General features: G+C 44.7%; 1 protein-coding gene across 1 annotated transcript; it reads right to left on the bottom strand.

Annotated features, from left to right (window-relative positions):
- Nucleotides 1-24,961: 24,961 nt before the first annotated feature.
- LOC311316230 (gamma-aminobutyric acid receptor subunit gamma-3-like) lies at nt 24,962-67,618 on the bottom strand (the record flags this gene model as incomplete). Its single annotated transcript, XM_084447050.1, has 8 exons — nt 24,962-25,243; nt 28,195-28,391; nt 33,046-33,198; nt 35,138-35,275; nt 37,311-37,393; nt 40,004-40,224; nt 53,568-53,635; nt 67,525-67,618. 8 exons carry the CDS (start codon nt 67,616-67,618, stop codon nt 24,962-24,964), a joined length of 1,236 nt encoding a protein of 411 aa, XP_084303176.1.
- Nucleotides 67,619-72,089: the final 4,471 nt, after the last annotated feature.

Raw genomic sequence — 72,089 nt, 5'->3', positions numbered from 1 at the left:
AATGTAACCTCAAACAGACTGGGCTGCATTTCCCAGAGGCATCGTAGCGCTACGTTGATCGTAGCGCTACGGTGAACGCCGTAGGTAAGCTATGGCGTTCACCGTAGCGCTACGATGCCTCTGGGAAACTCAGCCCTGGATTGTTAGCGCTTCATAATAGATAGACTATCAAGAGAGCACCTAGATTCGCCAGTCGACCTGAACTCCCCTCCACAACCCTCTCTCCATGCCGGGTTTTCCTGCGCTGTGCCCCCATGCCCCCAACAGGTTCATAATGCAATTCATTCACATTCCATCAGCGCAGAGGCGAAAGAAATCTTGAATTCTCCTGAAAATAGCCATGTTGGAGTTGCTGATGTACTTTGATATGTCCTGGTGTCACGGTGGTTGTCGTCGTCGGAGGAGGAGGGGGTGTTTCTGGCCTTCAGGCAGAAGGAAGAGGTGGGACCGGTTCCACGCCAACACCACCTGGCATGTCTACAAAGCAGCCAATTAACACCATCCTCCTCACCCTCTAATTACCTCACTCCTTCCTTTATTCTGTTTGCTAAAGATAGAAGTGTGTAGTTGTAGAATAGAATGTATACCAGTAGTTACAAACCCAAGCACCTATTATCACAAGATACAATTTTCAGAGGGCATCTGTGTCTTTCCTGCCATAAGGCTGGGCTGAATTTCTTTTAGCCACTGGGATGTAAACTATTCTGATTTGAGCTGTGTTGTCAGAGCCTCTACATTCCTGGTGGCTCTGGAGCTGAATACAGTAGCATGTCAAACTGAAGTTGCCCTAGTAGCAATATGATGCCTTTTATCCTACTGCCTGATTTGGACTTGAATTTAAACAAGTTACCCGTTTGCAGTGATAGTGGATTTATTGACACTTTCCATCAAGCTCGCCTTTATACTCGGTTTATAAAAGCTTATGAATCGGTTGCAGAATCGGTGCTTTGAACTTAAAGCTTTATTTAATGCATTGTAGACCTACTGTAGCCTGGCTTCGCCATTCAAGATTCAACATCCACTTTATTGTTCCACGAATGGAGAATGTGGCTTGGGCTTCTCTCTGCAACATGCAGCTGTAAAAGGACAAGCATTCACACATAATACTGATACTACAAATATGTCACAGTTCAAATACAATATGCAATACAAATACAATGTGAATATACCCGTGTAAGCACAATAAATATCCCAGACCACCTCATTTGCTGCTATTTAAAAGTTTTACTGACACGGGGATAAATGCATTCTAATATCTATTTAGTCTGCAGCGAGGAACCCTGATCCTTCCTCCCAGAGAGCAGCAGAACGTGGGTGGTCAGTAACTATCGTAGTGGCTTGCCTAGGGGTCGTCTGTTCGTAGGTAGACGGCAGGGATGGATGCTCCTTTACCCCTATAATCTTCCATGCAGTTTGCATCAGTCAGACTAGCTTGGACTTCAGTTGCACTGAAAGATTACCGAACCAAGAATTCGATGATGTGATTGTTAGGACTGTAAGCTTCTACACGTTAGTGTATACGGTAAGAAGGAAGGTGCGCTTCCACAACCCTGGGGTGCTTCTATGCTCAAGGTTCTAGGTTCTGAGAGAGAACCATCAACACTGACCCATTTTCTATTGGTCTTCCATCGTCCTGATCATTAGGCCCACAGTGGTGGAACTACCCACTGACGTCAAGACAGCAGAGTCTCCGCCCATCTTTCATGTCACAAAGTCAGTGTTAGTTAGTATTAAGTTAAGTTAGTTAGTATTAGTTAGCAAGTTAGTATTCTAAGTATGTGTACTGTAACAGTCTTTATGGATGAAAGTGTGCTGTTCTCTCCACCGTGCTGAGAAGAGAATGGGAACCGGCGCACTACTGTGAGGAAACCAACTGATTTTCTCAATCTTATGGAAATATACTTTTTATACATGTCACTGATAGTTTTGACTGATGATTCACTGTAGGGCAGCCATCCAATCAAAGGAGGATGGCTGCCGGGTACGGACAGCAGCAGAACATTCCTGCGGTTTGAACTATTCATCAATAAACCATACATATGTACCTTTTAGATCCATTTCTGTGCTCCCCCTCTTGTGTTTTAAGTAAGCATAGCAAAGCCTCAGGTTTTCCTGTGTGTTTATGTGCCCGTGGCCAGCGTCCGCCTGCTGCTGCGCTTGGCAGGGTAATGGAGACATCAGCTATTCCTGACGCCATTACAGTCCGGCAGAGAGCTCTCCCTGAGTCGGTGGTCTCTGCCTCCCCTGAGAGATCAGGGTAGTCTCTCTCTCTCTAGGTCTCTCTCTCTCTGTCTCTCTCCTGAGTGACCAGGGCAGGCTAGCTCCATGGGGGGCAGTGAGAAAGCAGGGTACTGTATGGTAAACAGACTGCACTTATATAGTGATTTTATCCAAAGCGCTTTACAAAGGCCTCTCATTCACCCATTCACACACACATTCACACATCAATGGTGCCAGCCTGCTCATTTGGGGTTCAGTGTCTTGCCCAAGGACACTTCGACATGTGGACAGGAGCCGGGATTCGAACCGCCGACCCTGCAGTCATTGGACGACCCGCTCTGCCTCCTGAGCCACAGCTTCTCACGTACCAGCTATGTGGCTTCATGAGTCCCCCCCTCTCTATCTCTTTCCCTCTCTCTTTCTCCCTCTCTGTCTCTCCCTCTCTCTCCCCCTCCCTCTCCACCGGGAGGTAAAAATGGGATCTCAAAGTGAAAATTCCCTGTTGGGACTGGCTAGTTCCTCCTAATGTAGGAGGGGAATGGCCGGAAATGGCGGGGGCAGGAAAGTTCCTCCTAATGTAGGAGGGGAATGGCCTGCCCCACCGGTGGTAAACCTTTCAGAAGGAGCATGACTTATTCAGGGCGCAGGGCCTGTAGCTCACTCTCAGGACGGCCCAGTTTGACAGAGTGAGTCTCCGCCAGCCTGGATGCAGAGAATATTCTTCTGTCTTTCTCTTTGCACTTTATGTCCCAACCCTGCATGGCCATCTTCAAATCAGCCCTCAAAACCCACATGTTCACCAAGGCCTTTGGCCTATAGATAGATAGTTAGTGAGTGAGTGAGTTAGCTAGTCAGTTAGCTAGTAAGGTGGTTAGTTAGTTAGATGCTAGTCAGTTAGTTAGCTATTTAGTTAGTTACTGAGGTGGTTAGTTAGCTAGTTATTCAGTCAGCCAGTTAGTTAGCTAGCTAGTCAGTTAGGTAGTTAGTTAGCTAGTCAGTTAGGTAGTTAGCTAATCAGTAAGTTAGTTGGTTAGTTAGCTAGTCAGTTAGGTAGTTAGTCAGTTGGTTAGCTAGTCAGTTAGATAGTTAGCATTCAGGCTGCTTTTAACGACATCACTTGGGAGGGGCGGTCTTAATGCCTGAATACTGCGACAAGACTGATTTCTGGGCTTATGCTAGTGACATTTTAAACTACAACGGAAAAGTTGTAGAATTTGTAGTTGTAAAAACCGACTCTCCAACAATCACATATCATAGAGTCTACCTGCATATTTTCTTTGCATATTTAGTTATATAAAAACAACCTCAAATTATCGCTATGAATTCTCTGAAGTGTCAGCCTGAAAATATTGCTTGGCGATGCCTCGTCATTGTATGAGAATTCCATATTACTGTACCAACGTTACTGTACATAGGAGTTGGTGGAATGGGAGTTAAAGCAGCCCCCCTCCAGGATTCCAAATTGCAGCGCTATCGTCAAAATTTGATTTGAAAACTGGAATTGTTTAGAGGACATTTTGAGCTACAAACTAAGCTGCATTGTTATCACCAAACATCTGGTTTTATACATTTGCGGTTTTGAGACGTAAGTAAGTAAAACTTTATTTATAGAGAGCTCTTCTCAGCACAAGTGCACAGAGTGCTTTACAGTGGAGAATTAAAATGCATTCAACCTTTATTTAGACTCGAGAGTACACTGTACATAAAGTACATTTACAGTGCAGACGAGTTAAAACACAATATACATAACAAGCAAAGTAAAATGCTATAAAAAGGATAAAAATAATATCTTTAAACACATAGGGTTAAAAAACTAAAAATACAAATATAAACAAACAACCAGTTCACAGAAATCATGACAACATGGGCGGGGTCAATAGTTGGGCTACAGATCGCCAAAAGCCTGTCTGACGTTGTGTCAGAGTGGGTGTTAACGGCGCCCCTTCCACTAGTCAATTAGGTAGTTAGCTAGTCAAGAGACCCAAGGACGCTTTACATAGTGACAGAAAGAGACAAGTCAGACAGACAACCGAAACAGACACATAAACAACACAGACACTAACTAACTAACTAACTAACTGACTAACTAAATAACTAACTAACTGACTAGCTAACTAATTAATGCCGCGTTCCAGATAGGATTTTGAGCCCGTAAGTTATGACTTCAAGTCACGACTCACGACTTTATAGCATTCCAGGCAAACTGTCTGAGTGCGTGGAATTCTGGATAAATGTAAACAAGCTAATATGGCAAAAGCTTGAGATTTGGCACATTGTCAGGGCTGGCAAGCTAAACATTGTATGCCTAATTTCGCTATGCTAAGAAATCGTACGTTACATAATTTTATTTATTGACATCATCGACTTTTCGCCGTTTGCATGGTCAAGTTCAGGTTTACCTTAACGTTAGCTATCTAGCGCTAGCTAGCAGTAGCTATCTCTTGTCAACATATTTGGGCATCATTACATACACATAGCAGATTGTAGTGCATAATATTTTGTATTATTTTGATTACAACGTACAAATTTACTTTACGTTGCCCTAAAGTTATTTGTCACCGTATCCATGTGGGCTGCCATCTTGTTTAGAGGGCTGTGTGATGTCAGAGAGCGCAACTGGGAGTACATTGATCTGGTACGAGTTCACGGGTGGTAAGTTACGGGTTTGACTGCCATTCCAGTGCATTTTCACTTGTAGAAGGTCGGAAAAACACGAGTTACGGGTTGCCTGGAACGCGCCATAACTACCTGTCACCATGTAAGTGTCCTTGGGTCTCTTGAAAGGCATGACATAAATCAAATCGATTATTAGTATTATTATTATTATTAGCAACCTTTTCTTCTTGTGTACAGCATTGACAGTGGGTTTGTCTCTGCGTTCCATGTCTGGAAATGACTCATTAAGAGCCACGTCTGTATCCAGCTGAGAGCAGATGAATCCAGCGGTCCATACCGTTCTAGTGATGCATCACATTATGCACGCATTAACTCAATTCTGTTCAATCAAAAATGAATGCAGTCATTCTTTTTTTCTTTTTTTTTTTTTTACCTGATTTGCTATTCAAAGCAGCACAACCCCATTTCTGATATCAAATTATTTTGGGGCAAGTGAACCAAAAAAAAGGAGACAAATATCTTTGTTCATTTGTCACACCAGAGTGCAGTAGAAGTGGATTAGGAAGTTTTTGCTCGGTGGTGGTGTGTTTTTGTTTGTTTTTTCTGGAGAGATCTTTTCCCCAGCGCGCCCTCAGCTAAAACGTGCCGCTCCCTGCCGACCTCTGTCAGCATGACAGTCCTCACAATTTCCCCCGCCACCCGGCTGCGCCGGCAGACCTCTCCCCCGTCTCCACGGTGCACCGTGATTCAGTCCATCAAACTAAAGCTCCGAGCACAGAAGCGCTCTCTCAAGAATACAACCTTCCTTGTTGACACGGTAAACTGTAGGCCAGGAGTAATCAAGTAAAGTTCTAAGTCTTAAATGGACCACTTATAATCTAAGAGGTCCATTTTGACAAAGTGGCCTCAAGCCATGGTCCAGTGGTGATGCGTGCGTTTTTATGCCCTCAACACAGATTTGTTTCCTTGCATATTCTTATCAAATTATTGTATACGTAGCAGCAAGTATGTTACTGTGAAATAGCCTAGCATGGAAGTTAAAATATTGTTCACTTCAGTTGTAGCTTATATCCCCAACTTACTTTAAAATCAAATGAAGTAGGCTACATTTCAGACAAACAGGTTTAGAGCTACCCGCGGTGAGAATTAATATAATATACAACTCGGTCCATTCTTGATGGAACAGCCTATGTTCAACATCTATTTTTCTTATTTTAGATAATGGCATGTATAGGCTGACGTTACTTCTGTCTTGTAGTAGCATGGATGTATTAATAGAACTGGATTGGGTCACTCCATTCACTGAGTGCTCGAAGAGGTGAAGCCCTATAGGACCGCGCCATCTTTGAAAAAAATGCGTCATTGGTACCTTTGACATGCGCAGTCAAAGGTATCAATGACGCGTTCTTGTAGTCCATGAACAGATGTGAAATGCAAACACGCGCGTTCATGGCGAGTTAGCAATGAATATCGGCTTGCTTATTAATCTACTTTCGTCAAATATATCCATTGGAAAACATATTATTTTATCCAGGCATCTTAGTTTTAACAGTATAATTGTGACTGAACATGTTTTGTTTGCTAGTAGGTGGTATTCATTCTGTTCACAACAACGGGACAATAGCTCCAGGGGACCTGGTCCCAGGCGAGTTTAACAGCTGTCCACCCAGAGACGGGATCTCTCATTGCGGCATGAAGTTTGCAGCTAACCTGCCGAGCTCGGGGGGCTCACAGGCCAGTGCAGAGATGTATTACCAGTAGACTAATTATAGTGGAATTGCTGAATGACAGTTTATCATTTCATCTTTATGCCTACACAACATCAACTCATTTCCATGTATGTGAATAAAGTTAATTCCACTTATTTACAAAATATCAGGTCTGTCCATGTCTGGAAAAGGCAAATCATTTCTGTCAAATGATCGCTCAAGTTTTATCACCAACCCCACAACTATTTTGAGTGAGTATTGTGAAAAGCGCTAAACCTTATGCAGCCTACTCCAAAATGTGACGTTCGTCTGTCTGTGCAAATTAAAGTAGGCTATGTGTATAACTCAGTCCCTCCAGAAAATCAAATCCTTGATTATGTGGGCAAAAATCTTTAATTATGCAGGAAAAAATCCTTGATTATGCAATGGAATATGCAGGGGTTTTATGTGATTTTATGCGTTGAAAATGCTGGGATTTTCTGAAGTTGCGGGAACTTGCGAATATTGCGAGAATATGCGAGAACCTGTCCTGTATTTTTGTGCACACCCCACTCTAATGCATATAGCCTACACTAGGCTACTACGTCTTCACATGCTTGAAATGATACGAGAAATAACAAAACCATAGCCTATGCGAGAGCGCCTAGACCAGATACGGTAATAGACCGGCGTCATGATTGAAGGCAGCCTTAAAACTTACAGTGATGATGAAACTTATAAACAACCATTATGCAAATGTCTGGTCTCTGTGGTCGTCCAGGTCAATTCAAGTTTATCAGACCAAACATTTTGCCCATGTCTATGATCTGATGTTTATTGATTTGATCTCAATATAATCGATGCAGCTGTACTGTAGCCTACTCTTATTGGCTATTTATTTCCTTCATTCATGATGAGAATAGCAGAGGACTTTGAACTTGATGCATTAAACATAAATTGGTGCAAATCACTAGAATGCAGGAAATGGGATGTCTGACACTCATAATCTCATGGGGGAGGACCCCCAGACCCCTGCTTGATTTGTGTTCCGTGAGCATGGGACTGCTGGCAAGGTGTCCCTTATTTTTCCCCATTGAAGGTGGCAACCCTACAAACGAGGTTAAAAACATTAAAACTTAAAGCAGAAAAATGCGGGAAGTATGAAATCAAGCGAGCCCCGCATATTCAATGTTTTTTGCGCGGAGTTCAGTGATTATCGTGGTGAAAATGAGCTCTTTCTTAAATTATGTGACCCTTGCATAATCTGCGCCTTTTGCCTGATTATGCAATGAATTGTGCGATCGCATAATCACGTTTTTCTGGAGGGACTGAATTACATTACATCTGCTAAACGGGTACATATTGCAGTGTTTCCAAGCAAATTTTGTGAAACTATGGGAGATGGACCTTGGAACAAACAACTACATGAAGACATTCACAGTTTGACTGCTGTAACCATTACATTTTGGAGAAGGCTGCATAATACACTTAACACTGCAAACAGAAAACGAGCAAAAAGGGCTTAATACTATTGACTGATTAATCAAATGTGTTAATGAAAATGACCACAGCACAACATCCTATTCATAATAACAATGCATGTTATGTATATAGCGCTTTTCACAATACTCACTCAAAATAGTTGTGGGGTTGGTGATAAAACTTGAGCGATCATTTGACAGAAATGATTTGCCTTTTCCAGACATGGACAGACCTGATATTTTGTAAATAACTGGAATTAACTTCATTCACATACATGGAAATGAGTTGTGTAGGCATAAAGATGAAATGAAACTGTCATTCAGCAATTCCACTATAATTAGCCTACTGGTAATACATCTCCGCACTGGCCTGTGAGCCCCCCGAGCTCGGCGGGTTAGCCGCGAACTTCATGCCGCAACGAGAGATCCCGTCTCTGGGTGGACAGCTGTTCAACTCGCCTGGGACCAGGTCCCCTGTAGCTATTTCGCCTGGCTGCCCATCGCGCTGTTGGGAACAGAATGAATACCACCTACTAGCTAGCTAGATTAATAAGCAAGCCAATTTTCATTGCTAACTCAGAGCAGGGAGAGCCATGAACGCGCATTTACATTTCACATCTGTTCATGGACTACAAGAACGCGTCATTGATACCTTTGACTGCGCATGTCAAAGGTACCAATGATGCTTTTTTCTCAAAGATGGCGCGGTTCAATAGGGCTTCATGTTAGATTTCGAATCCTGGGGGCCTGTGTAGTAGTATCTCACTTCCCTCTTCGTTTGTCGTTTCTCTGGTCATGCAGTGTCCAACTCCAACTAATGTTAGCAAGGAATCGCGGATTACAGTAACGTTAAAGTCGCACAGAAATGAAAAAATGTTGGTTCACATAATTGGTCACAGTGTTCACCTATTCAACGATGTATGCCACAAAAATTTCAAAATTCTACTTTTGTTGTAATCTTATATCAAAGTATATAATTTCTTACTTACTGGAAAACGGTAGGTCACGTGCAATGATGACAACAGGTACCTTTGATTTTAGGCCAATAATCTCAGAACATCCACCCGTCAATCAACGCTATCCTTCTATCGAATCTGTCTAAAGTTCTTAAAACCCGTCCACTTGTCAATGTTCCAATCAAATTCCTCTAAACATGATGTCCCTCCCTCATAGCTTGTTGGCGTCGGAAATACGTCAAACTACGGAAGTTAGATGATATCAAACGTCCGTTTCTGTGCAACTTTAAGATAGCTAGGCTGTCTCGTGTAGACTGGTTGACGTCAGGCAATGAACACGCAGATTCGATTGGCTAGCGACGCGTGAGATAGTAAACAAATGCTGTAATATACTACAAAGGCTGCGCAGGCTCAAACTAGTTGCCTACGCTCCGTCAAAAGGGAGAAATTCTCATTGATTTATCGGGTTATAGACGCGGTCCGGAGTGGATGGCTTCTGGGTCCGGAGTGGATGGCTTCTGGGTCCGGATCCGGACCGCGGTCCGCCTGTTGGTGATGGCTGCTGTAGGCTATCATCTGCTCGCGCTGTTACCCATACGAAACAGCACCACCAGGAACTGTTTGAGTTCCTGGATTTGCTCTGACTAGCTAAAGGGGCTCTCAAAATCAAAATGTTTATGTAATTGCCATGTAATTTGCATGTACATCAATGTTTCCCAGGGTTACAGAAACAACCCACCAAAGAATGTTTTTTTTTTTTTTTTGAACCCGTGCAGGTCCATCAGGTGATTGTTGTGTGTTGTGCTCTGTCCCAGTCTGTTGCATAACGTTAGTATTATTCTCCCCTTGTTTTCTCCAGCTATTCTCATGTAACGTCCATTGGTGAATGAGACCAGGCATTGGGCTGCTCAGTGTGCGTCGATCTTCAGATCAGACACCATTATACTGTAGGAGTAGTCATAGTGACCTGTGCTGCTCCCCTCTTGTGGCTCATGTGATCGTCTGTGATCGGGGGGGGGGGGGGGGGTCTCACCTCAGGGCATCATCATCCTCCTCTGTGAAAAAGCATCACGTCGCAGGGTGACATGTCCCGGTCCGCTGCGTTTTCACCTGTCATTAAAATGCATTATTCACAGCCCAAACAAGGAACAGGAAGCTCATAATAATGTCCCCCTTCCTCTTTAGTGCCCGAGGCCCACGCTGCCTCTCACTCTGTTGGAATAGAGGCGATATCTCGGCACTCAGAATGGAATCCATCAAAGTGTAGGTAATGCATTTTGGATTGCTGTCCCCTAGCAACGTGAACGTCATAAAATACATTAAAAAAAAAACAGATTTTTCAAGCGGCCAGCACCAACTGTCATTCCCATCGCATATTTCATTAAAATATGAAAGAATGTTTGGCAGCTCCTGCCCAAGTGCAGGGATGGTGGCTAAAAGTAGCCCGGATTGCCTGTCTCGGTCCCCGTTGATTGAGTACTGTTGAGACACGTTAGGCCATTTGGGTCTGGATCCCCGGTGTCATCCTTTCATCTCAATGTGTAATTTCCCTTCACCTGATTTATACGATGCGAAGCTAACTACATTACAACTGGCCTGGAGTCAGCGCTTTATGGCTCTCTCATCGCTGTCCCCGTCACGCTGGCTGAATTATGACACACTTTATACCTCTATCACCTATCACCCCCGCCCCCCCTGAGGTGTCTTTCAGCAGCTTAGTCTTCAGAGGTGAGCCTGCTAATACAGCACAGTGACATCACAGATCAACCCAAAATTAAGTTTAAAATAAAAATAAAAAAATCATAACAAATCAGCCATACATGCTATCACTTTGCAATCACCAACCTGTAGGCCCAAGTGAGCAGAAACTTCCATGTGCTTTGAGCTGGCAGGAATTATGAAGTCCATCACTCTGTGTTTCTCAAAAACTGTAAAACCTATCAAACCCTACTCCTCCCACATGCTTTGGTCAATTGACACCTCAATCGCTCCACTACCTCTTCAGACTGTCCTCCACAAACGACCTTCACAGATTTTTGGAATATCAAAAATTTAGGCCACAGCGCATCAAAATGTTTATACTGTAAACAGCTACTGCAAATACTCACTCAATAAATCTCCAATGTTCATGAAAAAAATGACAATTTTCATGACATGGTAGATGAAGGGTGAACATTTTCAGAATTTTATCTCAAAACCTGTATTTTTGACAGTATTTTGAAATCTGTCCCCTCAAACTACTGCCGTTCATACAGGAAAAATACACTACCCACAATCCTATAGTGCAACAACAATGTCTCCACCAATCAGAGATGTTGTTGTTGGCATCCTCGCCCCAATAGCGGATCCTAGGACTACAACTGGCTAAATTGACTCTGATTGAGAAACCTTTGACACCTTGCCACAGATTGTTTGATTGGTTTCCACCTGTCTTGTTAGTATGTGTATATATAGCCTCCATGTAGCTCTCCTCTTGTTCTTTTGCTGCATTCATGTGCACCTCGGAAGCTCCTACTGTACTTACCAGTTGTGAAGTCGTAATGACGACATACATGCATTCAAGTGCTTTTGGTCGGAAAGAGCAACAAAACATCAACAAACATGGACGCCAGGAAGAAGGTTGTTTTTCTGTGGGTGATTTATGATCAGCGAAAGCAAGTCGCTCAAAGCTGCTTTCTGTTTCAGCGGCAGAATGAGGAGAAAATGTGCATCAGGTACGAGTTAACGTTTTAATTCGCTTATTAACTTAAAGCTACATGAGGTAACTCGGCAATTTGGCAGCCGTGATAAAATCTGCACTGCGTTTTAAGAACCACACTTCCCACAATCCCCCACTCACTTGCTGTAATGATGGGGAAAAATGATAACAATTGCGTGTGACTGGATTGGAAGATTGTAGCTACTTTCTGTAAGGATGGCTTCAATGCAGGTAAAGACCAGTCTTATTTTCTTTTATGTGCATGTAGATTGTTTCACGGGGCAACATGTTTTTTTCACACAATATTTTCCTGATATTGTGACACGCAAAACGGTGTCACTTCCGTTTCCACCACAATTTGCCGCCGGTTTACTAGCCAGTACACTGAAATTCTAAAATAATAAATTCACAGGGTCTCATGTCACGAAAACGATTTTTGGGGTCTTGCTAAGGCCAATTCCTAAACTAATAGCAAGTAAACTGAACTGTAAAAAATTCTCATTGAGCTTTAATTAAATGTATAATTAGCTAATACTGTAGTTGATAAGCTAGTGAGCTATATTGCTAAAATGTGCTTAGCTAGACTTGTTAGCATCTGTGTGTGTGATTGATTGATGTTTAGGTTGAAAAGGGAGTGCAATAAAACAGAATAACGAACTATATAATTTTTTACCGTCAATTGCTGCCAGGGTTTCCACTCTTTCCGCCACTCTGCGTCCAGAACGTCATGAAACGTCACAACTCATAAACTCTGGTATCATCGTTATTTCCCAATGTCCCACTCGTAAATACGACCTTTATTGTCCTGTGGTGTTGTCCTGTGCCAACTTGTATGTCTGTAAGCTTGTAAGCTTTGTCTTTGTTCTCCACTTGTATATCCAGTACCTTCGTTGTATTGTTTAGTCTTTGGTTTTGTTTTTTGCCCCTTGTGGTGCCTTTATTTTAACAAACATTTTGTGGAAACGGCTGAAACCTCCATGCTACATGCACCTGTGACATTTACATGCAACTCTTGTGATTGTGATGAAGTCAGTGTGAAACCATCTATGGCTTCTCACATGGCAGGTAACTCAACAAGAGTTCAAGCCCAGGGGAATGCAGAATAAAAATACTAATGCATACTCCACTGTGCTGTGAGACAATTTTTTTTATTATATATTTTTAATTTGTAGCTGTTACTGTTTCTTTGTTGTAGCTGTTGTAGCTGTTACTGTTTCTGTTGTTTCTCTTCATCTGACCAGTCTTGTCTCAATCAGTGCCACCTGTGTTCAATCCAATCAAATCCATCAGTGAATCCATGCTCAGTCCAGAGTCCCACAACTCATTCCCATCACAGTATAGCCTGCTAATATGTTCATGCAGGATTCATGTTATATCTGGTGTAAATATCTAGCTGTGACATTTATACTTTTTTTTAGGTCAAACTACCAGCTTCTCACTTGGCTCAAACAAGAACATGACCTTCCCTTGGTGTCTGGTTGTGAGTTCAAGCCCCAGTTGATGCAGAATAAACATGCTAATGCCTACACAGTAATAAATAACAAAAAAACAAAAGGTGCTTAAGAGGGACAATCCTGGTAGTACTTCTTGAAGAGGTGAGTTTTGAGCCTATGGTGAAATATGAGCTGTCCTGATGTCGGGCCAGTTCACTGTGTGACCAGGACAGAAAAGAGCTGTGGCCATGTCACAACCTCAAACCTTGTTCCATCTCCTAACTGTAGCAGTTAACAGGACAGAAAAGAGTTGTGGCCATGTCACAACCTCAAACCTTGTTCCATCTCCTAACTGTAGCAGTTAACAGGACAGAAAAGAGCTGTGGCCATGTCACAACCTCAAACCTTCCATCTCCTAACTGTAGCAGTTAACATGAGAACATATGCCTGTACCAGTGTGTGTATATATGTGTTCACCTAGACCCTCATATATTTGTCATTTGTCTCCTTCCTCCTCTCACTCCGCCCGGCCCCGACCCAGAGCTGCTCAGCAGATAGGATTTAGATTGCTGTTCTTGCACTTTACCTTCAGCACTAGATTATGCTCTTAGTCACTTGTTTTAGAGAGGAGATGCACTTAAACTTGTAGTTCTGGCAAGTAGTAGTACATTGGCCTTTCCTATGCTAAATGCAATTATTGTAAGTCGCTTTGGATAACAGCCTCAGCTAAATGACTAATGTAATAGTGGGCTGCTAAGCAGGTTACACGTCTGAAATTATTTAACTTCTTTATTTCTGATAGTTATGCTATATAGTTGCGTTCTGATAGTTACATTTCTAAGCGTTTATTCCATGCATAGTGCTCTGTGAAATGTTCCTATAATTCCATCCTCCAAGAGCTTGCTCCGTCGTCTGGTTGAGAGAGGTCAGGGAAGACTTTACTGTTCACCTTATTTGGCCTCTGGGTGAACTGTTTTTTTGCTTCCCTCTGGAGAATGAGGGGATGGATCACTATGGATCGTCCCCCCTCCCTTACTCTCTGTGAAGCACATTGTGTTGCCTGTCTGTATGAAATGCACTGTACAAACAAGATTTGATTTGATCCAGTCTTCCTTCAAAATCCATTCGTCTTCGTTTGCAGTCTGGATAAACAGGATGTTTACTAGACAACACGCTGAGCCTATTCCTGTCCTTACGGGAAACTCTGTCATTTTGTAGCCTTATTATTTGCATTGTTTGTGTCACTTCAGACCTGCTTTGGTCTCATTGACTTGTTGAGACAGACGTTTGCTTTTCGATAGCAATGGCCTGTCCTGATTTTAACTGTCTGTCCCACACCGCAATTTCCCTGTCCTTTTTCAACTTCTGATTTGTTTTCTCTGAAAACACTCGATTGAATTGAGAAGAAATACTGTGCTGTATGTATTTATCCCCTATCACAGTCTATAAGCCACTATTCCCTGAGACTGGGCTGTTGGGAAATGGCCTCAGCAAATCACACGAGCAAGGTGTCTGAAAACTGAAAAACAAAACTCAAACATGTCCCCCCTCCCCGAAGCCTTTCATAGAAAAGCAACAAATGACCTCTGCGCACAGTCCGGCTCATCCCATTCCACCAATACCCCACGGAGGGCTGAGACTGAGGAACATGGCGTCTAACATCCATCCTGTTTCAGTCCAGGGCTGCTTGTGACGGATCCTCTCAGAAACAGATCTGGCTCCAGATAGTACCTTGTTTAGTGTAATTCTTCTACTGTCCTCAATATCCACTAGCTAGCCTATACAGGACAAAGAATTTGATCATTTTAGCTAAGATGCTTACAAGCGACTTACAGTGTTTTAAACTAGTGTCAGGGTTGAGTATGTGTACATAGCTTGAGGTTCTGCCCTCTGTGGAACTTGTCCAGAAAGCTGCAGCTCGCCTGGTGTTCAACCACCCCAAATTCTCCCACACAACTTCCCTTCTCCGTTCCCTACACTGGCTCTCTGTAGCAGCGCACATCCAGTTTAAAGCTCTGGTACTACCCTACAGGGCAATGAAAGGAACAGCCCCCTCCTACCTCCAGGCCATGGTCAAACCCTACACCCCCTCCCGACGTCTACGCTCTGCTACCTCGGGGCAACTGGTTGCCCCGTCACTCTGAGGCCCCTGCGGTCGATCGACGCGGTCACGGCTCTTCTCTGTCCTGCCCCCGCGTAGTGGAATGAAGTGCCCACTGACGTCAGGACAGCAGAGTCGCTGCCGATCCTTGAACCTTTAAATTACTGCAACCTTTAAATTACTGGTCAGATGCTCTAACCACTGGACTACAGTACATTTGCACATAATACCCTTAAGGGATTCAGAGGAAGCAGTATACAGTAGACATTCAAAACATACGCTGTACTTGAAGGTCAAAAAACAAGTAGCCTACACACAGAACATATAGTTCTTGGCTTCAGTACCTGAAGATCACAAATTGAGGGACAAATAAAATTTATTTGAACAGCTCATAAACACAGTGAATGTTTAGCAAAAGATAACAGCATTACTCCTCCATCTACCCCTGGCACCGTTTGCTGTGAGAGGAGGTGGGGGGTAATCAATTAGAGACGAGCTGGCTTCAGTACCTGAAGATCACAAATTGAGGGACAAATAAAATTTATTTGAACAGCTCATAAACACAGTGAATGTTTAGCAAAAGATAACAGCATTACTCCTCCATCTACCCCTGGCACCGTTTGCTGTGAGAGGAGGTGGGGGGTAATCAATTAGAGACGAGCTTGTCCAATGTGACAGATAGAGAGAGACTTCACACAGAGGGCGCACAGAAGGGAACTTTGATGGTGTGACACCCCGTTCCATGGGCAGCCCTCACGACGACAAGCAAACGCGGCAACCGCTTTGCGTCATTAAAATATCTATTCCTCTTCAGAGGACACCTGCTGCAGTTGTTCAGGCCGGCGCCAGATGCCATAGTCGAGCGGTAGCACGTAGCTCTGCTAGCATCAGCCATGGCCTTCGCTGTGAATAGGGACATGATTCGGTTATGAATGGTCTCGGCGGGGGTCTCCACCACATAAAGTGCCTCTGCTGCGATTCAGAGCCACAAGAACACAAGAGTGGCCGCGATTCAGAAAGACGTTCTGTCAAGTCTTCAGTTATACAACTTTTATGGAATAAGATCCACTCTATGAATGGTGAATGCGATGTACTATCAAGTGCTGAATGTAATGTATTATCAGAAGAGTCTGTGGAAGATTGAACAGCGTACGGTGTGCTCGCCCGGAGCATTGCGCTAACGCTTTGACCTTTTAGAAGTGCCACGTGTCGTGACGCAGGCCTACATGCCGCATTTCCGTGCTCAAAACGGGGTTGGACATGAGGATTGTACGCTAGCCTGCTCCCATCGCCCAGAGCCGTCCTCTCCTCTGCGATGCCGGGGAGAGGCTTCTAAAGGTTTGGCGACAGCTGGTCCATGTGATGACAGCTTCGGCTCCCCCCTCCGAGTACAGAGAACTAACAAGATAGCAGATGCTAGGCTAAACATGTTTTCATCATCCCTCCATCTCTCCCCAATGTTAGCACATGCCATTTACCCAGATAATCATTAAGTCCTCCCGCTGTTTTCATATGGGTTATCATGCATAGTCACAGTTAACAGATAACAGACACTTTTATCCAAAGTGACAAAGTAATTGCATTTAACAGGGTAGCCAGCGTACTACGTGAGTTCACCAGAACTCACAAGTGCATCTCCTTTCTGAACAAGTGACTAATTATTTAGTGCTTAAGTCAAAGGTGCTTAAGAGGAATGATTTAAGAGGTAGTACTTCTTAAAGAGGTGAATTCTGAGCCTGCGGTGAGGTTTAGGTGGGCGGGTATCTTCTATGGCGAGGGGTTACTACACATGAACTAATGTTGAACAAATCCTTTACAAGTACTGTTGATGATGTGTTATAAATCATCTACAGATCATTTTTGAATGTTAAACTAGTGTATTTATAAATAATATATGACTAATTTATAAACATGTATAAATGATTTGTTAATTATTAGTTCATTATAAACTAGTAGTTTATAACGGTCTTTGGGGCTGCAATAATGTATACAAATGATTTGTAGACTTTTAGTAAATGTTTAACAAATCATTTGATAAACATGAAAGAAAAATAAATAAGGCATTCTTAAAATAATTTACAAGTTTTACTACATACTAACTAACAATAATGTTGAACACATCATTTACAAGTAATGTTCTGTGTGTTATAAATCATCTACAGGTCATTTGTGAATCTTTAACTAGTATATTTACAAATCATTTATGAATCATTTACACATGTTTATAAATGATCTGTTAATGATTGGTTCATGATTATTAAATGTTTTATAAAGCATCTACAGATCATGTGTGAATCTTTAACTAGTATATTTACAAATCATTTATTAATCATTTACACATGTTTATAAATGATATGTTAATGATTAGTTCATTATTAACAAATGTTTTATAAATGCCTTATAACTGATCATTATTATAAAGTGTTACCCAGTCTGGTTCTAATTTTAGATTTCAGAACGTACCAGAAAAAGCTGCTTCACAAAGATATGCGGCGCTGCATGATGCAGATGTTTTCCGGACTGCTTGGTGAATGTTCTTGTAGTTTTCTGGGTCTACCAGGCTCCAGACATGTTGTGCATGTTGTTGAGCTTTATAAGATTTATAACTTCCCTCTCCGGATTGAGACTGAACAGCTCAGCCATCTGCTCTGAAACATTAGAAATAGATACTTTATTGAAGTTTGGCATTTCAGCAGTTGAAATTACAACACGGTTGGAAAGAAAAAAGGACACTAGATACAGAGTAATGAAAAAATGCACTAGATAAGGGGGTATTAGCATAAAAAGAGGAATACCAGGGGCTATACACAACCATATGTACAGTAACTGCAGAATAGAATTGATACTGTATATATGTACGACCGAAAAGTCCCCGGATTGTGTCAGCCACGCTCATGCCTCTATTTGAATTGAAAAAACAATGATATCCCTATGTTGCCCTATATCTCACGAATATTCTGGTATAATATTGTTCACCTCACTCAATCGGTGCTTCTGTAACAGGCTGTTTTGTAGAGTGCAGATAAATTACACATTGTCCCCCACAAAGTAGTCCCCCCCCCAGAGTTAATGCACTTCTGCATTCGCTTTTGCCACCCACCTCCGTGGAAGAGATCAAAGCCACCGTGAGTGGGGAACTAACTGGGCTCAAAGAGGAGGACTTTGCGAAGTGCTTCAATGGGTGGCAAAAGCGAATGCAGAAGTGCATTAACTCTGGGGGGGACTACTTTGAGGGGGACAATGTGGCATTTATCTGCAGATTCTGTAATTAAAATGTTTTGAGAGTGTACTTTCTTTATTGTAATAAAATTGTTGAGTTTTGGGAGTTGGTAGAGAAAAGTGCCACAACTGTGACAAGCTACCCCTGCGACACTCTACAAAACAGGAGGTGCTCCCCGTCTGCCACAGCTCGTCAGGGAGGGGATGGGAGGGGTTGACCAGGAAAGACTTCAGTTTGTTCCTCATCCTCCTCTCCACCACAGCCTCTAATGCCACACAGGGCTCAAGTTTATCAGTCATTGAACCTGTCCTCAAACTCCTGCCCAAGCTTGGACAGGAAGTCACAATACTTCTGTAGATCCACAACATCCTCTGTCCAACACCTGTACAACTGAGGGGAAGAGCTGCAGCCTTTTAGTTTTCACTCGCTGAAAGTAAAATGGCAGCTGTGCTTTATGAGCATTCACAGCTCTGATCAGAGCACATATGGTCTAGTCTTGGCCTGTAGCTGAACGTGGGCTCTGGTGATTCAGTTCCTCTGACACATCTGTCAGGAACACAAGTTCAAGCAGTCACCTGGCGTCAGGCAGTAGAGAGTCCTCCTCCCTGGACTCCATGAAAGCCTGGATTCCCTTCAGCAAGGAACACGAGAGCTGCTCTGTCTTACCCCTGCTTAGCCAGCCAACGCCTGTGTGGAGGAGATCACCAGAACAGCGGACAGGTCCTCAAGAAACCGTTGGAAGCTTCTATGCTGTTTAACCTGTTCTTGAATGGAGTTAACAGACTTGTTATTACTGTGGGCCAATAGCCTAGTTGGAATGTAGGCCTGTTGCAGGTCTTTTGGAGACCCTTTGGTATAGGCTAACATGTTGTTTATGAATATATGGTTTTGTCTTCACTTTGTAACTGTGCATGGGTTCAGGTGACTCAGTTTATCTGACACATCTGTCAGGAACGCCTTTTTTTATATAAATTGGGATTAATATGAGAATAATGTGTCTCAATGTAGCCTAGCCTATAACTATGTACTGGATATATTTCTATCTCTATGACCTGACCTGCAGTTCTATGTTGCTACCACCTGCAGTTCTATGTTGCTACCACAAGAGGCAGTGGTCCCAGAACATCAAAACAAAAACATTGACACCGCACATTTTCCAGATCCTCAGTGGTCTAGTGCAGTGTTTCCGAAAGACGGTCACGATCCACGTTTGGGTCACAGGAGATTTTGTTTGGGTCGCCAAATACATGTGCAGAATTCCAGAGTTTTTTGAGACACGTGACAGATTGGTTTTCTGCACGGCCCACTCACGCAGTTCAGTCATAGTTCCATCGCAACATCACTGACAAAACTAATCGTGTGTCAGTAAACTCTCTGATTCTGGTCTATTTTCTTCTGCGAGACGTGAAGGTGTGTCAATAAAGTGCAGAGGAGCAGAATCATTTGGTGAGTGGAACGGAGAAATGCACTGTGAACAGCCAGGCTCCAGCTTGCAGGAGAACTGGTCGCTTTGCGGTGCTTCCTCATCCAGTGATGAGGCAAGGCAGCAGGCAAAACTTTCAACAACAAGCATGTTTTTGACAGTAGCCTACTGAATGTTCATATTGTTAAGATAATTGTACTTATAACAATGAAGCATTAAAGGCTAGCATAGCCTACATTCTGTTTGTTTTATCGATGAGAGGAACTAAAAACAATGAGATAGCCTGTACTCTGCCAAAATGCATTCATTTGGTCTCATTTATAGACTATAATGTTTTTTTTTTATGTATTTATTTTTTTAAAATCAAACATCTATATCTCTTCGAGTGGTTTACCTATTCAAGATAATAAGGTGCGTAGATGACAGTAAAAATGGTCAGGGATGTTCATTTAGTTACACATTCGCTCTTCTCACGATTTATAGATAAGGCCTAATGTGACTTGGGTCGCAATGGTTTGTCATTTTTAAAAAGTGGGTCCCAAGAAAAAAAGTTTGGGAAACTCTGGTCTAGTGGATAGGGCATCCGCCTTCCATGCCAAAGGTCATGGAATCAAGCCTTGGTGTGGACGATGTTTTGTCACTGGATGTTATAGAAGCTATGTAAAAATGTGGTTACCTGGTGGTGCTATGTCAGTTATTGAATTTATGTGCAGTAATTGAACATTTGAAATACTACAGGTATACCTATTATACTATAATAGGTGTCTCAGTAACTACCCATTATATATTAGGCTATACTTTGCATGTATTTACCAGGTAAATGTTTAGTTTTTTCAGACGGACGGGAGAGATCCCATGGGTACAAAATGTTTTTTTTTGTGCGTGGCGACATGAACCATAGATGGCAAATGTCCGGTTGTAACCCTAACCCTAACCCATTTCAATTCACAGCTATTTCAGTGACATGACTAGCTTCTGTCCTACCAGTCCTGAACAGAAACAAGCCAGCCACACACAAGCCAGTCTTGACCTGGCCTTGTTGTATAACTCGTGATTCTTTGTATAACCTGTGAAATATAAATAATGTTATTTAACAACCGATAATCTGAACAGCAGGTGACATGACCAAATCCCATAACCTTTGCGCATATAGCCTGCTGATGAATGATGCAGTGATAGCTACGAAATTTAGGATAGCCCGGGTCTGCCTTAGCCTGGTAAACCAGACTCATCGCGGAAATATTTGGATGTTTTCACTGAGTCTGGACTTTCCCCGCCCAGAGCAATTTGAGTTTCCTCAGAAAATGGGGCACCAACTATGAGAGTGCATTTTCACTGCAGTTCCACCCCCAGTCCCTTATTCGTTCCCGTAGATGATGATGCGAAATACAGGAGTACGCTAGTAAAACAGTAATGGCCGCTCCGGAAGCAACGAGTGGTAACGTTAACCTTAGAAGAATAAACAGCTACATAAAGCTACATTCGCTAGCTAGACACCACCAGGCTGTATGACATGATGGGTATTCTCTCTGTCTGGCATGTTTAAGTGGGTATCCTCCATATCTATAGTTTAGGTAGGTAGCTTCTTCTCTCTTCAGATCAAACACAGTGGCATGTCATGGGGGCAGAGACATCAGTCATTTTTCTTCTCCACCAGAGAACGCCACCATTTCTTGATAGAAGAGAGGGACAGAGGAAGGAGCTCGCCATGTTCACTGAGGTCGTTCTCTATTCTATTTGTTCTAGAAACCTAACCAACGATCTCAAGTTATTCTGAGGCAATTTTCAGGAAGCCTGTGACATGTCCTACTGTCCAGTACTTGATTCTCTGATTGTGTGATTCTGTGCAAATAGACAGGACCATACAACATTGTATTGTGTATGTTTATAGTGTATTCCTACCCTTAAAGTGTATTATGAACAAGTACTGTACATCGTAAGCGTTAACATGTACTTCACATTCACTAAAGACTAGACCTCTATACTAATACAGTCTCCAAAAATGCCTGTGTGTATTGACGTTTTTTTTGGGTTGCTCTCCCTCTCACATATTCTGATGTAGATTTGATGTTGTCTTTTTTCTTTGAAGAGAGCAGCTGGGCATAACGTTTTTCAGCTGGCACCGATTATTTGCTCCAATTAATTTGAACCAATCAGCCCACTTGTTGTCATGTCCTAGTCCTGGTCAGTTGAACCAATCAGCCCACTTGTTGTCATGTCCTAGTCCTGGTCTTGATTCTGCCTCAGCATCACATCTCAAAACGATCCACACACCCCTACGATCTACACATCGCTCAACTTTAACTCAACTTAAAACTGCTGAATTCCAGTGTTTCTAATTCCTACTTGATCAATCCTCCAGACAGGCCCCGCCCTCCCGAGGCTTGTGGAGAGGAGCAGAGATTGTCACCTCCGGCAGGCTCCAGGCAGCACTGTGTATCGGAGGCGGTGACAGCGATGTCATGAAGGAGAGCAGCAGCTTCTGTTGGATCGTGGCGTTTGAAGCTGCGTCTCGTTGGGATTCCCCCGTACCCGTGAACCACCCGCTGAGCTGTGGCCCCTCGCTGCCCCGGGTGCTGATCAGACGCTCGCAGGAGGTTCCCCATCCAGGACGCCCCTCTCTCTCTCTCTGGACTCAAAGCTGTCGCATTACAGGCATGGCTGCCTTCATTATTTAAGCGCACACAAAACACACACACACACACACTCTTGCTCTCTCTCACACACACATACACACACACACACACACACACACACACACACACACACATTCACTCTCTCTCTCTCTAACACACACACACTCTTTCTCTTTCTCTCTCTCTCTCTCTCTCTCACACACACACACACACAAATGCACTCCCACACTCTCTCTCAAACACACACACACACACACACACACACACACACACTCTCTCGCTCTCTCACACACACATACACACACACATTCATTCTCTCTCTCTAACACACACTCTTTCTCTCTCTCTCTCACACACACACACACACACACACATACATACACACACACACACACACACACACAAATGCACTCCCACACTCTCTCTCAAACACACATACACACACACCACGCTGTCTTGCAACTCAATCCACTCTGCATAAGTGGTTTTGTGTCCGTGCAGCGCTGGGCTGTATGCGCTCGCCCGGTTCCACCACGCCAGACACGTTCTCTCTCTCATGCGCTCGTCCGGTTCCACCACGCCAGACACGTTCTCTCTCTCATGCGCTCGCCCGGTTCCACCACGCCAGACACGTTCTCTCTCTCATGCGCCCGTCCAGTTCCACCACGCCAGACACGTTCTCTCTCTCATGCGCTCGTCCGGTTCCACCACGCCAGACACGTTCTCTCTCTCATTGACCGGAGTTCCACGCGGCGCCACAGGTCGTTTTCAGTCGCTACTCCTTGATGGCGTTTCACTAATCTGCCTCGTTCATTTTGTACTCCTCCGAATGTAGGTCAGCAAACTTAACAGAAGCATGTTTTTACTGCTGTCACCAACACTGCCCAGTGCTACAGCGTGCCATGCATGGCGAGCTCAGGACCTGAATGATCACGCATGTTAGGAGACGGACACCTCGCTACATTTCTCTTTCTACTTCTTTCGTCATGCTAAGACCTCGCTATGTCTGGAGGAGAAACGGGGCGTACGTCGCTGATGTCGCTGTTAACCCAGTTTCGGTGGAGGATGAGGTGATTCTCGATGAAGGAAACGACGAGGGGGTTTGAAGCGCGTTGCCGTATTCTAAACGGTAGAAATGACGCATGTTTTTAAAGCACCAGGGTGATTACATGAGCAAGATACACTTATAGATCGCTGATAGAACGCACACCCTACCCAGAACAAAGACGGTTTTATTAATTGAAATAATATGTTTTCTAAAAGGCATACCACACAAAGGTTGTCTTTTATCTATAACAAAACAGTGAGTTTCATAAGACATATAAAATAGTGTTTGATTTATTGTAAATTTATCAGACTACAACACTTATAAAGTGTAATGTTACTATTGGTATAGAGGTGAAAACATTTTTTTTTTTCTGTTTAATATACAGTACAGTTTACATTCACCTAATAGCTGTACTGTATCTCCCACAAGCACGTCTCTGAATGTACACTACAGGGTATCCAAGCTATGAGCCAAACAATTGCAGAAACACCCATTTTACTTACCAGAAAAAAGCATAGGAACAACACAAAACTTTAAAAACACACAGGTGATTTTGTCCAGCGATTCTGCTGATTCCCGTGGTGACATGCTTCTAACATGGCTGCTCGTCCGCTCTCTGGGACAACTGTGGTTAAGACGGACATTCTCCCACGTTTACAGGGGAGAATCGTTAGGAAACCCACCAGGTTTCTACTCCATTGAATGAAAATATTGGTTTCCTTGATTTTGTGAACCAGTTATCCATTCATTATTGTACAGAGATCTTGTACTATACAAGTCTTCTATCTTCATAATAGTAAAAGTATACTATTAAAGAATTAGATACTACATGAAGTATAAAATGTCCACACCAACAGGAGCTATTGATACGTTATTGTCAAAATCACCTTGGGTTGAAAATATGATCATTTTAATCTTCATATCAATACTATTATAAATGCCCCACTGACTTACAATGTACATTTTTTTATTGAACAACTAATTATCAATACACTGGTGATACTTGAAAAAGACTGATGAGGTTTCATGGGATATTGTGGCTAAAAGGAACCGCAATGACGATGCAACTGACAATATTGAGCGATGATTGATTGAATCGCTTCCTAATCTATCCTAGTTTTAAAAAAAAATAGTTAGATGGAAGTGGGGGGGGGGAAATAAAACTAAATGGGGTCAAACTTCTTCAGAAAGTCTAAGTGTGTTCTGCAACGCTGCATAGGCGAGGCCAGCCTTGACGGAAGGCACTGTGGACGCTCGGACCTGCGGCTCCTGATCCAGCCAGCATCCTGGTCTCCCAGCTCAACCAATCACTGCTCACCTGTCACAACCCCGCCCAGAGCAACGCTCTGACACCTCGCCGCCCGGTGACCTCTTAACGTGTCCCCACCAAACCTCAGCACTCGAGTCCGGGGCGAACTCCACAAAGGTCACGTGGGAGGGGCTAGAGGTAAAGATAACTGACCCAGTAGACGATGTTGAAGAGCAGGAAGGAGGTGGGGAAGAAGACGCGGGAGTACGTGTCCAGCTCCTGGATGGCGATGTGGAGGCGGCCCTGGCGCCAGCCGCCACCCTTGCACTCCTCGTAGCAGCAGAAGAAGCTCTGGCAGTCCTTGCCGTCCAGGCAGTCGTCCACGCAGGTGTCCTCCAGGTCCGGCCAGTAGACGGCGCTGTGGAGGGTCAGCAGGGACGTGGGCGATGGCCCCATGTCCAGCATGGAGTAGGCCTGGCGGAGGGGACGGACAACCTTGTTAGGGGGACACATTATACTGAGAGAGAGAGGGAGAGGGAGAGGGAGAGAGAGAGGGAGAGGGAGAGGGGGAGAGAGAAAGGGCGAGAGAGGGGGAGAGAGAGAGCAAGAGGGGGAGAGAGGGGGGGGAGAGAGAGAGAGGGAGATAGGGGGAGAGAGAGCGAGAGGGGGAGAGAGAGGGAGAGAGAGCGAGAGGGGGAGAGAGAGAGAGAGAGGGAGAGAGAGAGAGGCCTCAGAGATGCACCGACAGAGAGGGGCAGAGAGAGCAAAAGAAAAGGGGAGAGAGAGAGAGGGAGGGAGGGAGAGAGAGAGACACAGAAGCCCAGACCCAGACAGAAAACACCCAGCGTGTGGGGAAAACACCCAGCGTGAGACTCTGGAGACCAGGCAGGATATAGAGCTGATATGGGGGTCGGGGGTCGGGGGGTGAAGGGAGCTGGTTTTGAGTGTCTCTGCGCCATCATGCATTAAAGCTTCTCGGCATGCTGTCATCCTCCCTCCAGTCCCCACGCTGTCATCCTCCCCACGCTGTCATCATCCCTCCAGTCCCCACGCCGTCATCCTCCCTCCAGTCCCCACGCCGTCATCCTCCCTCCAGTCCCCACGCTGTCATCCTCCCTCCAGTCCCCACGCTGTCATCCTCCCTCCAGTCCCCACGCTGTCATCCTCCCCACGCTGTCATCCTCCCTCCAGTCCCCACGCTGTCATCCTCCCCACGCTGTCATCCTCCCTCCAGTCGCCTAAGTGCGCGATTTGGGATTCAGCTACTCACTCTCAATCTCTCACTCAATCTTTCACTCATTCACTCACTCACTGACTCACTCATTCACTCTCTCTCTCAATCACTCACCCACTCACTCACTCACTCACTCACTCACTCACTCACTCACTCACTCACTCACACACATTAGCTGAATCCCAAATCGCGCACTTAGGCGAAAGTGCAGAGCACCCGCGGCCTTGTGGCTTTACATGCGCGTTCCCGCTAAGTCCACAAGCGCTCAGGGTAGTCCCAAAACGGAATTGCTAGGTCCACAAGTGCGCCACTGCCGCCATTTTGCGCACTTTAACCACACTTACCGAAGGTCCGCAATTTCGCGGACTTAGGAGCAGAAAATACCCACAGTCCACCACGTCTCATGTGACACAGTGCTTGAGTGCATCCGAGCCATGATCCGAGTGCATCACACATAAATGATGACATTTGCCGATAACACAACATTTATCTTGAAATCCACATGCTGCAAACATATCCCACACAACATAATTTTTAAATTATTATTAAATTAAAACAGACGTCAGTCGGTCAATTTGCAGAGCCGAGCGGAACTGAGGAGATTGTCAGAGCAGCCTCTGCGTGGAGGGACGCGGCAGCCAATGAAAACGAAGTGGGAGGGGCATTGAGCTAAACTGGCTTGGGAATCGCTGGAAGTGCTGTCCCATTTAATTCACGGCCCTGCACCCCCTGGCCCTTCCAGCTGACGTCAATTAAGTGCTCAGGCCGCAAGTGCGAGGGGCCGCAAGGGTGGTTTGCGCACTCAGATTGGGATTCAGCTCTTCACTCAATCAATCACGCACTCACTCATTCATTCACTTGCTCACTCACTCACTCACATCGATGTAGTGCTGTGCAGTCTTTTTTTTAATTCTCTCCCAGAGCACCCCCTGGTGGGAGGTTTCTCGTTTGCAGCACAAAAGTACTTTTTTGTACCACTTATCCGAACCCAATGGGACCGAAGGTCGTTCGTATCTCTGAAATGTCCGGATGACTGAAACATGTTAAAATGCACCAAATTCAATAAGTGGTATACTTGTTTCATATAGACTCATAATAGACAGATAAATACCCTTAATTACTTGTGAAAATGCATCAAAATTGCAATCAAATAGCCAACTAAACTCATACAGCCTAGCTTATAATAGGCCTACAGTAGCCTATAATAAAATAAACGAATTTCCACTTGAGTGCATGCTTTGATCAAATACAGTACTTTATTCTCAAATGAGGCCTACGCTGCATCGATAGGCTACTGTATTCGCAGAACAAAATGGTATAGCCTAAAAACAACCCAACATTAGAACAATTAGAGCAAATGATAATCAAGAAATAAATAAATGAAATGACAGACAAGTTGTCTTGTCTTGTTGCAGCCTAAACAACCTATCTAGGCTGTAGGCTATTATTAAACAAATACAGTAGGCCTAGTACTGTATAGGCTAATCTACATGCTTACAACACGTCTGTGTTCCTGAAGTCCATTAACTGGGAACGAAAAATGACTCGATGCTCCTCTGCTTCAGGTTGCTGACGCGCTTTCTGGCTACTAAGGAATGCAGCTCTTGCGCAGCAGACTCGTTTGCGTTTTGCGCTCGACATTAAAGTAACAAAGAAATGAAACGTGACAGTAGGCTACAGCAACATGTAGGTCTACATACAGTTCTGTTTTTATTCACTGTAGGATACAGTACGTGTTTATTATGACAGATTTAAATGCAAGTAGGCCTACAATACTGTGATGAAAATCCCACCAGTAACCAGATAGCAGGCTCAAAAAAGTTTTTTAAGCCTGTCCGGTAGACCGGGAGGTTCGGATCTCTGAAGTTCGGATGAGTGGGGTCCTACTGTAATTCCAGCCTTTCCCATCCCCTAGCTGTTTCCCTACACGTCATTGGGCATGTTCTTCCCTGTCAAGCTTTTCCGTGATTCCGTCTCCCGCGTAGGGAAACGGCTCAACTGACGGTGATTTTAAAAACACACAGAATTTAAGCTTTTAATTCAAATAATATCAACTGAAACTAGTGTGACGGTGCACCTTTAACACTGGGTTTTCACTGAAAACAAGAGAGTGGGGTTTGGTGTGTAGTTCCAGTGTGAGTTCCCCCTGGCGTGCGGACGGACGGGCGGACGGCGTGCCGGATCTCACCGTTCTCCGGGGCTTGGCGGACGCCGACTTGGGCAGGCTGTAGGAGTAGTAGTTCAGCATGGCGTACTCGATCATGGCGGCGAAGACGAACAGGAAGCAGACGGTGACGAAGAGGTCCATGGCGGTGACGTAGGAGACGCGGGGGAGCGAGGTCCGCGCCACTGTGCTGAGCGTGGTCATGGTCAACACGCTGGTGATCCCTGGGAGGAACAACCAAGAACCGTCACTACGCAGAACACACAGGAGAACACACCACCTGAAGTGATTATGATACTGTATGTTCCCAAACGGACCACATAAGGCTGTAGCTTGAGAAAGACATTTATGTGGAATTGCATAACTTTATTCACTATTCAAAAGATCAGTCGCTCGTGGATCGACCCCTTTGTCAAAGTAAATCAGTTTGTACAGATTTCATGTTGAGTCTCTAGATGGCTATTTTTCAATGAGTGAACCCTTTCAAATACCGTTGATGCTAACAGTAATGTAACACACACACACACTCTCTCTTTCATGCAGATTATTTTCATGAGATGGCTGTGGCACTGTTTTGAGCCGGTTGCCATGGAAACAAGTCGACCCATCTATTTTGAGCGGCTGGTTCACGCTGAAGGTAGGGTACTTCCACCTTCCTCTCCCAAACTACCGCTCTCTCTCTCTCTCTCTCTCTCTCTCTCGCGCTCACGCGCTCTCTCTCCTGTTACCAGGCTCCTTCTGAAGAGAGCGCCATAAAAATGACTGCACATATTTGGCCTTAACAAGAGAGCATGTAATGGAAAAAACATGACTTACAGCACTTATGACTCAGAAGAACAGAGAGAGAGAGAGGGGAAGATGGAGCGCTCTGTGTGGCCCTGGGCTCATGCACGTCCCTGGAAGTCCCAGAGGGGAGCATCGAGATTCTGACTTTAGTGGCGCTGGTGATTATTTTAAAATAGATTTGGGCGATTTTTGAGTTTTTGAAAACGCAATTTCCTGCAGTGTATAGCCGTGCTAAACGATAAAGCCCACATGAATGATCAGATATATAGTCTACTAGACACTGTACGTGGACTACTAGGGGAATACATGGACTAAGGGATGTGGAGTATGCCCAAGTTTGGCATGGGGCCCCAGATCCCAGGGTAGTGCAGACAGGGGCGTTCCACAAAATTCTGGGCCCTATACATTAACAATCTCTATTATCTGAGACCCCAGCCTCCCCAAACATGGCCTGCTTCAGCTGCTGCCGTCTGGAGAGCGCTATGGCCGCCTCACGGCCCCGACCTACGCTTCTTCCACCAGGCTCTGGAACAATCGACCCTCACGGGCCTGTTGTGTGTCTGGCGGTCACTCACACACACAGACACGCACAGACCGTGCACACACAAACACACCAACACGCCAACAATGCACGTTTGCGCTTTCATGCACCGCACACCTTACGCGCCACCATACTTATTAGCTCCGCCTTCAGCGCCAGTGCAGCTGTTTGTTTTTTGGGGCTCAAGAGCAGAACATCTCCAGTGGGAAGGTCACAGAGACACCTGGTTTGGACTGGGAAGGTCACAGAGACACCTGGTTTGGACTGGGAAGGTCACAGAGACACTGGGTTTGGACTGGGAGGGTCACAGAGACACCTGGTTTGGACTGGGAGGGTCACAGAGACACCTGGTTTGGACTGGGAAGGTCACAGAGACACCTGGTTTGGACTGGGAAGGTCACAGAGACACCTGGTTTGGACTGGGAGGGTCACAGAGACACCTGGTTTGGACTGGGAGGGTCACAGAGACACTGGGTTTGGACTGGGAGGGTCACAGAGACACCTGGTTTGGACTGGGAAGGTCACAGAGATACTGGGTTTGGACTGGGAGGGTCACAGAGACACCAGGTTTGGACTGGGAAGGTCACAGAGATACTGGGTTTGGACTGGGAGGGTCACAGAGACACCTGGTTTGGACTGGGAAGGTCACAGAGACACTGGGTTTGGACTGGGAAGGTCACAGAGACACCTGGTTTGGACTGGGAAGGTCACAGAGACACTGGGTTTGGACTGGGAAGGTCACAGAGACACCTGGTTTGGACTGGGAGGGTCACAGAGACACCTGGTTTGGACTGGCGTAACGCTCTCCACCCAACGAATGCATCAATACCGAACAGGTCCTGCTGGAATGCATGTGTTCGCGCACAGAGCCACCAAATGCATTCATGGGTGGAGATCTGTGCTCTCCGAAAAACCATTTTGAGTTTATTCTACAGTATGTTAGATACAATCAAGTATCCAAACTCTCCGTTGTAGAAAGTATGTTTTATTACTTATTACAATGTTTTCATGGCTATAAATCTTGCATTGATGTTCTGTTGTGGCTGCAAGGCTTAGGAGCCAGAACATACACATGTATACACTCTTATGTCAGTATAATGGATGAACAGAACAAATAAAGCCATCTTGGTCGTGATCTTAGTCTTGACATGGACTAGGGGATGTGAAATACATGGAGGATACATGTGCAGCATTTATTATTTATTTGCATTATTGTTGGTATACAGTTATTGACATGCACAATAATGCTCGAACACTTTGCGATGCAATTTTGCTGAGAAGAATGAAAAATGTTGTCTCTATTTCTTCACTACAGGCAAGGTTGGTCGCCATCTTTGTCAATTTTTAGCCGAGAGAAGAAGTCACGTGACTAAAATCTGTATTCTGATTGGTGCATCCCGGAAAGTTGCTGACTGCGTTGCCTCACTGATCTAATTTCCCAGATAATGAAAAGTTGCCACTTTTCAATAGAAAATATTGCCGGCAATAGCTCCTTTGCTATCACAAAATATTCCAAATCTCTGTTTACCATTATGGCTAACTACCCAACGCTGTAAATCTGGGCATGTCGTCTGGACCGTCTCCTGTGTGTGTGTGTGTGTGTGTGTGTGTGTGTGTGTGTGTGTGTGTGTGTGTGTGTGTGTGTGTGTGTGTGTGTGTGTGTGTGTGTGTGTGTGTGTGTGTGTGTGTGTGTGTGTGGCAGGGGGGGACTGTCTTTCTGGGAATGTTGTCTGGACCGTCTCCTGTGTGTGTGGGTGTGTGTGTGGGTGTGGGGGCATGTTGTCTGGACCGTCTCCTGTGTGTGTGTGTGGGTGTGGGGGGGCATGTTGTCTGGAACATGCAGGCCAGCCTGTCAGCACCTGCCTCCTCCTCTTCCTCCTCCTCCCCCTTCTCCTCCTCCGCCAGCCGCGCTCGGACACATCTCCTGCCTCTTATCTCTCTCTCTCTCTCTCTTTCTCCCTCTCCCTCCCTCTCTCTCTCTCTCTCTCTCAGCCCCCCATTGATCAGGACAGCAGACCTGAGAGGAACCGGCGTTCTGAATGACACCCCGGACCAAACGACTTCTTCTGTTCAAACGGGATAGAGGACGTGTATCTCCCTCCCACAGACAGCTGCCTCCCCTGCTCGCCGGGAGAACAAGAAAACCCACCATGTCTGAGACGTATCTGTGATTGGGTCTAAACACGCGCCTAACGCGACGCCCGGCTCGTCCCAACACTCTGTCAACTGTCCCCTTGTCCTCAGGGTCAATGACCCACTGTCACTAAACCCCTAAAATAATGCAGCTTAATTGAATTATAAACCCAAAATCTATTTCTATTTTGCATAAAGAAGCAACGTCATTCATCACATATGCTGTTATTATCTGGGTTTTCCCTCTTCCAGTGCATTTGATCAGGGGACACCACTCGTTTTTATTACAACACAGATATGTAACTGTAAAGGCAGAAATGTCTGTCTGTCTGTCTGTCTGTCTGTCTGTCTGTCTGTCTGTCTCAGGATGATCTGAAGAGCCCAGCTCTGTATGTGAGTTGATATGTGGCAGGCGTATCGCTCAGGACCCAAGGAAGTGCAGTATCATGTGTTCTGAAAAAAGGAAAACACACACACAAAAAAACTGCCCATTTGGGCCCGTTCCGAACAGGACCGCTTGGCCATGGCCTGTAGGACCCGAGCAGTAGACTGGAATCTCATCATCCAGAGTCGGGTCTCATTACCGCAGATCTGGGCTACCACACTGTGAAAACTACTTCTATGTGGGACTTTTGGGATATTTGAGTAAATAGTAGAGGAGTGCCTTATTTATTAGGTTTTACTTTACTGTAGTTTACGTTGTGAAGCTCGCCATTCTTTCTTGCTAATTAGCTTGGAATGCGTAGCATAGCCTTTACTGCCATCTTCTGACCAAACAACGCTTTGCGTAGCCTAGTTCTCTTCCAGCCTGTTGGTGGAAACATGCCTATTTCACATTTTATTTTATGCAACATTTCAAAAGTTTGCTTGAAATTGGCAGGACAATTAAATGGAAAAGTGGCCATAGTGGCGAGTAATTTTTGACCCTTAAAATTAAGGTTAAGCAAATATATATATATAGATAGATAGATAGATAGATAGATAGTGATGTGTGAGTAGTTAATTTACAGTTGCTAATGTTCAGCTGTAAATTATGCACAAGCAACTTTAGCGTTTTAAACCAAAACTATATGCTGGGTGCCTTAAATGGCCGACCTGAGCAGCCTCCTCCGGCCAGCAGCTAACAGAGGCGCGGTACTCACCTCACAACACCGCTCGGTCTGGAACCAGCAGCAGCAGCGGCGCAGTTAAGCACATGCACATGCAGGCATGCAGCAGAGGAGGCAAACCATGAATGAATCACCCACAGAAAGAAAGAGAGGGGATCTGGGACATGTAGTTCTGATCAAACGACAGGGAGAGAACTGCAAGTCTAGATACGCTACACAGCACGACATTTCAATAATGAAAACAGAGACACATTCACGCACACGCACGCACACACACACACACACACACACACACACACACATACATACCTAAGGCGGTCCTGGCGGGCGTGGCGTCGCTCTTGATCCAGAAGGAGACCCAGGACAGCACCACGGTCAGGATGCAGGGGATGTAGGTCTGGATGGTGAAGTAGCCCATCCGCCTGCTCAGGTCAAAGTGCACGCTCATGACCACGTAGTCACCTGGGAGACAGAGCGGACGCGCGCGCCTCAGGCACACCGGCAGAACCAACGCACTGCATTATGGGAGCCGCTTCTCCAGCCTTTGAAGAAGACATTAGTGAGTCAATAATGATGGTGGGTACCGCGGCTCCCTGAGTCCCAAGCGTGAGGGTGGCATGGGAACCGGCCAGTAAGTGTCCTCATTACTGTAAACCGCCAGGCACCCCCCCCCCCCCCCCCCCCCTCTTTCACGGGGATGGAGGACATCAGAAAAAAGGAGGAGGAAAAAAAACACGCCTTTCTTCTGAATTTGTTGTAGATGTAAATTAATGATGGATATTTTTAGACCAGAATCTAATCATCATGCAGCAATGCAGATCGAGAGCAGAAATAGGAAATGTACAAGAAAAGTCTCCTTTCCATGAGCAGTGAGGCCCAGATCTGTGGCGGACCAGCGCTTTCATGGTACTTCGTCTTGTGTTGGCGGGTTTTTCTAGACGCAGCGTGTAACCTATGCTATGATGACAGAAATGTTGTCTGTGGGCGTGTCTATGGGCGTGTCTGAGGGCGGGTCTGTGGGTGTGTCTGAGGGCGTGTCTGTGGGCATGTCTGTGGGCGTTGAACATGTCTGATCTTTGTAGCCGTGCAACCTAATTCAAGCAGATAGCCTCTCACGCGTTAGCAAGAAACCAGGGTCAGAGGTCGACAGAGTTCTTTCTCCACTTGTATATCAATTAATCTCAGGGGTGACATGCATGTGCAGCCCCATTGAGTTTGCTGTATGGATCACTGATTTAATCACTGATATTAGATGGATGGAGGGAGGGAGGGAGGGAGGGATGGAGTGCATTTTGAGTGCATTTTCAACTTGAACACTTTGCACTAGTACTGTATGGTGAGTGGTTAATTCCTGCGAGCTCTTGGACCTTTTGAAAGCTGAATCACTGTTCATTTTGGAGATGGAGTCCTAGCGTCCCACTGACTGGAACCACAGCGTTGAAACACACATAATAGGAGAGGGAGATTTGACACGGGTTACCCATGCCTGCAGGTCTCCATCATAACGTCTCAATTTGTCGACACTAAAATATGCATTCATCTTCACCACTGTCACGGAGGTATTAAAAATGTATTAGAAAGCCGTGGGGTGACGGGTGAGCACTTGCAAGTATAATTACATTAGCTGGAGATACCTGTTTGTACCACAAGATAGTAGTCGAACAGAACACTGTGGAAATAATGTAGATCACTCATTGTAGAATACATTAGGCCAACAGCTACATTCTAGGACTGAAAAAAAATATATTTATTGAATAATTAAAAACCTTTTAAATCTTTAATATGAATTATTTATAGTGCATCAACATGTTGTCGTTGTTCTCCCCTGAGGGTAAAAGAAGGCAGTTATAAGCTTAGGCCCCCCACTGACAATGTGGAAAATGTCACTGTCCATTTAGGTCTCAGTGTTCTAATGTGGAGCATTTTTTTTGTCTATTGCACTGCAGGTAATGGAGTCCACCGCTGCAGTCTAAACGCAATCTCCTCCTCTTTGCGGGCTGTCACTTCCTGTTTTTGTCAAGTTCATGAGTGAACATTCTTCCTCATCCCCTCCTTGCAGGGGAGTTATCACCTGCACCGCCATTTTGAAGAAGCCCATTGGCAAAGCAATCACAGTAAACAAGAAAGCAGCCGTGCCAGCCTGCTTGAAACACCACCTACAAGACTGCCCTGATGGCACAATGTGCTGAGCGCCAAGAGAAGCACAATCTTCCCACGCGAAGACATCTAGAGGCAGCATTGAATGATGTTTTCCTATTGAAGTATTCCCGACTATCAACATCAGTTTGTATTGAAGAGTTGCAATTCTATGTAAACTGATGATGGCGAAAAACACTGTCAAACAGTAAGACGGTTCTTTGTTCCGTTATTATGAAACACATCAAGAAAAGCGTTTGTTTACCTGCGGTTGTTTTGAGCACGTCGGTCGTGTTTCTCAAACCCATGAAGTCAAACTGGTAAAGTCTCCACAGCTTCTGGTCAGAGGTCGATACAGAGTTCTTTCTCCACTTGTAAATCAGTTCATCTTGGGGGTAACCATCTGTAATTAGAGTAAGTGTTTTAGACCCACCCCCCTCCCCCAACTCCCCAGACACTGCCTCCTCCTCTAATCATCCAATCATGCCGTGTTCGCAACTCCTTTCAGCGTGTTCTCTGTGTGTTCTCTCAGCGTGTTCTCTCAGTGTGTTCTCTCAGTGTGTTCTCTCAGCGTGTTCTCTCAGTGTGTTCTCTCTGTGTGTTCTCTCAGCGTGTTCTCTCAGCGTGTTCTCTCAGTGTGTTCTCTCAGCGTGTTCTCTCAGTGTGTTCTCTCTGTGTGTTCTCTCTGTGTGTTCTCTCAGCGTGTTCTCTCAGCGTGTTCTCTCAGTGTGTTCTCTGTGTGTTCTCTCAGCTCAGCCTGTTCTCTCAGTGTGTTCTCTCAGTATGTTCTCTCAGTGTGTTCTCTGTATGTTCTCTCAGTGTGTTCTCTCAGCGTGTTCTCTCAGCGTGTTCTCTCAGTATGTTCTCTCAGCTCAGTATGTTCTGTTAGTGTGTTCTCTCTGTGTGTTCTCTCTGTGTGTTTTCTCAGTATGTTCTCTCTGTGTGTTCTCTCTGTGTGTTCTCTCTGTGTGTTCTCTGTGTGTTCTCTCTGTGTGTTCTCTCTGTGTGTTCTCTGTGTGTTCTCTGTGTGTTCTCTCAGCGTGTTCTCTGTGTGTTCTCTCAGTATGTTCTCAGTGTGTTCTCTGTGTGTTCTCTCAGTATGTTCTCTCCATATGTTCTTTCAGTAGAATAAACAGCTCAGGTGTTGCTTTGATGGGATTTCTTACTGGCAAACTGCATTTTCTATTTCTTTATGGTGGGCGTTAGGGTCAGCAGTGACAAACAGACAGACAGGGACACGGTGTGCATTAGCAGGGGACACAAAGCAAAGTCGGTGACATTTACACCCATTTATAAAGAGGGGTGATGTCTGACAAAGCCATCACCACACCAACACTGCAGGTGTGAGGAGTGATGTGCCATCGACTCCACATTATCAAATGTCAATCTGCCACATCCCACAAATTCCCACAGGGAACCACTCATTACTGTAATGTATGTCTCCTCCCTCACATCTCTCCTCCCCTGCACCATGGATGGATGGGCTGTCCAGCATGCACAGAGACAATGGGCCAGATGTCCATTAATCACTGGTTACAATTACTCTGCTCTCAGCCTGCGCTCTGGGACGGGTTGTCCCTGAACACTCGGGTCACTGTGGAGATTTTTTCTGAACTCCTTTGTGGTTTGCCTCAATGAAGGCAACCTACACGTCAATCATTATACAACATTAATAGCTAGTGATTATATGCTGCAGTCATTGTGAGGCCGTAGAAGGGATACAGTAAGAGAGGCGGAGTGGCTATGAGATCAAGGTCTTTCATTTGGAACGGCGAGGTATCCACGAGCCACTAAGTGCATGTGTCTCCCACGGCAGAACGAACATCCTGGTCTCGGCTGTTTGAGCCAAGTGAACATGCAGTAGAGCCGAAGTGAACTGACTTTGAAGGAGGATTTTCAAAAAGAAGAAACAGGTTTTGAAAGTGGTTCATACCACCGTATGACATGCTCTTACTGGTGGTGGCTGGTCTCACCTCTGGTCTCACATCCACTCTGCCTCCCTTCATGTGTCCCTTCTGTGGTGACGTTGATGGCCAGGAGCTCGCGCGGTGTTTTCTAAGCCCTTGGAGGAGCACTCAGGTCGTTTATACATCCATCTTTCAGGTTGATGACAACCAGCAGGACTACAGTGTATCTCTCCTGCTGTGACACTGTGCAGCACGACTGCCTCGGTCCACTTCAAGGGTCGTGTGTTTTGAATTATGTCTACAACCAAGCAAGCAATTCCTCTCCACAATAAACCTGTTACCACACACTTAGAACATTAGCGTTAATATCCTTCAGAAACACGGACAGCGCATTATGCTAGCGTGAAAAACATGCCTGTCATCATGTTGATACAGTAGTGCACTACAGCAACGGATTCCCACGCAGGAGCCTTCTTGAATAATGGAAGTGAGTGCGTGGGAAGGCGGCGAGCGCGTCTGTTGTTTACTCACAGCTGGAGAAGACCAGGGGGCAGGAGTGCTCGTCCATGGGGAAGTTGTGGAGCTGCAGCTGGCATTCGGCGTTGATGGTCAACCTGCCGGAGAGACAGCGGTCACGGGGCGCCAGCACCCAGATCGTTTTTTGGGTCTCCTCACACGGCGTAGCTTGTGTCATTGTGCCCAAGGACCCAGGGCCTGCTGTGACAACAGTGCTAGTTCACCTTACCAACTGGTGTGTACATAAAAACAAAATGTCTTCAAAAGCTCCCGTGTGCGTGTGTTTATTTGAAGTGCGTGTGACGCTGTGAGCAGAGTGCTTTTCTGATGGGGAGGATATGAGGAAGCTACTGTTTCTCCTCGTTCCAGACACCCCATGCTGGGCTCCAAACAGATGGCCATGATGCTTTTCACTGCTTTTGTCCATTTTGGTGTGTAAAGACTGAAGTACAAAGTTGTTGGTTAACGAACTGAAGCCTTGTCGCATTGGGCTGTGAAAGAGGGGCTAACAGGCCACATATCAGCCCTGATACGCTGAAGATTGCTGTCACAGCTGAGTCTGCATGAGCGCCGCAGACCGCCGTTCCACCCGTACACAAACAGAGAAAGTGCCGAAATTAACGAACAAGCTCTGTCCATGAGTACTGTATGTAGGTCAGTCCACAGCCCTCCACCAACACACACACACACACACACACACACACACACACACACACGTGCCCCCAGGAGCGGTCCAGCACGCCCCCCACCCGATGCAATCCGGCTTCCCACCTCCCTCTCCTCTCCTTCCCTGATAAAATGTCAGTCTTGTTTATTTTGGCTTGACTGAAGTTCACGGAGAGTGTGTGTGAGAGAGAGAGAATCAGCAGGGGAGAGACCGCTCGCTCTCTACTCCTCCAGTCATCCTGGACCTGCATGCCAATCGGCTCCAAACAAACATTCAATATATAATGTCAGCAGCGTTAGCGTTTCCTGGAGTGCCCAGAGCATCAGATGGTCAGGGTTTTGCATTTTTGGGAACAGCCCATTGGTACCATTACGCCAGACAAAACAAATCGAGCACAGATAACTAATATAAATGATTCCAAGTGTGTAGTATTTTGACCCAGAAATACAAACTAGAGGTGATGGTGTGTTGTGTTCCTCTAATCGGAGGGTTCTGCTGGAGCTGGGTCAGCCTTGGCTGTAATTAGCCTGCCGGTCCATCCTAGGGAATGCCTGGCTGGCTGGCTAGCTCTGTGGTGAAAATAAGTGCGCCGTCTCGTCTCAGTAGAGAGGGTTCCACACTTCTATCGTTCTATTAATACATCCAGGGTTCCACAGCTTTCACTTTGATTCAGACAGGACTCCCTTCACAAGAAGCAGAATGTTCCTGAGAGAAAGCATGGAGATTGTCTTACTTCTACAGCCAGGAGGATGTGAAGTAAACCATGACCACACAATAATCTCCATAGTCTAGCTAAGTAAGTAAGTGCTCAAGTAAGTAAGTAAGTAAGTTCTCGAGCGTAGTGTCCCATCTCCTGATTCCTTGGCGTGAAGCAGCTTGATGTACAAGTACACCCCCTGGACATGACGCTAGTATGTATGTAAGAGACTCACCCCCAATCCAACCCTTGATGCTTGCTGAGTGCCAAGCAGGGAGGAATTGGGTACCATTTTTTAAAGTCTTTGGTAAGACTCAGCCAGGGATCGAACCCCCAACCTCCCAGTCTCAGGGCGGACACTCTAACCACAAGGCCACTGACCTGGTAGTCTAGCTAAGAAACTGAGAATAACATATACACACACACATATATGTCAGTATGTATGCATGTATGTATGTATGTATGTACAGTATGTATGTATGTATGTATGTATGTATGTATGTATATACTGTATATATGTATGTATATTGTATGTTCATGGATAAAGAATAATATCACGTTCTACTCAGAAGTAATGTGATAAGGATTTTAAAAAAATATTTCTGAATATTTGAAATTGAAAATGTTTCATATACATGGACAAAACAACAACAGAACCATGGGACCAAAATATGCAGGGTTCCCAACTTATTAGTTAATTTGGCCTCTAGCCTGGAATTTTTATGATCATTTTTATAAATCTCATGCCAGCCGGGTTGGTGAAAGTTGGCAACCCTGGTAGTGTCTGTGGTAATTGACCTCAGAGTGTTCAGTATCTAGGTAATGTCTGGGACTAATTTACCTCAGTGTTCAGTATATTGGTAATGTCCGGGACTAATTTACCTCAGAGTGTTCAGCATATTGGTAATGTCTGGGGTATTTTACCTCAGAGTGTTCAGTATCTACATAACATCCGGGGTAATTTACCTCAGAGTGTTCAGTATCAAGGTAATGTACAGGGTAATTTACCTCAGGGTGTTCAGTATCTAGGTAATGTCTAGGGTAATTTACCTCAGAGTGTTCAGTATCTAGGTAATGTACAGGGTAATTTACCTCAGGGTGTTCAGTATCTAGGTAATGTCTAGGGTAATTTACCTCAGAGTGTTCAGTATCAAGGTAATGTACAGGGTAATTTACCTCAGGGTGTTCAGTATCTAGGTAATGTCTAGGGTAATTTACCTCAGGGTGTTTAGTATCAAGGTAATGTACAGGGTAATTTACCTCAGAGTGTTCAGTATCTAGGTAATGTCTAGGGTAATTTACCTCAGAGTGTTCAGTATCTAGCTAATGTCTAGGGTAATTTACCTCAGGGTGTACAGAATCTTGCCGTCGTTCCATATGCGCAGCAGCTGATTGGGCGTTGTGATCCAATGAGAGTCTGCGTTCTTGGAGTTCCTGAAGATGGTGTCTGGGACCCAGATGAGACCCACCATGTTGCTGTTAAGCGTCAGGATCTTCACCGTGCTGTTGTAGCTCAGACGCGTGTCTGTCCACGACTGTGCAAAAATGATGTCGATTTGGTATTCCTGTAATATGCCAAATGCATGATTTATCCATGAGAGCATAATCTTTTACATCACATTTTGATATACTCCCACACTGGAAAATGTAAACCAGTATATGAGCATATTTTGATTCTGTTCAGGGAGTTTAAACATTTGTTTGAATTGTTTGGAACAGATGAAGTGCTGTATCTGAGATATTTTTCGATAAGGGACACATACTCGTCAGTCTTGAACCAATCAACAGTCAATAACAAACTTTCTGAAATTACACATTGAAAGAAAACAACTTCTGCTGTGTTCACCTTCCAGCCATCCTAATGTGAACACTCCTCCGGTCCTGCACCTGACACGCCCTGACCTTTAATCAACTTCCACAGGAACATTGAGACCTGGCTTTAATATCACACTCATTAGAGAGCAATTGTCACAGGAAGACTGTATCTGACTGCTACTATGACCTTTAGTACTTTGGAGTCAAAGTCGATACTCTGAATGCATTCCATTAAGTCCAGGCAGTGGGTGCGAGATGGGGGAGTCTGTTTGAAAGCAAATGAGCTTGTATAGTCCCATGTATTGCTTTCAAGCCTTTTTCACTTTAGTCTGCCTTAATGACTTTTGCAAAGGAATGGAGCAACCTTACCAATTAGAATAATTGCTCCTCCACATTTTCTACACTTTCCTTAGGAGTGGTTCTCACCTCTCAGCAAAATAAATTGCTTTTGAATCACTTGCAGTCACATACAACGATAGCTAGCCTCATTAAATGATTGTGTTTTTTGTTTTTTTTTAAAGGATATACCAAAAATAAGACAGAAAGCCAATTTCGTAAACACACTAAATCTCAGATTGCATCATCAATAGCGGTGGTAACTGGAAAACAAAGACCTTCACGATGAACAGATGAACAATCCCTTTAAAGTAGATGCTCTACAACCGCTTTAAAGTAGAAACTCCACACTCTGTTTGCATCAATTTCTCACTCTGATTCTTCGCTGAAGTGCATTTACAGTGAAATGGGACACCGAGCCTTTCATATTCAATATAACAAAACGCTGAAAGAACACAAACATCACAAACACAAAGTTTAACTGCCATATGAGTGTCAAATAAAAACTTGAACTTGGATCACAGTATTTTTGTTTTGTTTTGAATTAATTTTCTCCTGCCCATGGTGGCGGCTCCCAGATGGCTGAACTAAAATGTCCGTCAGTTGAAGACAGAGTCAATCAGTCAGAAGCTGGGTCTTGCCCACAGAATAATGATTGGCACCATAAAGTATTTAAGTAAATATTTTAAACTTTTCAGGGAGACTCATGGTTATGCCACTAGAAAAATAAGAAAATATCTGTTTGCACTCAGCAGTCATAGAATGGAACCATTTACCATCACATATTAAAGACATTGTCACGACTAGCCATTTCAAAAGCGTAGCCACTCAGCCATCTAGTAATGGAAGCAGTATAATTTGTACTGTATGTATGTTGCATACTGTAAGTGTTGTTAGTGCCTTGCGTGTTTATACTGTATGGGAATGCATTGGGAATGTATGAGTTTTCATGTTTTAGTGCTTTTGTACTCTTGTGGCCAACCTGTGCAGAATGCTGTAACAGACAGGACACAATGTTAATAAGCCTCTTCACACTTTATTGTGTGTGAATTCCTCAATGTGATACGTGATGGTTGTGGCCAAACAGGCTTTTAAACCTTTGTATTTTAACATCTGTTAAATAATGTATTAATTAATTCAACTTAAGCAGAGGTTATTTGATACCCACAACACACCTCAGTTTCTGCTGATTCCCTTCTCCTTGACTGAGACTTTGCATGGGTCTGCTTGTCCTACCGCAGGGAAATACCCTCTCAATCTACCATGAAGGTCGTTAACTCCGCGGGTATAAATGTACAAAGCCAAAAGTTAATTCAACTTCAGCAAAGCAATTATAACCGCAATACCTTAATGACATTTAAGTCTCGGTAAACAATGCAGGTTAATAACTTAATTCCTAAACCGCTGTTAGGCTCTCCTGAAGAATGAAGTTATGTTAAAGTGTTAGTCGTCATTTTCAGTAGTAAGTGGGCATATTTTGTCCCCAGGGGTAAATCCAGACAGTGCAGGTGGTGCAGTTGCACTGGGGCCCGTGGGGTGGGGGGCCCCAGGGGAGCCAGCCCTGGTGCACTGGGGCCCGTGGGTTGAGGGGCCCCTCCTACAGGGGGCTGGGTGGGAAGCAGGCCCTGGAGAGGGATTCAGATTGCAATGATGATTGCTGGTCATCGCTGTCAGATGAAAAACACTTATCTTTTGAAAAACACTTTTTTAAATTTATTTTGTACATCAATTGAAAGCTGGGACTAACCTCTACAACCTCTGAACACCTCCCGGCCATGGGACCATTTACATGCATTCTAAATCAGTTCATCAAATGTGATATTATGTTTAAAAACATAGAAATTGGAATGTTCTTTTCAACATTCTGAAAACTATCGCCATTTTAGAGACATGGTTTTCATCTCACAGTGACACGATTAAGTACTGTATGTTGTTGTCCAATGTCAAGTCTCTGTTTGTTCCGGTGATGATATATACAGTATCTAGATTAGGTGCAATATCTGAACATCCAGACTGACAGGCTGAGCATATCTACAGAACAGAGCAGTCTTCATAGACCAGTAAGAAAATACTTGATTTGATTATGTACAGGAAGCGTGCACGATAGACACAGTAGCGTAAGGTACAGTATCCACACCACCGTACAGTACAGTATGTCACCAGCTGTCTACTGTACCTCATTCTAGAGGTCTGGGACCCAGATAAACCGCATGTTGAAAAGATAGTGTACTGTAGAATGACACCAGGTCCAAATAGTTATTCATGGCATGCGACACAACAGCGGAGCCAGCCACACAAACGCCAATGCCCTTGACTGACTGCCGTTACACCGTTGGTCGAATTTCACACACATGATGAAGTTGCGTCATTGGTTTGATTCACACTCCTGTCTGGCTGTTATTTACAGTTACTCAACATGTTCTAGGTGCTTCCTGCTAAATATGTTGTGTTTTATTATGTGGTGTGTGTCCTATAAAAGGGTCACAGGGTCATAGCTAAGTGCATTTACCGCCGCAGAGAGAAATTGGAGTGTAGGTTAGCCATGTGATATGCTACCTCAGTACAAACATTACTGCTAATTATTTGCAGATTTGATATCTAAGGTTCACTTAGACACCACTGACTACTACTGTAACAAACTAAGAGATGGAACTTTACTTTACTGTAGATCCGCTGTGTGGTCTGGAAATACACTAATTCAGTGTTATAATAATACACTAATTCAGACATACACTAGAATTCCCATGTTAAGCTTAATATATATATATATATATATATATATATATATATATATTATTGCTATATATCAGTGAAGTGTTGGATTCAAAGACAGGAAGACTGTGAACAGTATGTCCACTCCAGCAGTATGTCCACTCTAGCTACGACATAGCTAGAGGACAGTGTAATGGAATAAAAGGCTTGAAACTTGTTTTTTATAGTTGCCACCACTGTTAGGGTCCCTCTGTTGCTGTGGATAGTGTCTCTGACACAAAATACCCATACTTTGCAGAGGACGGACGAGATGTCATCTTGTGCAATTGTGTCACTGTGGCTGAGATCTACATGTACCTCAAAGAATGTTTGGAGAAAGTGTCATGAAAACAACTTGCGTTTTAAACGCCTTCTGCCTTATCCAATGTGATGGCCTAATGTTAATTTGACTGAATGTTTCATATCTGCTGTACTGCTATGACATGCCTTGCTTAAAATAATGTTCAAAACACATTTTTATTCTAGAATGTCACGTTTAAAGGTCATTTATAATCATTATTGACTGTCCTACTGTAGCTTGGTTGAGACCAGACATGTTCCTGTACAGACCAGACCTCTTGGGACAAAGACAATCAATTAAATAAGAAAGAAAACATATTAGCCCTCACTTATCAAAGGAGCGCAGATCCAAGCGCAGAAATGATGGTAGAACATGAGATCTATCAAACAGTCGTATATGGAGGTAGATTTATATCATAAATACACACGTACGAAAGTATAATACGCAACCGTGTTTTGCTATCCATCCGCACACATCTCTCGAGTCGTGTGTCGTAAAAAGAATTCATGCGTGCGTGAACAGATCCACGCGCAAAACCCCCTTGTCATACGTGCATAAACAGATCCACACGCAAGCGTGTTTTGCTATCGACCCGCAAATATCAGCAAATGTAGGCCTACCCAAACAACTAACAATTAAAAAGCAAACAATCATTGAGTGAAGATTTCTTTCATTATATTTCCAGGCGAAAGAGACAGAGAAAAACAACCCCTTATCAATGGACAGACCGGGTGGAAATCTGTCGGCAGCGTTATCTCAACAGACAGCATTCGGAACTGGAGAGGGCACCGCGTTAGCACAATGTACCCTAACACAGGGGGGTGCTGACTGCTTATCAAGCTTAAAGATCAACTATTATCTGGAATGTCATGCTGACTTTCTAGTTAATATGCTAACGTTAACATGCTATTGCCCATTCAAAATACTCCCAAAACTAGTTCAACGTCATGATCCTATTCAATGCCGACAGCTCTGGTAAACAGGTTTAGCTGACGTTAGTTAGCCTAACGTAAAGATAGAGAGAACCAGCTCACAACACAACGTTACTCACAAATCAATACATGTCTTTCCCAGTTACAGTAGGCTACTGATCATCTGGTTGATGTTAAGATGGCAAACGTAATGTCATTCACACCAGATAGCGGCTAGCAAAAGTTATTCAGCAGACAGGCGTACCCTTGATAACTTTTCAAACAACCTCCACTTCCAGCCTAGAATGATTGGCAGTCACCAGCCAATCAGATAGCGCCTTATACTCAGCTAATGAATATTACGAGTTACGAATCGAGACGGCCAAACAGGGAAATGTTTCTCTCAAAAATACATACGTAAATCCAAGCAGAGCAAGCGTGTCTTGCCAGTTTGCAAGCAAAGCGTTTGGGGTGTTTGCGTGCGGATTCTCTTTGCATATGTACGAAGAGGGGTGTTGAGCACGAATCGAAAGATGTTTACGGGTGTATAGCAAAACACATTTCACGAATGGAGAGATATTTGCGGGTCGATAGCAAAACACGCTTGCGTGTGGATCTGTTTATGCACGTATGACAAGGGGGTTTTGCGCTTGGATCTGTTCACGCACGCATTAATTCTTTTTACGACACACGACTCGAGAGATGTGTGCGGATGGATAGCAAAACACGGTTGCGTATTATACTTTCGTACGTGTGTATTTATGATATAAATCTACCTTCATAGTCGTATGCCGCCAATCCCATCGTATGAATGATCGGGTGGTGCGGATTGGAAAACAATCATTTAAATTTCACGCCCTACATATTCTGGCCTCGCCCCTGTAGTTTACGGCATGGAGATTCCAAATACGGCCAGACTCGTCCAATAACAACTCTTCAGTCTCCATGGAAAGATCCCAGAAAAACATCTCACATTTTCAATTTTATTTGAAGGCGTAGTTCACACATGTAAATTCACACAACCAGACAGCGTGTGAGCTGGGCAGCTTCTTTGTTTAATTGTGTAGCCTATCTAAAAACCACTACACATTGCCGTCAATTTGAGGATTTATAATAATAATAATAATAATAATAATAATAAAATTAATAAACTTTATTTTACCTTACATACAGAAAAAAAAACATTATTATAAATTATTATAAATTACAAAGTAACAAAATCTTAAATATTACCGATATGATGACAGAAGCTCTTATATAAATAAGTGCATGAAGCCTACCCATTGCTTTTCTTTTGTTAATATTGATTGCTAGTAATTATGGCACCTGTAGGCCTGCATTGATGGGTGTAACATTAATTTCGCTCGACTTGTAAGGCGGAATAGTTTAAGTGGGCTCAAAATGAAAGCAAAATTACTCTTCCACCAAAAACCTGTTAACCCTGTTAATTGCAAACAATTGGAAAATGCCCATTTATGTTAGGGATGCTGTATATGACACATAGAAGAGGTCTTTACCTCTCATAATATTTTGCCATAGGGTTGGCTACATATGTTGAAGTGATGAACAGGCCTATTAGTAGGGGGGGTTATCCCAGAAAAATGACCTAATCGTTACGCGGTGAATAAAAGCACCAAATTTGGTATACACCCTCTTTAAGATGTATCTAACCATTCTAGATGGGGGGCCCAGAAATTTGACCCACTAAAGGCTGTTTTTAGTGGAAAATCCAAAATGGCACACCAGAAAAGACCTATTTATATAATCCGGACAGTTTGAATGATTGTGCTATTACTTTCACATGTATAGTAAACAGACTAATATTAACATATTCACCCAAAGTAACCCGTGAAACATGTCTTAAATACATTTCTAACAGCTTAAAACACCAAATATAGGCAAAAAAAATATATCAAAATGAGAGGAGGTTCCAAATAAAACATTTTCTGAGTGATATTTTAAATGTCATGTATAGATACAATTGTTACAAAATAACCTTTAAAAGACCCAAGGAAAGATTATCCATAAATTATATATTTTGAAAACCTTCATGTGACCAGAGATCAAGCCCTCTATTGGGGCATAACTCACTGCAGGTGAAAGGGTAAAAATTGTAACTTATATCACTATGAAACTTTACCGATAATTTATATACATTAGAGCCATATTTTTTTGCATTACACTTTTTCTCAAAACTTGTTTAAATATGCAAATGAGGCATTGTGTAACTAAAGTGTGCAAATTTACATAACTTCGGGGACGGAAATCTGAACAATGGATGAAGCCTGGTTAAAAAATAGAATCAGAACATGTGGTAAACACTGACACCAGGGGTGTTTCCTGGTATGAAACATCAGGGGCTAAGCCAAGCTAACATTACTGTTAGCTACTGTTAGGTTAGCTAACGTTAGCTAGCTAGCTATGTCAAATTACTATACCACACTGACTTAAAATTTCGGCAATTATCAAACAAATCAAGATGGACATTGACAAAATCACCGGTTCCACCAATGTTTGGGGAAATTAGAAAGTGAACCACAGATTTTCATAATGTTACCTGCTATAAGCACAAGGCACTCACCACTAAACGGTGAGAAAACAAGACTCTAAATGTAAATAGGATGCAGTGCAACATAAACAGATACAGAGAACAAAATAAACACAAGAGTGCAAAACAAACCAGGTTAAGAGTAAATAACATAAGATGAGGCAGACACCAGACAGAAAAATAGGAAGATACAGAGTACACGTATAAACAATAATACAATGTGTAAATGGAAAGAAGACAGTGCAAAATAAACAAGACAGTGTACAACATGAATATATTGATGCCTACAAGTGTCAACCAGACGACAGTGTAGATGTAAAGACACAGTGCAAAATTAAAAAGATAGGTGCACAGAGTGCAAAATAAACCGAGCACAACATAGGCCTACAGATGTGAGAACATAAGAATGTAACTTGACCCACGGTATTCTAACAGGCGCTTTACGGCATTCCGCACCACCGCTCGCACGCCAATAGGGGCGCAGTAATACAACTCATTGACCCATTGCTGTAGCTCATCTCGCACATTAGATGAGCCTACCGTTCTCAAACTCCTTGTTCTCTGTCTGGTTGTAATTTAATTATTAAGAACAAAGCCTATCTATTTATAGTTTCTATCTCTGTAACTGTCGCCGGGTCTATATCTGTTAACTGTCGGGACAAGTAGAAGTTTAATACAGTAGGCTAACTGAGTGTTCTCATATGAAACATGGCATCAGGATGAGTAAGATGGCTAACGGAGCTGACCAGAGATGTGTTTGAAATGGTTCACTCACTCCCTATTCCCTATGTAGTGCTACTGTCGTGATTTAATTTGATGTAGCTCCCCTGTATTATAATCATGTCAGGATATTAATGGTATACTGTTTGATATTAGATGAAAACCCCAATAGTAGTATAAAAAGTCACCACCAGATGTAGCCACCGGGAACGGATGTGTAGAAAATGGAATGTCCCCACCATTCAGCAGGTTAAGAAAATGCTGGGACAGCGGCTGTAGGGCGGGAAGTATAAATGCGCACCCAGCCTGAGCATTCAAGATGCTCTTTTCTCCTTTTCCTGCTGAAATTCCCAGCCTGGTCCTCACCTCCTGCCAAGTAGCCTAGGCCCAAAAAACAGCCAGAGAATAGTGCTGATTAATGCAGAGATATGTAAAGCAAGTAAAAAGTCCTTTCTCCTCTTCCTGTTGAGGGCCCTATTTTCCTCTCAAAAAGCAGACAGAGCCCTTACACCCAGGAAGCTGCAGACAGAGCCCTTACACCCAGGAAGCTGGGAGGGGGGGGGGCATGAATGTAGGACATAAGTTATTTGCTGAGCCAGCAAAACTAGACATCATTTGATTGGTGGCAAAGGTAGTGATGTATGGAAACTGGGATGTGGTCAAAGGGGGGGGGAGGGGTGATAAGACTATAAAGGTCAATTAGACAAAGGGAAAAGTTGTTCTTTCCCGGGGAAGCTCCGACTTATATGCTGTTTGTTTCTGAAGAGCATTAAAAGTCAAATCGCATTTGGACTCTTTGTGCCTCGAGTTGTTTTTTCTTCTCGGACTCTGAAGTTATTTTGGAACTTTGAAACCAATCTGGACTTAGATTTATTTCTGGACTTAGATTTATATCTTGGAATTTGACCTAAGACATAGTAAATAATTTTTACACGACACTACCATGGATGTATTGAGTGCGACTCATAGTGAACTACATGGGGAATGATTTAACAGTTTTGGGACACTACATGGAATGTCACTGCGTAAGATATTCATGACGCAAACAAGCAGACGCGCCGATCGCTGATGGCAGCAGGTTGAAATAGGTAGTATTCAGGTTCCATGTTTAGTTGAATGATAAATCCCAATAAATCACAATTATACATGTGATGATGTAGATAGCAACATAAAAAGATACATTGACAAGTGGACGGGTTTTAAGAACTTTAGACAGATTCAATAGAAGGATAGCATTGATTGACGGGTGGATGCCGTGAGATTATTGGCCTAAAATCTAAGGTACCCGTTGTCGTAATTGCACGTGACCTAGCGTTTTCCAGGAAGTAATAAATTATACACTTTGATATAAGATTACAACAAAAGTAGAATTTTTTGATTTTTTTGGCATACATCGTTGAATAGGTGAACACTATGACCAATTATGTGAACCAAAATGGGACAGAATGCTTTTTTCATTTCAGTGCGACTTTAAGGATAACCTAAGCGACATGTGTGTCCAATGTCATGCTTGTATGATATTCATTAAGTGTCTTAAGGTGTCTATTGAGTCTATTGCCAACAGTTTAGGTCGCCATTTTGAATATTGTCAATAACTCACTTCCTGTTAAATATATCTTTGGGCACCCCTTCTAGGATGTCTGGATCAGCCAAGGGACATCTGTATCAAATGTTATACTTATATGAGATTATTTAGGCGTCTTTTGAGTAAACTGTCAACAGTTTGGGCGGCCATTTAAAATGTTGTCAATAATTCACTTCCTGTTTGAGATTTTTTTGGGCACCCCATCTAGGATGTCTTAGGGTCACCCAAGGGACATCTGTACCAAATTTGGTGCTTTTATCTGCCACGTAATGATTTTTCATATAATCCCCCCTACTATACTGTATGTGGCTGTGCTTATCAGAATCAGTCTCATGACAATCCTCAAACTTCTCCACGGTCTGAGACTGGACGTCAGATGTGGTCTCAGTCTCCGCTCGCGTCTAAATTGATAAATGTCGAACTTGGTGTGGAAATGACCGCACACTCAGTTTCCTGTCCTACAATCGCTTAGTAAATGAGGGTCTTTGTATTTGTTAGTTTTTGCATTTTTACTTTAGCTCTGGTTATGCTCTTAGATACATGTTTAGAAAGGAGATGCACTTATGATTTCTGGCGACTAGTAGCTCTCTTGACTACGCTGATGCATTTACTGTTAAGTCACTTTGGATAAAAGCGTCTGTCAAATGACTGTAATGTACAAAAAACAACATATGGAACTGAACATAACGGAGATGAGACCCAACGTTATATGAATGATTGGGTCCAGTGGTCCATTAGAGCGGTAATGAGGACGCTATGTTGGGGCGGTAAACATGGCGAGACGCAGACGCCCTCAGGAGAGGCGGCGTTTCGTCTCTATAGAAGCGCTTCAAACACGGAGCCTGTCAGACAGAACCCTCGCCTCCTCCATGTCACATCCCCCTCAAAGGTAACCAGCTCTTTCATCCCGAGACCACACATTCTGGCTGACTATTATATCCTTCGGCTTTCATCCGTGTCAGAGAAAGGAGGCACACAGGTAGAAATTAGGCATGTGTGTGCATTGGCATTAATACTGTGGGAAAATGCTGTTATACAACCATTGTTGTCTCAGAGGACTTGAGCGTTGGTTGATGCTTTCTGCTTTTATGCATCAAAACGAGGCCGTATAAAAGCCATTACTATTCAGTGCCACAAAGTTCGCTGAACACCAAATAAAAAGCGTGGTGAGTCATTAGGATTTACTACAGTACAAAGGACAGTGGGTATAAATTAGGCTCCTGCTGGATCTCCCGATCGGATCATGTTGTTATCATCATTTGGAGAATTATCTTCACAGCACCAGCTACAGTATGATGAGTACACTGCTGTGTGTTGCTGCTGTTTAATCAAACTTGTCTTAAATGAATATCCGCTTCAGTGATGAACTTAATATCATTAAAGCTAATGAAGAATGAATGATAATGTTCTCGGCACAAAATATGGTCACCCTATTAGGGTCACTAACTATGTCCATAAAGCATACGGTCTGGTTGATTACACGGGCTATAAAGCTATAAACAGCGAGTGTACGCATCAAATATGGATGTGGTGTCTATACCCCCGGGCCGTGGCCTGGTTTTCGAGCTCAGAGCTCAGGGCGTGTGAGGAGCCGCCTGGATGTCGCCGGGGCCCCGGATGGTTCCAACGTCCAGAGACCGAGGAGACCTCACGAGGGCCGAGGCGCGGCGAGGAGTCTAGCCGAGCGGAAGATAATCTGTTGTTTTCTGTCGTGCTGTGCAGCATTTCCAGAGCAGCAGAAGAGCGGGACCGTGGGAGGGGCGTGCGGGGGGCGTGGGGACGGAGGGGGCGCGGGGACACCTGCCGCAGGTGATCGCCAAGTCGCTTCCTCGCCAGGGTCTCTCAGGCAGTCCAATCACGCTGCCCTCAGGACAAATTGCTCAAATGTCACCGGCGCTTACGGGCGCCGTACATATCTGAAAGCAAAGCGTGCGTCTCCGGCAGCAGGGAGGCCCCAGTGACCCACTGGGCGGGAGCGTTTCGACTTAACACAACGGCACTACTTAACACAACAGTGCTCATCCCTGCGCTGACTAACTGGGCTCTGCAAAGCACACAGAACCTCCACAACACCGGGGCCGGTATTCCTCAACCATTTAAGGGGAGACACTACAGTTGAATAGGATTTTTTTTTTCCTTTAAAGATATCCTCATGATATGCTCATGATTTTTTGCCAGTTTTAACTTGACATCAAGAGAAATATTTTTTGTATTACACTTTCTCTCAAAAAAAAGGTATGCAAATTAGGCAATAAGTCATTAAATATGCGTACATTTGCATACGAGGTGCGACCGAAAAGTCGCCGGATTGTGTCAGCCACGCTCATGCCTCTATTTGAATTGAAAAAACAATGATATCCCTTTGTTGCCCCTTATCTCACGACTATTCTGGTATAATATGGTTCACCTCACTCAATCGGTGCTTCTGTGACAGGCTGTTTTGTAGAGTGTCGCAGGGGTAGTTTGTCACAGTTGTGGCACTTTTCTCTACCAACTCCCAAAACTCAACAATTGTATTTGTTGTCAAAGAGGAGGACTTTGCCAAGTGCTTCCATGGGTGGGAAAAGCGAATGCAGAAGTGCATTAACTCTTGGGGGGACTACTTTGAGGGGGACAATGTGTAATTTCTCTGCAGATTCTGTAATAAAAATGTTTTGAGAGTGTACTTTCTTTATTGTAATAAAATTGTTGAGTTTTGGGAGTTGGTAGAGAAAAGTGCCACATCTGTGACAAGCTACCATGCGACACTCTACAAAACAGCCCATCACAGAAGCACCGATTGAGTAATAGTGGTGAAATATAGGACAACAAAGGGATATCATTGTTTTTTCAATTCAAAAAGAGGCATGAGCATGGCTGACACAATCCACAATTTTCGGTCGAACCTCGTATATTTCTGTACCTACTATCTAAACAATGGATAAAGTCAGGCTTAAAGTTTTACTTTTGTTTCAACAATATACTAAAAACTTAAATATATATTGCTTATTTTCAAGAGATATTGAAAAAATACTGCATACACCCATCCACCATATATTTTGGGCATATTTTTAGACAGGAAATGCAACCTAAAATGAAAAGAAAACAAGATATTCACAATTCCAGCTGTAAATATTTGCAGAATACATCTGAGAGTCAGTATGTAAAGTTTAGTGAATGCAACTGCCCTGGAAGTTGAGATAGCAGGTACAGAGTGACATCTGGTACTGAAAAAACGTAATTTTAAGAAAATGGCCGATGAAGATAAGCATTATGAATTCATATGCTTATTTCACAGGTACAACAATTTGAAAAAATAGCAGTTTTTAATCAAGTCTCACAATTTCTCTGTTCATGTAGTGATAGTATACATGTTATACTAGAAGAATATCGAAAAATCTGAAAATTTAAGTTTGGAAGCATTTTGACTGTAGTGTCTCCCCCTAACATCATGGATTGATGGCAGATGGGCCCGAGAATGATTTGTTTTGGACAATATTCTGCGTTTTGTTGATGACTAAGCTGGCGTTTCTACTGCACCTACTCATGACTTTACAGAGCGTTGGTTACGGGTGGAAACAGAACAGGGCCAATGGCTCGTTTCTCCTCCCAGACCCCACACTGTTCACCCTATCAAGGATAAAGCAACCCCGCTGTCATTGTATGTGTGTGTGTGTGTGTCTGTGTTTGTTTGTGTGTGTGTGTGTGTGTGTGTGTGTTTGTTTGTGTATGTGTGTGTGTCTGTGTGTGTCTCTGTGTGTGTGTGTGTGTGTGTGTGTGTGTGTGTGTGTGTGTGTGTGTGTGTGTGTGTGTGTGTGTGAGAGAGAGAGAGAGAGAGAGAGAGAGAGAGAGAGGGGAGAGAGAGACAGAGTGAGAGTGAGAGGGTGTGAATGAGTGTGAGAAGAGAGACAAGAGGGACACAAGAGAAATACAGAAAGGAAAGAGACACTGCATTGACTCACCATGTCTATCGATGACACAGGCCCGATGCTATTGACGTAAATGTCCACATCTATAACAGTAGGTTTCACTGAAAGAGAAAGAGACAGGTCTATTACAGGCTAGAAGGGAAGGTCCGATCGTAAGGGCATGACAAATTCTTTAGCTAGGTTGTTTGTCAGCATGTCAATATTTGAAATTGGTTTGGCACTGAAAAGTCAATATCTCATGTTTTTTTTTCACCCATCATTTTGCAATTCGACTCCTGGTAGCAATGAGAGATCATTTGGAAGCAAGCAATTACTATTCTGAACTGGCAAAATCACAATCATTCCAGCAGGAATTAATTTCATTAGTGGCCAGAGGCACGCTGGCCATTTCTGCCGTGCAATCTGTTCTGTGAGATGACCGCAGGCTGGACCTGTCACCCAACGCCTCCGTTCATCGAATAACCTCTCATAAACAGCTCATACTGTGAAATTCACACTCAGCTTCATTTAAATCCAATTCTCTTTACCGGCTGTCCGTCTCCGCTCTGACAAGGTGCGGCTTTAGCGGCTTTAACGAGCGCGTCGCGCCCGCATGGTTGGTGTGCCCGTATCATTGCACATGACCCCAAATCAACTGTTGAGGTGGCAAAAAGCGCGAGGCTGGTGAGGCCGCCCTGATCCTGTAGGCTCACTTCTGTTCCTCTCCGCAGATCCGTCCTCATGTCCATCGATCTCAGTGGGCGGGACTACTCGCTTCGGCGGACAAACTCCTTCAGCCAATCAGCGCAACAAAACTTTTGCCGAATCCAGTCAGGAGAACGGAGAAAACGTATTTTCCTCAGAGAAACTGTCTAATTGTTTTTACTGGGTCTATTTCTGCAATAGCTGCACTTATGAATGTGTTTATTCCACTAACGTTGACGTTAGCGCTCGTTGCTTCGGGAGACACCATGAGCCTACTATTTGGCCAGCGGACTGTATTTCACATCCTCAACTACCGGAGCCAATCAGGGGCCAATCAATCCTGATTGGCCTGGTCACATTGTCCTTTCTGGAAATGGATGAAGGTACGAGGAAGACCAGACTAATCTGTGAGCTAAGGATGAGAGATCAGGATGTTTTCACGAGGCTAACAAAGACATCTGCCTGTGAGCAGAACATGTTTTGATGGAGCCCCGGAGATACCTGCCTGCCTAGACTGCAGATGAAGAAGGATGATTTCAAAAACAGCGGTGCATCAACGGTGCGTCATGTCAGCTTAACTTATTATGAGTGCCACCGCTGCTCAGACGAAGACGGCCTCAGTCTGCGATGACTGACACGCCGGCGCTCGCCGGGAACGCCGCGGTTGGCCGCCGCGGTCAAAACGTCACACGTCCGCCCGTCGCCTCCTCTACGCGCACGCTCCCCCTTCTTCTGACCCCTGTCCCGCCTTCCTGTCATCGCCCCCGGGACCCAGCACAGAGAGGTGTCCCCGCCTCCTCCCTGATCAGACGGGCGCCGGTACCGCCCCCCTGGTCTGCGCGCTCTTTAACGGAGGGATGTTTCCGCCCGGTCAGCTTGGTCACAGACTCAGGAGGAGGAATGAATTATCAGACTTTATCAGCCAGGCCTCGTAGGTCCTGTTCACCCCGACTGTTAAGTTTGTCTCCACATGGCTGGGCCCCCGTGTCTGACCGGACACACAGCTACCCCACCTGAACACACCGGGTACGACACGATGATACGATGCACCCGGTGAAGCGCTGCGATCGCCCCCTCACTGACCCCACAGAGCCCCGGGGCTTACTGGCCTCTGGTCCGGTCATCTATGATCCACCCCGTGCCATGAAGGACCGTTGGTTTAGAAGTAGGTACTGAAGCATCAGCGCTGGGAAGAAACCAACGTGCTTCTCTAGAATCGTTTGTCCACCTTCTTCACCAAGAAAACCTTCCCTTTTCCACAGTGGTTTTTCGAGGACCGATTCCCCTCGACAAACGAGTCTCGCCAACAACCGTAGATCAATAGGAGAGAATCAATCTGCCGTCCGCCGGCTGCTGTCTCCTGCAGTCAGTCACGGCTGGACGGAGCCAAGCCTGCGTGATGGAGGAGGAGGAGGAGGAGGAGAGGAGGAGAGGAGCCCGCGACCTCCACCGGTCAGGACAGGACCAGAGACCAGGGAGAGCACTCGCTCACGGCTAGGAACGCAGACTCAATAACAGCCTCTCACTGCTCCCGGGAGCCCAATCTACACACACACACACACACACACACACACACACGCACACACACACACAGTCTACGCAGCGCAAATCGATCAATCATGCATTGCAAAGTATTTCTCCTGTGGCTAGGTGAAATCACAGCGTTATTTTTAAGGGGGGGGGTATTCAAACAGTTTCCCTTATTACCAGGTAGACTACCTTCACAAGCAGGCAGGAGGGATAAGTGAGTGTGTGTGTGTGTGCGTGTATGTGTGGGCGCGTGTGTGTGTGTGCGTGCATGTGTGTGTGTGTTTGTGTGTGTGTGTGTGTGTGTGTGTGTGTGTGCGTGTGTGTATGTGTGTGTGTGTGTGTGTGTGTGTGTGCGCATGCCTGTGGGTGCATGTGTGTGTGTGTTTGTGTGTGTCTGTGTATGTGTGTGTGTGTAGACACTGTGCGGGTTCTGCTGCCTGACAGACTTAATAAAAACCGGAGGAAGCTGTCCAAGTCGACGGAAGCAGTCACAGTTCCCAGTTTCAAATTTGCCAACGTGCATTTTGGTTGTGGCCAGGCTACAGCTGGATCACGCAGAACAGCGTTCCCATCCCTGGGAGAGGGAACCATTTCATCCATTCTCATCACTTCTCCTCGTCTGCTTGGTTCAGCCTGTACAGGGGTTTCCTAATGAAAGCTCTGGGAAACGTACTTGAATAGACACAGCTTGATAGAGAGATGGATTTCCACGTTCGTCTGTTGCATTGTGGGAGAATACGGGACGACTCAAAGGAAACGAACGAGATGAGTCTTTAATGAGTTTCATACAGAGCGCGATTGCTCCGGTCCAATCAATCACATTTATTTATATACTGTAGCACATCCCATACATGAATGCAACACAATGGGCTTTACAACAAAATAAAGATTACAATAAGACAAAAAAGTAAAAAGCCACGAGACATTTGCAATTCACTGCTCATCAGGATCCCTGGCAAGGGCCTCCAAGAGCTCCGGTACACCCAGAACAGGGCTGTCAGGATCCTGATGAGTGTGCAGAAATAAACCCACACCACCCCCATCCTGGCATCTCTCAGCAGCTCCCTGGCTCCTACAGGATTGATTTCAAAACCCTTCTCCTACCTTTCAAAAGCAGCCGTGTAATGCACCTCTCTACCTTAGAGAACTCCTCACTCCACTCAACCCCTCCTGCAATCTCCGATCTGGAGCGCAACGAGGGATCTATTTAAAAAAATCGGTTTTTAAGCCGTCACATTCAACTTTTGAAATGTAAGTAAAACACGAAAATGCTTCTTTTTTTTTTTACGTGAGCTTTGTTTCGAAAAATGGATTGCGGTAATGCGATATATGTTGGGTGACTAGTTTAAGGAGATCAAATCATATTTAGACCGGTATGGTGCTTTAAGAATGGTCTAAGTAAGCAAAAGTAAGTACCCTTGAGAACCAATGTTCTCGAGCTTAGTGGCCCATAGGGCAGGAGCCTATCTCCTGATTCCTTAGCGTGAGGCAGCTTGATGTACAAGTCCACTAGTGGCGGCTGGTGACTCAAAAAACTGAGGAGGACAGGAGGAAGAGAGGCGAACCGCCCATGGGCGCCGGGGGCACTTTCCTTTAGTCAGTTATTATTTGAAATATCAGCTTTAAAGTGGATTTACAGTCAATTTTAGCATATGAAAAACTGAATAACACTTTCTTTAACTACATCATATCAGTTCAGCTCATGGCTAGCTAGCAATGGTACGGCTATGGGATTAGCACTAGCTCATTTGGGTTGCTGTCAAAGCTGCCACTCTTATGTTAGCCTACAATTATCAGAACAATAAACATTCAGTTGAAAGTTTTCCATCCACCCATCCATCACTGGATGAGGAATAAGCCCCGCAAAGCGATCAATTCTCACGCAAGCAGGAGCCAGGCTGTGGATTTCTCCGATCCGGTGTTGCGACCCAGTCTCTAGAAATGTTTTGGACGAGTTGCCGACAGTTTGCGCCTCCAGCCAATCTGCGCACCTGCCTATGCCGTAGCCTGACGTGCACCTCGTAGCTAACGTTACCGGCTATAGCCAGCCAGTGGAACTGTCGTGTTCACACGGCTCTAGCTCAAAATGTATTTATGTCAGCTTAGATATTTAGATGGCTAGAATCAAGACAAATAGACGAACAGTTTGATGTATAATATGTCCCATAATACTTTCGGATGTATTATATTATGTAGCTACGAACACACAAAAAGTCTCCAATGGCACAGGGAAGAGAAACACAGACATCAACGCCGACCCAATCGGCCTTCACTGTGGTAAATCTGGAATGTGATTGGACTAACAAAATGTCAATATCTGAATCCTGTTCAGACAGGGCTGGAGTACTGTCCTCCTTTGCGGTAATTTTTCAGCGTTTTGGCCAATCACAAATTAGCAAGAAAAAAGGCATTACATTGATTTAAGAAAAGAACCCTCCCTAAGGGAGGCTAGCCTCCCTTACATAGATATCTATGGGTCCTCCAGCTGCATGTTATAGATGTCACTGTTGGAGCTTTAGAATTTCAATAATGGGTTTTTATCCATAGGGAAAACCTGCTTTATGAACAAAACTGAAACAATATGAATTATGAATAAATAAATTCATGTATTTATATTTTAATCCCTCTCTTCTCTCCAAAAACTGAGGAGGACTGTCCTCCCCTGCCTCAATGGATGAGCCTCCACTGAAGTCCACTCCCTGGACATGACGGCCCAGGAACTTACCCCCCCCTGGACATGACGTAGCAGGAACTTACCCCCCCCTGGACATGACGGCCCAGGAACTTACCCCTCCCTGGACATGACGGCCCAGGAACTTACCACCCCCCTGGACATGACGTAGCAGGAATTTACCCCCCCGCCGGACATGACGGCCCAGGAATTTACCCACAATCCAAGCTGAGCAGGGAGGCAAAGGGTACCATTTTTATAGTCTTTGGTATGACTCTGCTGGAGATCGAACCCCCAGCCTCCCAGGTGGACTCTAACCCCCAGGCCCCTGAGCCTCTGGAACGCCCTCCCTGACAATCTGAGGCCCCTGAGCCTCTGGAACGCCCTCCCTGACAATCTGAGGGCCCTGCAGACTCTGGAACGCCCTCCCTGACAATCTGAGGCCCCTGAGCCTCTGGAACGCCCTCCCTGACAATCTGAGGGCCCTGCAGACTCTGGGCTCTTCCAAGACTGGTAGAAATACCCACTTAGATGTTTAGAAACGTTTTTATTAGAAGTAATGTGTATATATTTTATATCCTGTATGGATTGGATTGGAAATGTTTATTTCAGTGACAGGGTGTCCAGCCCGTAAGGACTTACAGGACACATCAATAGTAAACATAGACACAAAGTCAAACACAATCATTCCACAACAGACATTCCAATACAATCGAAAGTTAACTAATAGCTCCAGCCATCTTCTTCAAGCCATATTACATGTAAATAATTTAGTTTTTAGTAGAGTCAATGCTCTCCTAATAAAGGTAGCAGCAGTGAAAATCTCTTCTCTGAACAGCCACTCTAGCTTTGCATCATCTCCTCACCAGAACAACTCTGGCTTCAGGTTTTGCATTTTTTCAAATAGAAATAGTCTGGGATCATAATCTAATGGACAATGAAACGTGAAATGAAATTCGTCCTCCGTCACTTCAAGATCACACACTGTACAAAGTCTCTCCTCCTCAACAACAGAGTTAAATCTACCTACTTCAATAGCAAGAGGAAGGGTCCCCGTTCTGAGCTGAGCACAAACAGATCTTCTACATCTATCCAATGTATTAACTAGTGTCCTGTATTAACTAGTGTCTGTTATTATTCTGCTTGATTGTTTTCTTAATGGCTTTGTTTCAACACATTGAGAGATTCACAATAAAAAGTGCTTTATAAATCAAATGATCTATTTATTTATTTATTTATTTATTTATTTATTATTATCCATACTATGAGACTTGGGTGTGAGACTTGGGTATGAGACTTGGGTACTCTCGGGAGTAGCTCACGTTGAGCGCCTTACTGGACCTCTCACAGACAGATGGACACTAGTTGTGCTCTGCTTTCTGCCGGGCCTTACTACGGACCTTCGGGAACTGCTTTCAACCACTGAACGGGCCTGGAAAGAGGACTGAGCTGGTCCAGACAGCGCTAGCCAGCCAGAAGTGCCGGAGCGGATACGAAGGATGTCGCTGGCTCCGGTGGGCTATTCTCCTTTCATTACCTTTCAGAGAGCCGGAAATATGTGTATATTGTATGCTGTGGCAGGTAGGGGAACACTAGGGTGGCTTAAATCATTCCCCTAGACAACCAAGCCCAACCCTGGTGAGGTACTGGGCACTACTGTACTTATCAGAATAAACCAACTCAGCTGTGAATCCTGGTCTGTGGTGCCTTTAGCTATGAGCGACAGTGTTCAGGTTGTTTGCTGTGCAACCATGGATGTATTAATAGAACTGGATAAGGTCACTCCATTCACTGACTGCTCGAAAGAGTGAAGCCCAATTGAACCGCGCCATCTTTGAAAAAAATGCGTCATTGATACCTTTGACATGCGCAGTCAAAGGTATCAATGATGCGTTCTTGTAGTCCACACAGATTGCGTTCACTGGCCTGTGAACCCCCCGAGCTCGGCGGGTTAGCCGCAAACTTCATGCCGCAACGAGAGATCCCGTCTCTGGGTGGACAGCTGTTCAACTCGCCTGGGACCAGGTCCCCTGGAGCTATTTCGCCTGGCTGCCCATCGCGCTGTGAACAGAATGAATACCACCTACCAGCAAACAAAACATGTTCAGTCACAATTATACTGTTAAAACTAAGATGCCTGGATAAAAAAAAAAATTTCAACGGATATATTTGACGGAAGTAGATTAATAAGAAAGCCAATTTTCATTGCTAACTCAGAGCGGGGAGAGCCATGAACGTACGTTTACATTTCACATCTGTTCATGGACTACAAGAACGCGTCATTGATACCTTTGACTGCGCATGTCAAAGGTATCAATGACGCGTTTTTTTCAAAGATGGTGCGGTTCAATAGGGCTTCATGTTAGATTTCGAATCCTGGGGGCCTGAGTGCAACATACAGTGTCAATTCATCAGTTGGCAAAACAAAATGACGACTGGTTATGCTGGCTAGTGTTTCCAAATAAGCCTGTTTGATACGTTACTTGACTTCTTGTGACAAATATCAGCAATCTAGTCACAAATGACGCTCCCGGTTTATATCTTCAGATGGAACTAGTTCTGGTTTTGTGAACAAGTTTTCTTTTTATTGTTTTTTTAAATTGTTTTTAACAAGTGTTAACACAATATAGCAAACTAGTTACTTTGTTACTTTACTACCTTACTTTAGTAACTAGCAAGCGCTATTGCCCCCAAATTATTTTACAACTTGTTTAGCTATTTGTTCAACATTTCTGTCCCAGCAGTAGCCTGAATCATGCGCTGGGTTTGTTCTAATACCATAACTCAGAAAAAAACAGAGTGATAGCCCGGTGAGCTTCCGGCCCACTGCCCGAGACAGCACTTCAATCATGTGGAAGTCCGCTGGAGCAAACAGAATAGGAACCTTTATCTCGTGGACATCCACAACGATATGACATTTTGTTCGTCTTCCTCTCCTGTGAGTCTTTGTCCAACATAATAGGCTTAAGAACAGACATCACAAAACAGCCTTGGGACAAAAGTGAACTCTAATGAGGAACACGTAGCAGCGGCAGTGGGTGAAGTCCTCTAATTCCAGTAGTCGGGGTTTGTACTGCGCTGTGAGAGGCTGTGTGGGCTCGTGAGAGGCTGCTGGGGCCAGAGACACCCGGGAGGATGAACAGCTCCAACATCAAGCACTTTGGCTTCTATGAGGTTGAAGGGAAAAAAGACCTGGACATGATTCACACAGTATGCAAGTTGTGTCGTGCTCAAATTAAATACTTTGGGAACAAGACACATGAGATGCCAATAAATACAAAAAAGTGAATGCTTCAAGATGCATCGATAATCATTTTATAATTGATAATCGTTTTATAATTGTATTGTTGCCCTCTGAATCAGAATTGGAATTGGGTCGAATCGTGAGGTGCTGAGAGATTCCCACCCCTGATATTGACTACCTACCGCAACACACACACACACAGCTCAGCTCACTTTACCAGTACCCGCAGGGACACACACACATGCACACGCACACACGCACACACACACACACACACACACACACACACACACACACACACACACACACACAGAGGCTGCAGTGTCTTGAATCATTTTTGCTCTTCCATTGAGAAACAAGCATGATACTCTGAAATGTAATTTAATGTAATGTATTGCTTTATAAATGTTCTTAGCCAGTAGAGAAACATACTCCAGGAGCTTGCTCGATTGCCTTGTTGAGAGGGGTCAGGGAAGAATTTTTACAGCTCACTTATCTGGCCCCCGGGTGATTACTGTTTTTTTGCTTCCCTCTGGAATATGTAGAGAGTGGGTCGTATGCCCACCTCCCTTGTTCTCTGTAAAGCGCATTGTGTTGCCTCTGGGTATGAAATACGCTATACAAATAAAGCTTTGATTGATTGATTGATTAATGGATTAAAGATTAGCTTTGTATTGGCATCGGTGGACTGATTGTGAGGCTTTTCTTGTGTATTGCCCCAGTTCCCTGAGTAATACTTTGTACTCTATCCCAAATGTCCTAGTCCAAGTGGGAGGGAAGAGGGTGGTCAGGTTAACTTCATCAAGGTGAAGCGTCCATACACGCACAACAGAGTGGCCCAAGTGTCCTGACCCAAACCAGCAGAGGAACGGCCTGACTCTGCTCTGCGCACCCGGCTAGATTAAGGGTTCGGGGGTGGCGGGTAAACTAAATTAGGAGTCAATGATGAGTGCTCTCCGGTCAGACAAGAGGTCCCATTTAGATGTGACTTTCGGCCTTGGCCCCATTCTCTTGGTGGACGTGATCTAATGAAAAATCATGTGCCTTGAAATACTGAAATTGCTTGTCAGGTCTTCACCTCCGGAGCCCAGAGACCAGCTGACCCTGGAGCGGCCAGGGAGGCAGTCTGAGGCCAGGGAGGCAGTCTGAGGCCAGGGAGGCAGTCTGAGGCCAGCGAGGCAGTCTGAGGCCAGGGAGGCAGTCTGAGGCCAGGGAGGCAGTCTGAGGCCAGCGAGGCAGTCTGAGGCCAGCGAGGCAGTCTGAGGCCAGGGAGGCAGTCTGAGGCCAGCGAGGCAGTCTGAGGCCAGGGAGGCAGTCTGAGGCCAGGGAGGCAGTCTGAGGCCAGGGAGGCAGTCTGAGGCCAGCGAGGCAGTCTGAGGCCAGAGAGGCATGGAGGCAGTCTGAGGCCAGAGAGGCAGTCTGAGGCCAGGGAGCCATCCACACCCCCAGATCTCTGGGTATGACTAACAACACTCTGCTTGCAGACTGAAGGACGAGACTAATGTGATCTCCAGCTCAGAGAACTGTTTGATGATTCAGGCTAATATTCTACTGACTATTTTTATTTGAAAGGAAAGGTGGCCTGTACAGTATAATCTCAACACAGATAATCCCACCACAGTCTCTTTGATAAGAAGACTGACACTGATAAAAATGTGTGTGGTATGGTTTTAATAAAGCATTTATAAAGCAGACAATCACACAACGCTATAACTGTTAATTTCTGATTCATGACCTACCTATGACATAACATATTAATTCTTCATGAGCCATTGCACTGTTTGCTATAAGTTAAATACCCCTTGTCAAAACGACTAGCCCTGCAAAGTCTCGGAAGACAACATCATCCAGGTAGATCAGCCACCTCCAGAGGAAATAGCACTTCTGAGGGACCCTGCGCCAACAAATATATATGTGTGACCCAACACCACTTTGTGAACCAACGCCACTTTGAATCCACTCTACAAGAGGAAATGAGAAGATACTCCCCCGAGGGCCAATGGGAATGCTGCAAAGTCACATCTCCTCCATCGAACACATCTAGCGGCCCTATTTTCGTGCCGGGCTGAGTGCTAATGGCTACGTGCTGACGGCTAACTTATTGCCTCTGACGAAGTTGGTGTGCAATGAAGACGCACCAAACTCACAATTTTCAAACGTCTTCACTGCGCACCAAACTTGGCGGAGGCGAGAACTATTGAGTTTGCGACGGGACAAAACATATCCGTTAGCACTTAGCCATTAGCACTTAGCCGTTAGCATGAACATTCTGCAGGGCCCCGAATCTAACACATAACTGAGCAAAGCCTCTGCTTGAATCTCTCAGGTTCCGTTGTCCTCAGACACCTTCGGCCTGACAGCTTCCATATTTGGCACAGGTACCGCCAGGGGCCCCGAGCAGATGGTGGCATGGACTGAGTTTTTAAATGAGGTATTCAAGGCTGACTGAATGGCCAATGAGTGATGGTGATAGCACTACCCATAGCAGCCAGCAGGTGGGGCGCGGCCACGCCGAGGACCGGGAAGTACCGAGGATGTGCACGTGTCGACAATGCCGCGCACGGGAGAGCAGGGAAGAAGGAGGTACACCTTTTATGTCCTTTAGTTGCCAAACAACTCTACAGTAGGGCTGCACCCGACTCTGAATTTAGTGAATTGAATCAGATTCGCCTCTTCAAACCAGAGATTTGACATTTCTTTTTGTTTTCTTATACGCCTAGGCTGAACGGAGACCGCAGGGGTCGGGACAGCTGTCAAACTGAAAACTCAAACTCGCAGGCAGCACAATAAAAGACGCCTATTTTTCCTGCTAAACATGCATTCAGATGCCCCATTGTTTTTAAGCAGTGTTTCTCATAGCCTACAGTTGGGTGATTTGACGATAGTCTCAAGTCTCTAGCACAAATAGGCTGCGTTAGGCAGCAGACAACAAGGACGGATGTTTTAGCTGTCACTGAAGCATTGTCACGGACAGTAGAGCTCTGTCTATGGGAAAAAACAGTGGATATCTTAGTTAATACAAGAAGATTGATCTAGGAAAGCAGTTTTGTGTTGTGATATTCCATTGGGGAAATGCATGTGATTGCTGGCGCACAGCAGAGGAAGAGGGGCTCCCTGCTATATCAGTCGCAAGTCTCCTTTTACAGCACAACAAATAGCTACGGTAATAGCCTACAGTAGGTCTAAAACGAATGGTCGGCCTGTCCTATATAAATCACAAGGCAGGTGAGTGGTCTTAGCCCACAGCAGGCAGACAGACAGGGACTTTCACACAATAACAGCTGCTCTTGATGTCTGTCAGTGTTTCTCATTCAGCCGGGGTGCCCCTGCTTTGTGTGCTTTCATCTTCTCAGTCAGATGTCGCTCTCACATCTCTAATGTCGGGATAATTCATTCACACTTGCCCATCCTTTTTTTAAAGCCTAGGCCAAGTTTTGTCCACCCACTCAAACATACAGTGAAGTAAGATTGCGCACGCACGCACACACACACACACACACACATACTGTACGTATGCACCCACACACATGCATATACATATGCACGCACACACACACGCACACACACACATATGCACACACACAAACATGCATTCAAGTACATACATATGCACACACAAATGCACACGCGCACACATAAACACACACATATGTATGCACGCACACACATGCACCATGCACATACATATGCACGTACACACACACACACAAACACACACACTGACAAAACAAGGACCCCCCCCCCCCCACACACACACACACACACACCCTACCCCAAATGCCCAACTCTCTCAGCTGGCTCAGTCAGAATGCAAGTGCATCGTGACACAAAGCCCTTCTCTATAGCCACAAACTGCATGTGCGTTTTCAAACAATCAGCCACTTCCAACCACTACTCACACCCTTCAAACTGAAAACACGCTGGCCAACCGTTACTCACACGCTTCAAACTGAAAACACGCTGGCCAACCGTTACTCACACCCTTCAAACTGAAAACACGCTGGCCAACTGCTACTCACACCCTTCAAACTGAAAACACGCTGGCCAACCATTACTCACACCCTTCAAACTGAAAACACGCTGGCCAACCGTTACTCACACCCTTCAAACTGAAAACACGCTGGCCAACCGTTACTCACACCCTTCAAACTGAAAACACGCTGGCCAACTGTTACTCACACCCTTCAAACTGAAAACACGCTGGCCAACTGCTACTCACACCCTTCACACTGAAAACACGCTGGCCAACTGCTACTAACACCCTTCAAACTGAAAACATGCTGGCCAACCGTTACTCACACCCTTCAAACTGAAAACACGCTGGCCAACTGCTACTTACACCCTTCAAACTGAAAACACGCTGGCCAACTGCTACTCACACCCTTCAAACTGAAAACACGCTGGTCAACCGTTACTCACACCCTTCAAACTGAAAACACGCTGGCCAACCGTTACTCACACCCTTCAAACTGAAAACACGCTGGCGGGGTACGACGCGTTGAGCGACCCAGGTCAGCGGATGAGACTCGGTGTGGCCGTGACTCCGTCATTTCATTAGGCCCCGAGGAGGAGACCTGCGCTAACGGAACTCCCCAGGTTGGACCCCCACCTCCCCGCCCCCGTCCGTGGGGCGTGGGACATGATCCCAGTCTAGCGTGGCACACCCTGGGTGTGCTGAGTAATGTATCCTGACCTACTTTGTCTAGGATTCCCCTGACAACCCCAAGGAAAGCTGACATAATAGGGCCACAGGAAGTGGTGCTCCCCGGTGTGAGCTCCGGAGGACATGATATCATCAATACTCAATCTGACAGATGGAGGCCCCCAGACCGAGAGGACCAACTTTAATGTATGTCAAATAATGTATGTGAAAACATTAAGATTTTACACTGGTGCAGAGCGAATCACAGCGGAACACGGACATGTTAATGAGGCCATTGGTATGTTTTGGTCCAGAGAACACACTTCAAATGCCAATATTACTATTAGTGTATTTTAGACACAGTCTACAACTAAAACCATGGATGGATATGTAACAAGGAGGGTAAAGTAGAGTAGTCGTCCAGTAGTGAAACTCACTGCTATAGTATAACGGATGCGCGAACGACCCTGCCAAGGACGATAGGTCTTTTGGCATAGTTGTTAGCACAAGGTTGCAGGTTCGCGTCCCGCCCCGGACAATCCATTAACATGGGTCAAATGAACGTGACAGAAAAACACAACGCAGAGTGAAAGGAAGTCCGTCACACATAGGCCTACATCGCTGAGACCACGCACGCACCCTGACTGGGAAAAACAACGCTAACAAATGGTATATTGGGACCGGGGCGTGTATTAGAGAAGTTCACTTGGACGACTCGATCAGAAAATCGCCAGGCGGAAGCGAATGACATGCTATAGATAGATGAAGATTCTCTCTGTTCTCATTCGCTTAATGTCTTGAATCTGTCGTTTATCTACGCCGTATCCACAAGTGTTGGCGTTGATATTGCATTGCCTAACAGACGCAGAGTTTTGACAAGAGCATGTCGTCTTTCATCTTCCGTCAACGCGGGGGAAGACGACCATCCCTTGGGGAAGGAGGTGCAGTAATTCACTTTGCAAGGCCTCGGTTTCGGTCACGATGCACCCACCCCAATACACACTAGGCTGGTCAGTGTGCAACATTACTTTGATCTGAACTGTCATCATTGTGCGATCAAGTGGCTTTTGCGAGTCGATGCATTTGCAGGCTATGAGCAGCTTTTCAGCACCTTGGACAGCGCTTCAGTTTTACGTATACGTGTCAGTGGCTGGCAGACCAAAACACCTTGGTGTTAATGCATGCATACACTGTAGTGAACAAAGTTAATGCAGCTTACCTCCTATATCTGGACGAAGTTTCCTGTCGTAATCCTTTAGTAAGTTATTCAGTATGTGCGTGACGTCGGCCTGATGGTCTTTCGGAGCGAGCATTTGATTGACAGTGACATCTTCATATTCATCGGGGTATCGGCGTCTGTCGGGACTGACCGCATGAAAAACAACATTAAAAGATGCTAACGCTATAAATAGCATATAGGCCTATAGGTTGTTCAATCAACAAGGCGCACTTTTGGAGATTGAAGTCAGTCAGTTGATAAAGCAAATTGTCACATTTCACAAAGATTAGACTTTTTAGTAAAGGTAAACAACTCCCAACGAGCAAAGCACACATCAGCGACGGACTTACCGAACATATTCGACAGCCAAGAGTAAGATGAAGACAATAAACTTGATAATCATCTTTTCATGAAAAAATACTTGAGGTGTAGATAAGCGGACTTCACGCGCTGCTGTACCAGTGATCTGAAGTAGTGATGGATATGTGTGTTCTTATACCCTAAGGCTTGAACTAGTGGAGCTTGATCTGCATTCTCGTTCCTCAGAAGAAATAGTCTCTAGCCTATAGACCATGAATATAAACAAAAACCGCGCGCTCGGGATTCACCAGGGCTTTTGCGAGTCCTCGCTGGTGTCTCATACAGTCCCCACCGCCTTCCGCTTCATAAAATAACACTAACCAGTTTATGCACCGGCTCGATGACGTTCGCTCAACAGAGTAGGGCGTCTGGCAAGGGGAGTCACAGGAAACCAACCACACAGTCAATTCAAAAAGAGATATAGGTTTAAAAGAAAACGTGGGGCTTGAAACTTGGAAGTATGCGTTATTCTTGAAACTTATTTTCAACATTCTGAACATCAATAGATCAAACATCCCTTTCCTTGCAGGTCGACAGTAATTAGCCGATCAAATGTTTATTCATCAGAAAAGTACCACTCTATTGAATTGGATGTGTTTTCTCGTCTATTTGGATCAGATTTGTCATTAGGCATGACTATCTTGGTGAAATATTAATAGCCTGGGCTACTGTTTACTTTCGCTGCAAGCAATACCCTATAATCTGTCATCATGTAACGAGGGCTGCACCCCTGAAACTTAGGCTACTATAGGCTAGCAGACAACCAAGCCATTTACTTACACACACGCACTTCAGCTCGGGTTTACCATAGTTGCCTACCGTAGACAGTGGTGGGGTTGAAGATGCCAGACTACCCCCTTGCGGCCAGTGACCGCCTTGCAAGTACATGCTGTGGCGAATGACAGACAACCGTATCGTGTGGTAAGCACGATAGCAGCCACGGGGGGGGGGGGGGGGGGGGGGGGGAGAGAGAGAGAGAGAAAAGGTGTGTGTGCATGCGGTTACCACCCTTATTCGTCCAAGGATACCAAGCAGATGTGTAATGATTCGGGGCCATGTATGGGCCGGAACTAAGCCACAAGGGCCAGATCTGGCATGTATATGGCCGAGATCCGCTTGCTATCTGGGATTGTTACAAACACTCGAGTGTGGCTTCTGTCAAGCAACCTGCAGCAAGGCTGGTCAGTTGAGAGAGCGCCCAATGCAATCTGTGTCTCACACTTTAACCAGAAGATGTGCAACTCCTCCTTTCCTGTCCATAAATCTGTATGTAATAAAAGACTTAAAACCTTGACATAGTTGGACCCTCCCAGTCCCAGGTATATGTTGTAAAGTTCCCAGGACAGATAATTGAGGCTGCCCTTTCCATACCACCCTGGTTGTAAAGATAACCAGCTTACCAAGGCACTTAGCCCCCCTCCAAACGCACACACACATCCTCCAAACCTCAATGTGACTCCAACCCCTTGACTTCTCATTGTAACATCGTACAGAACACATTTTTACCCTTACAATGCGTATGTGTGTGTGTGTGAGAGAGAGAGAGAGTCGTTTTCCTCCAAGATAGTCACATGCCATGCATAATGCATGTCAATTCAAAAGCAGAAATCTCTCAATTTCTGTCAGACTAATTTAGGCTTGTATATCATGATAGGCAGCCACCACTAGTCTTGCCTGCCATCACACCGGTAGGCCTATGCTGTAAATAAACATATCACTGTCAACTCTAATCAGTGTGGTAGGCTACAACCAGCGTGCAGAACAGTTCAGATTTCCACACTGGCAGTTTAAACAATAGGTCTTTGACCAACCATTTTTTCCTTAAAATAATATACAGTATCATTCTAGCTTCTGCGCATCACTGGGTCGGGCCGGGCGGAGTGAGAGGAGGAAGGAGACAAATGACAAATATATGAGGGTCTAGGTGAACACATATATACACACACTGGTACAGGCAACTGTTCTCCTGTTAACTGCTACAGTTAGGAGATGGAAGGTTTGAGGTTGTGACATGGCCACAGCTCTTTTCTGTCCTGTTAACTGCTACAGTTAGGAGATGGAACAAGGTTTGAGGTTGTGACATGGCCACAGCTCTTTTCTGTCCTGTTAACTGCTACAGTTAGGAGATGGAACAAGGTTTGAGGTTGTGACATGGCCACAGCTCTTTTCTGTCCTGGTCACACAGTGAACTGGCCCGACATCAGGACAGCTCATATTTCACCATAGGCTCACAACTCACCTCTTCAAGAAGTACTACCAGGATTGTCCCTCTTAAGCACCTATTGTTTAGTTTTTTTGTTATTTACTTTTGAACTTGACCTTAAGCACTAGATTATGCTCTTAGTCACTTGTTTAGAAAGGAGATGCACTTGTGAGTTCTGGTGAATAGTAGTACTCTAACTTCCTATGGTAAATGAAGTTATGTAAATCACTTTGGATAAAAGTTTCAGATAAATGACTAATGTAATGCGAACACCCAGATATGCAATGTTGCTGCTAACTAGGCAAATAATGAATCTTAGCTGTGTGTTGCTGAAAGTTGAAGATTGAGGGGGAGGTCATATTATTGGTTGAAATTGGTTCAGTCACACTACTGTACACACATTTTGTTTTACATAAAAACATGATTGGATTTTGATAGAATACTGTGGCAACCCGGGGCCCTCACAACCCAAAATGGTTGCCAGTGCCACAAAGTGGCCGCTAGCTGTTGGACTGCAGTTCCCAGAACTCCACATGTTGTGGATTAGAGAGCTGAATTACTATCTGGGCTGATTTCCGAGGCAGGTGTGGACAATCAGCCACATCCCCTCACCCAAAACTGGAAACCCCAGGCCAGAAGAAGCCTAAGAGAAGAGGGCTGAGGCAGAAACTCCACGACAAGGAGACAATGACAAATAAATGAGGGTGTGCTCATGTATTTTCCCAAGCATAATTTAAGCCTTCTTTAATTAAAAATATTTTCGTTTAAAATCATGTCACAGAACAGTGGAGTATGCATTAGCATTTTTATTCTGCATCACCCTGGGCTTGAACTCTTGTTGAGCTACCTGCCATGTGAGAAGCCATAGATGGTTTCACACTGACAAGCAGTCAAGGGTTGCATGTAAATGTCACAGGTGTATGTGGCGGTTTCATCAGATTCCACAAAATGTTTGTTAAAGGCACCACAAGGGAAGACTAAACTATAAAACTAAGGTTCACACTCAGGTTGAGGACAAAAACTAATCTTACAAACTTACAAGGTGGCACAGGAAACACCAGGGACAACGCACAGCTACAGCAAATATTAACAGACAAAGAACAAGAGGGGAGCTACATGTAGGCTCTATATACACAGACTAACTAGACAGGAGGAAACCAATCAAACAATTATATAATAAACAACTATTGGGGCGGGGTTGCCAACAACAACATATCTGATTGGTGGAGACATTGCTGTTGCACTATAGGATTGTGGGTAGTGTATTTGTTCCCGTATGAACAGCAGTAGTTTGAAGAGACAAAATTAGGACAGACTTCATAATACTATCAAAATTTTAATTTTGTAGATAAAAATCTGAAAAGATTCACACTACATCTACCATGTCATGAATATTTTGTTATTTTTTCATGAACATTGGAGATTTATTGAGTGAGTGTTTGCAGTAGCATACAGTACTGTTTACAGTTAAATATGTTGATGCGCTGTGGGCTCAATTTTTTATATCCAAAATCTGTGAAGGTCGTTTGTGGAGGACAGTCTGAAGATGTAGTGTAGCGATTGGTGTCAATTGACCAAAGCATGTGGGAGGAGTAGGGTATGTTGGAGGAGGAGGGTTTGTGGGAGGAGTAGGGTATGTGTGAGGAGGAGGGTTTGTGGGAGGAGTAGGGTTTGTGGGAGGAGGAGGGTATGTGGGAGGAGTAGGGTTTGTGGGAGGAGGAGGGTTTGTGGGAGGAGTAGGGTATGTTGGAGGAGTAGGGTATGTTGGAGGAGGAGGGTTTGTGGGAGGAGGAGGGTTTGTGGGAGGAGGAGGGTTTGTGGGAGGAGGAGGGTATGTTGGAGGAGGAGGGTATGTGGGAGGAGGAGGGTATGTTGGAGGAGGAGGGTATGTGGGAGGAGTAGGGTTTGTGGGAGGAGGAGGGTTTGTGGGAGGAGGAGGGTTTGTGGGAGGAGGAGGGTTTGTGGGAGGAGGAGGGTTTGTGGGAGGAGAAGGGTTTGTTGG

The sequence above is a fragment of the Borostomias antarcticus genome (assembly GCF_949987555.1).
Source record: "Borostomias antarcticus genome assembly, chromosome: 12".
Lineage (NCBI taxonomy): Eukaryota > Metazoa > Chordata > Actinopteri > Stomiiformes > Stomiidae > Borostomias > Borostomias antarcticus.
Note: the sequence above shows the minus strand (reverse complement) of the source record. Positions and strands in the feature narration are given on the sequence as shown.